This window comes from Crocodylus siamensis, chromosome 2 (genome assembly GCF_052110815.1).
Source record: "Crocodylus siamensis isolate JL-2025a chromosome 2, ASM5211081v1, whole genome shotgun sequence".
Taxonomy (NCBI): Eukaryota; Metazoa; Chordata; order Crocodylia; family Crocodylidae; genus Crocodylus; species Crocodylus siamensis.
Window position 1 is genome coordinate 278,514,734 of NC_143396.1, and position 72,089 is coordinate 278,586,822.

General features: G+C 44.6%; 2 protein-coding genes across 2 annotated transcripts in view; one reads left to right on the forward strand and one right to left on the reverse strand.

The window, feature by feature from the left end:
* C2H14orf180 (chromosome 2 C14orf180 homolog) overlaps window positions 1–10,061 on the forward strand; it is a 19,212-nt gene extending 9,151 nt beyond the window's left edge. The window contains exons 4-5 of the mRNA XM_090035008.1: window positions 1,061–1,087; window positions 8,228–10,061. Coding sequence (XP_089891134.1) covers window positions 1,061–1,087; window positions 8,228–8,430 — 230 coding nt within the window. The 3' untranslated portion in view covers window positions 8,431–10,061. The remainder of the gene's footprint in view (window positions 1–1,060; window positions 1,088–8,227) is intronic.
* A 4,148-nt stretch (window positions 10,062–14,209) lies between these two features.
* TMEM179 (transmembrane protein 179) lies at window positions 14,210–36,497 on the reverse strand. The gene is made up of 4 exons (XM_090034137.1): window positions 36,152–36,497; window positions 29,214–29,351; window positions 27,345–27,423; window positions 14,210–25,612 (listed from the first exon to the last, which is right to left on the reverse strand). The coding sequence occupies exons 1-4, from the start codon at window positions 36,451–36,453 to the stop codon at window positions 25,433–25,435; spliced, it is 699 nt and encodes a 232-aa protein (XP_089890263.1). The 5' UTR covers window positions 36,454–36,497; the 3' UTR covers window positions 14,210–25,432.
* Window positions 36,498–72,089: the final 35,592 nt, after the last annotated feature.

A 72,089-nucleotide genomic window follows, 5' to 3' on the forward strand; every position in this document is an offset into this window, starting at 1 on the left:
CCCTACTAATGTACATTACAGGACACTTGAGCATTCAGTGAGATGAAGGTATAACAAATAATTAACATTTGTATAAATCATCAATTCCTGTTCTGTCTGTACAGAAACTGGAAATACGGAGAAGGTATAGTTGCAATACAGGCAGACAGGGTTCTTTGGGTAGATGTGCTATCTTTTATTAGAGCAACTAAACAGTTGGAAAAATTGTTCTTTGCAAGCTTTCGGGCACAAACACCCTTCTTCAGGCATAAGGAGAGTCTTAAAACTCAGAAGGGGCCCAATCGGGGCCCAATTTTTCCTCTCATTTACAAGTAATCTTCAGTGATGAGCAAGTGAGAAGAAAATTGGGCCCACTTTGTTTAGCTCACGTGAAAAATTCACAGCTTTTCACATCCAAGCCTATTATTAATATTCTTTATTACAAACAGCCTGTGATTAAGGTTACCTTGCTGTTTGTCCATACAGCACTGTTAAAATAATTCAGTTAGAGGTTGGTAAGAGAAAGCTTGTTGGCACCACTGACATTTTTCCATTCTCTGTACTTTTCCTCCTGGATTGTGCTAGCAGTACATTTGCCAAACATACTTTGTTCCAGGACGTTGCTAGATGATGTATCTATATAACAACAACACTTGTTTTTAAACTTAAATTCTTTCCCCAGCCTGCTGGTCTATCTCATTTTCATTCTAGAAATTATTCAAATAAGGAGTTTCTTTTCTGTCAGAATCCAAAAATCCTTTTCCCGTTGCAAACCAGACAGTCATAGGACCTTAAATTCTATGCAATCATTGTGTGTTTTCTATTTCATCCTGAAATGCTTCTACGTTTCCACACACGCAATTTTTAAGCAGCCCATTTCACTCAGTGGGCCAGAGCCTCGTCTGGCATGGCTCCAAAGTTAGAAGGGCTATCTGAGGATATGGTCCAATCTCTGCAACACAGTTGTGCAAATGGACAATTTCAAAATACAGCCAGGCTTCCTATCTTGTTTGCCATTTCATTCTGCTACCCTGAGGAGGCCTTTCTTAGCATGTAAGAACATTTTCATTCTATTTTCTAGGTATTTCCTGCTGTGAGTACATGGTTGGTAAGTTGAAGCTCTGCATTTTAACTGTGAGTCATCCATGGCACTAACCTGAGATTGCTTTACTGCTGCTGGGACTAATTGCGCAAATACACTCTATGAATCGGCATTATTACACACCATCAGTAGAGCTGTTTTTCCCCCCTGCATATGAAACATGAGTCATGAGGGATCCTGCTTCGGTTCTTAAACAACACATCAAGTTAGGCAAACAGTGGAAACAAGAATTAAATCCAATGAACTTTTATTAATATATTTTAGGGCAACAAAGTAGGCGCAGGTTTTTCATTAAAATAAGAAAGCCAAGTAGCTGAAGCAAAATGGTAGTTCAGTCTGCTGTTGCTCACACATGTTGAATCTGCAATTTTTTGATAAATGGGAGTAGTGGAAATCATTTGTTTTTTCCGTTTTGTCTGTAAAGCAACCATGAATCTAACTGCAATTAATAAGAATACATTATGATGGTCCCAACCATACTCAGGGTCTTCTTTTACCAACCATCGTTTACATACACAGTAAGAGAGACCCCGCACTAAAAGACATGGAACCCCTGAAAGACACACTGGGAAATTTGGTCATCACACCGGACGACAAAGCTAACCTATTTAATGACTTCTTTGCCTCCATTTTCCTGAGCAGGGACCGGATCAGGCCCCTCCCCCAGCCCCCATCAAGCCCCAGGGGAGGTGCACCTAGGCCAAGGGTCAGGAAGAATCTAGTCAGGGAACTTCTGGAGGGCCTGGATGTATTTAAATCAGCTGGTCTGGACGATCTCCACCCCCGAGTGCTGAAGGAATTAGCTGAGGCCATTGCGGGACCCCTGGCATGGCTGTATGAGCACTCATGGTGCTCTGGTGTGGTGCCAGAGGACTGGAAGAGGGCCAATGTGGTTCCCATCTTCAAAAAAGGGAGGAAGCAGGAAACTATAGGCCAGTTAGTCTTACCTCGATCCTGGGTAAGCTTTTTGAGAGAATTATCCTGGCACATGTCCACGAGGGGCCAGCAGGAGAGATTATGCTTAGGGGCAACCAACACGGGTTCATTAGAGGCAGGTCCTGTCAGACCAACCTGGTGGCCTTCTATGATCAGATCACCAAATCCTTAGATGCAGGGGTAGCAGTGGACGTAGTCTTCCTGGACTTTCGGAAGGCCTTCAACACTCCCACCTCGTTCTTATTAAAAAACTGGGAGACCGTGGTGTCAACACCTACACAGTCAAATGGGTCCCCAACTGACTGGAGGGCCGCACCCAGGGAGTGGTGGTGGATGGATCATTTTTGACCTGGAGGGATGTGGGCAGCGGGGTCCCCCAGAGCTCGATCCTTGGGTCTGCACTGTTCAACATCTTCATCAGTGACTTGGATGAGGGTGTAAAAAGCACCCTGTTCAAATTTGCTGATGACACTAAGATGTGGGGTGATGTGGACACGCTAGAAGGAAGGAATAGGCTGCAATCGGACCTAGACAGATTACAGGGGTGGGCAGATGAGAATAGGATGGGATTCAACACTGACAAGTACAAGGTGCTGCACCTGGGGAGGAAGAACCAGCACCAGACCTACAGGCTGGGGAACTCCCTTCTAATCAGTGCAGAGGCAGAAAAGGATCTTGGAGTCATCATTGACTCCAAGATGAACATGGGCCGGCAGAGTAGGGATGCAGTCAGGAATCATACAATCAATGAGTTGGAAGGGACCTAGACAGATCATCTAATCCTATCCCATGCCATGGGCAGGAAGGAGCACTGCGTGTAGCAGGGGTCATAAGACGCCAGCCAGGTGCCTATTCAGTCTCCTCTTGTAGATTTCCAGGGAAGGTGAGAGCACCACCTCTCTGGAAGGCCAACCACACGTTGCCATGCATCCATAGATGCATCTCAAGCAGGTCCAAGGAGGTGATCCTCCCCCTCTATGCAGCACTGGTCAGGCCACAGCTGGAGTACTGCGTCCAGTTCTGGGCACCGCACTTCAGGAGGGATGTGGACAGCATGGAGAGGGTCCAGAGGAGGCCACTCACATGATCGGGGGCAGCAGGACAGGCCCTACGAGGAGAGGCTATGGGACCTAAACCTGTTCAGCCTCCACAAGACAAAGCTGAGGGGGGATCTAGTGGCCTGTTACAAACTCATCCGAGGGGACCAGCAGGCATTGTCCCTGTTCCCCTGAGCACTGCCAGGAGTGACCAGGAATAATGGTCACAAGCTGGCAGAGGGTAAATTCAGATTAGATATCAGGAGGTGCGACTTCATGGTCAGGGCGGCTAGGGTCTGGAACCAACTTCCAAGAGAAGTGGTGCTGGCTCCTACCCTGGGGATCTTTAAGAAGAGGCTAGACAATCACCTTGCTGGGGTCGTTTGACCCCAGTACTCTTTCCTGCCATGGCAGGGGTCAGACTTGATGATCTGCTCAGGTCCCTTTCGACCCTACGTCTAACTATGAAACTATGAAACTTCCAGTCAATATAGACAAGAGAGACCGGGAATGGAGCCACAGACAGCTGTTAAGCTCCATCTTCTCAATTGTTCTTGTTTGCCCATAGACCACATGGGAAAGCCATGTCAGAACTAGATTTCCTGAGTCCAGGTCACAGAGCAGCCTTCTGCTAGCCACCAGATTCAACATGTGTAAGCAACAGCAGAGCAAACCACCAATTTGCTTTAGCTACTTGGCTTTCGTATCTTAACGAAAAACCTGCACCTACTTTTTTGCCCTAAAATATATTAATATAAGCTACCAGGCTAGGACCAGAATGTAAAATTTCTAACAAGAGGCAAGGAGTTTTAAGAGTGATATCTTTTATTGGACCAACTGTATAGCTGGAAGACATCTTAGACAAGTTTTTAAGGACCAGGTACCCCTCCTCAGGTCCCTGTCGAAGATCTTTCTCAACTAGTCAGTTGGTACTATACAAGATATCACTCAAAAAAAATCTTTGCTTCTTGTATATTTCTTGGACCATCACAGCTACAATATCACTCCAACACTTGTTTCTAACATGTCATTTAGCCAGTGATTTATTCCTTTTTTTTTTGTGTCCAGATGGTAAAAGGGTATGCTGAGTTTTAGGAATGTGAACATACCTGAGCCTTAAAATAGTTTAAATAAATCTCAATTTTTTTGATCTGTCTGTCTTTTCCAATAGATAAGTGGCATATTTTCCGCAGAAGAAAGTCTAAAAGTAATGTCTTATACACAGATGTTATATAAAAAAAAACAACAACGCCCCCCCCCGAAATCTTTGTAATAAAAGTTGCTCAAAACTCAACGGCATTTGTGCAAAGTAGATTTTCCTACTATTTTATCCTTTTTCAAGAGTTCATTTATATACCAGAAAATACAGTATATCTGGGCGCTGTGGTTCATCTGTGCTTCAGGCTATTTTTCCTGCTCATTAATTAAAACTTTATAATCGTGGAGTGGGGACTTTCAACATGAACAGAGGATAACGAATATCCACATTTTTGTCTGAAATGTAACCCCCCCACAGACACACACACACACACACACACACACAGCGTTCTTACGGAGTCTTCTTCAGGCATAAGACACTGTAAATTGGCGGTCGGGGGAAAGGGGAGGGCTGTTAGGGATTTCAAAAAAGAGTGAATAAAAAGGGATGAAGTCAGCAAAGAAATACACTCCCCCAAATGCTTCAGTATGCTGAAAATGGCACTGCCTTTTTACTGAAGTGTGTCACCCAATCAAGAGCCAGAGACAATACCATCTGATTCAGGAAACCAATGGTATGGTTGAAATATTGGAGTCTGAATAGCAGATAGCTGTGGAGGGAAGAACTGGTGAGCAATCCACAGGATAAAATGTGTCCACATAAACCATTTGTAGAATAATTCCAAATAACTAACAAATTTATAAAAATCAAAGTCTGTTCACAGATAATTTGCAAGCAGAAAGAAGGGCTACATTCAAATGAATAAATTATTTGCCACAAATAATTCACCCAGCTCTATTACAGAACATTGATTTGGCTTCTGGTTAGCTTTAAAATGACTGGCTATTAGCACTCCACCTTCTCCCGGCACACTTTTTGATACATTATTATGTGTTTGTTGCTTGGTTTTATGGCTTTTACCTTCCTCTGTGTATAGCTGTATGACAGCTTAATTGACTGTTCCATATTCCAGGGCTAGTAATAGAAGCTAATTTAAATATGTTACAGCTAATGTTGGTCCTTTACCCATAACAATGCACACCACATTTTTATCTTTTTATTGATTATGTGTGTATGGCAAGCAAATAGTTGCACTCTGTAGTGGGGTGTTTTTATGCAGGCATGAATTGGGTTTTTATATAGCACATTTCATGCTCATAGTGCTTTATGAAATAATACAGACGGTGCAGTGACCATGTACTCAAGGACCTTATGCTTGGAGACATATTTTCCCATTCAGGGAAAAGGAAGAATGGGTTTGTGACTAGAGCACAAGACAAAGGGGTGGGAGAGTTGAGTTGTTTCACAGGCTTCCTGTGTGAGCTCCAGACAAGTTGCTGAGGGTAGATGGTCCCAGCCCTTTCTCCGCTGTACAGGGAAGGAGCTGTGTGGACCAGATGTGGTTATAGAAAGATATGAGCAAGGCTGCCAAGGCCTGCAGATTTGCTCTCTGTGCTGGGACAAATTCAACCAAGCTGGAGGCTTCAGTTGGGCACGACTACACATGCCCCTGGCTAGAGCAAGTACTAAGTGACTGCACAGTACCCACCGGTACTGCACAGTCCTGGCGACACACAGGTCATTTCCGACCCTACTGTGCAGTAGCAATGAGCTATTGTGCAGTACTTATTGTTACTGCGCGGTAGTGGTGGCATCACAATTAGTGCAATAGCAATGAGCTACGGCGATGTAGCGCCTCGTGTAGACGTGCTGAGTAAGCAACAAACTCTGGCTTCTGCTGCAGGAGTGACAGAACGTCTTTGCTGAATACAAGCTTTAAGGCAAAAATAATGGCATTAAAGCCCTGCTGCCTCACTCTCGTGCTCTGTGATACTTAGCTTGTGACTCCAGCTGCAGTGAGGAGAGCAGAGGATACTTGCCTGCCTTTCCCTAGTAATGGGGACAAGAGGGGATGGGGCTGGCAATAGAGAACCACCTTCACAAGCAGAATATATGGCTGGGCAAAGAGACTCCAGGAAAAAGTTTAAACTAACTTCCTCCCTTCCCAGAGCAGGGGGGAGAGCCCTGCGGCAGCACAACTGTGCTTCACTCCTGACTCAGAAGAGACGGTCAAACTGGAGTCTAGCCCTATCTGAGTCTCTCTTCCCTTGCCTGTGTAATAAGATTAACTCTTCTCTGCCTTACTGGGGTGCAGGGTGTCTCCGTCTGTACAGCTGCACACTGGCAAACACTGTAGGGATAAAGCCATCATCATCCTTAAATTCAGGATAGCTGCACCAACCTACTTTTGCATGCAGGATCTGGCCCATCATATTAACCCCCGTGATCCCACCTCACAAAACGGAGCAGTAATACCGCTCTGGTTTTAATTCATTCAAACAACTGCTCGTGCCTTCATTTCTAGCTTTTACCACCAAAACCCTTTCTCCACATCTGCCCATCCCTGCACTCGGCAGTACCGGTGCAGCAGCCGGCAGAATGTACGCTTCCTTTGCAGACTGTTATGCTGTTCTCTACTTGCAACAAGGTGTATGAGCCCATAAAAACTTCTGCAGAACGAGAAACATCCTAAAGCCCCCATCTTCTCGGTATCTTCAGAAGCTAGGGTATCCGAGACACCAAGGGCCAGATCCTAGCCAATGGTCCAATGCTACCAACCCGTTATAGTGCCAGTTTAACCAGCCAGTAGCAGGCAGGAAGGAGCTATCTCCCTGTGAAACAGGGATGCCGTAATGATTCTAATGCCATGCCTCTCTTATTCGTGGTGCCATCAATGTGGTGCTAAGATATACCACAGAAATGCCATGGGTTTGACTAAATGCCTTTATAACCGATAGGACCAAGAGCTGCATGACTGCTTTCTTCACACTAACGTTAGCATTAAAGAACCAGGCTCCTCTGAGAACCCTAACAGCTGAAACAGCAAGCACCATTCAAAGCAGAGAGTCAAAGAAAGGCTTCAGGAAAAGTTTCATAGACATTAAGTTTCAAGTTGACTCTGATTGTGTGGGGTCCTGACAGAAAAACAACGCAGATGTAGGCAGAAAGCCATAGGGCCATGGAACAACCATTAAAAGTGTGGACATCAAGAGAAAGCCAAGTATTTCTAAAAGAAATGTAGTATCCCTGTTTGATTCCCGCTGCATTTACGGAAAGGGGATGTTGGTATGCAAACAGCAATGCTGCAGGGTAAAACCTGGCTCCGCTAACAATCCTCTAATGGAAGCAACCTGCAGGACCCTGAAAATGGATCGATCGCTTGGGTTAAAAGAGGGGGATGATTCAATTTTAAATCTAACTTTCCATTTGGCCCGGTTATTTCTACCCAGCCCTCTGAGAACACTGCAGTGGAGTTGCTCAGATCAAATAGAAAGCAGGACATCATTCCTTGGATTATAAAAACAAGGGAAAATATTTACAGCGTATGCCCTGTAAGTGCAAACAGAGGCCGTTCCAAGGGGGTTAATTTATTTAACCCCAAGAGACAGGTGAGAATCACCGAAGCTCTGTAAATTTGACTCTCAGATGCTAGGCCCCTTCTTCTCATTAGCAGGGCCCACAATGAGCCAGTGTTACAAGGAAAAAGCAAGTCATCTGGTGCCCGCCTCTCTCTCTATGGAACGTCTGCAAGCATTAAATAATTAGCAGTGATTGCTTAATATTCTCTAGTATTTAACTGAGTGTTTTGCTTAAAACTACAAAAAAAAATAATTGCCGCAAGGAAATTTGAGAACATGCATTAGCTCTGGTAATCCTGTTCTTACTGTATATAATTAAATCCTTTTAATGTGCCATTAGGGCACATCTTTTATAGTCATTCAGTATCTTCTGCAGGGGGGTGTGACTCACTGCCACAGAGCCGATGCAGAAAGAAGTTCTCAGAACCAAAGCACCGACTAACCTGCTGCTCCCAGAAAACCAGAGCAAAGCCAGCAGTGGGAGGTCAAATTTGGGAGAGGGTTAAAATGGCACTAAAATAATCCCATTCTCTTCTCTCTTCTCAATCTTTTTCAGTCCATGACAGTTCATCCACTGGTTTGCCTACGTTCCTGTGGCTTTTGCTCTGTATCACACTCATCCTGGCTGTGAGTCTGTACTACAGCAGCGTGAAGCAAAATTTCAAAGTCATGGAAGAATTTCAATCCCAGCTCGTTATCATCTTTCTTCAGATAAGACATGTTGCTCTGAAATGCTGGACATGGTTTATGAGGCAATAACTGTGTCTGTTGTTGGTGTAGCCCGACACAAAGATCCTCTTGGATAGCATCTAAACATGTATTGCTGTGAAAGGTTCAAAGCCCACTCCAGCCAGACATCAGAGAATGCATTAGTCTTCCCCTGGAAGAATAATAAACCTGCCCTTGTTGTGCACTTTCCTATTCCCATAGACAATTGCTTTCCTTTTCTTTTATTATTTTTATTGTGTGAGTTATGGTAGTATCCAGGGGTCCAAACCAAAAACAGGTCTCTGTTGGCCTACTTGGTATATAAACTAAAGAGAGAAGAAACAAAAACACAGAGGGTTTAATTGATATGTCCAGGGTCTTACTGCCCAGCAGGGGCAGGAGTTGTACCTACATGGCATGTCAGGGCCTTAATCACAAGACCCACCTCTTCCCCGCCCCCCCATCAACTCACCTTTATGTGGATTTTGGAGAAGTTGAAGCAAAGCTGAATGACTGAGCCAATGCCACTCTTTTGGCTGAAGGCTCGACAAGCCCATCTATTTAAACACATGTACAATCAGTGCAAATAAAACCTTGGCAGATGACTCATTCCCCTTCATGCTGCCTGCTACATGGACAAAAGACATCTCTCGGAAATGTTACACTTGACTCATGGGTGTGAAAGAGAGCATGGAAACTCATTTAAACAGTAAATTGTAATTTGCCTAATATCATACATAATTGAATTGAATTCCAGGTTAATTATCAAGTCAGTAGTTTTATCCTGTGAGTTTGATTCAGTCCATAAATCTCAGGAGCCGAGTTTACAAGGTTTATGACATCACCAAACATCTTCAGTTTATTTCCAGCTTGTATCTAGTCAAAGATCATGCATTTAGTCCACACCTGTTTAATTGCAGTTTAAGGCCTTACCTCATTCAATTATTGACAGTTTAGGGAGGTAGATGGTATCTTTGTGGCCTCTATTACCATACCATACAAAGTATATCTCTGAAGGGAATTATTTCAGGGCTGCTGCTGCAATAAATACGGACCTCCCCTTTTGTGCATGTCCAAGCGGACCCCAGCATTTGGAGGGTGACATCCAAGAAAGGAAAACCAAACAAGTTGTGTCCATGAACAACAGCTTTCCATGGACTTCAATTTTCTGTAAACATAAATATCCACATTGCCAGCTTTTTCTTCCCTTAATTTTGTGTCAAGTAAAGTTAAAGGAGCAAGTCTGACAAAGTACATGCTTATATTTAGAAAGATAAAGATGATCTGAGAGTCTGTAGGAGCGGGCGGGGGAGGGAAATACCCATCCACCCACCCGAGAAGATGGTCAGCAATATTTACAAGATCACAGAGCAGTGTTCTGGTATTGCGATTGGCCTACTTTTAATTTTGGATTGACAAAAATGTCAGCATGGCACTGCAGTGCCACAGCAAATCATTTTCTGAGCAGACCACTGACTGCCCATGAATTAAACGCGAACAAGGAGAGACACCTTTCCTCATAAGGAAGGCATACAGCATCTTAATTGAAATGAGGTCAAACAAATTATTGCGCTCAGATTTAAGCATAGGAAGAAGTGACATAAGGGCTAATTTGATGCTCATCTTAGCCTGTCAGAGGCCTAGAGGCAAAAGCCTCTGAAAAGCCACCAGCACAGGAGTCAGGGAGAAGAATTCAGCCTTGTGATTTTTTTATACAAACTGCTCATGTGTCACAGCCTAACAGGATATGCTGTACCACTGTCTCTCCCCCGAGTTTCCTTTTTTAAGCAATAAAGAGAAGAGATTTATAACTTTTGTGTCAGTGACTCATTAATACATTTAGGTATTTTCTGAAAAAAATTATGGAGTTGTATTTTAATAAGATAAGTGGGTAAGTACCCATAACCCATAATCCCTCGGACCTCCTGTATCCTTTCCCTTTCCCCCCCGCACTTTTTTTTTTTTTTTTTTGGATCTAGGCCATAATATATGTAAACAGCACATTAAAAATAGGGAGCTCTTTCCAAACAGACAGTTGGTATGCCAAGTGCCAAGGCAGCCTACTGTAGGCAAATAAATACATTCAGTAACGTCAATAGTCTTGGAAATGTGACATGCTACCTTATGTCATCCCAATGTATTAATGTCATAATTTAGACTATTCAGAAAACAAGTCAGAAGATTAAGTAAAAATGGCAGCTCCCATACATGGATTGGGAAAGAAAGATAGGAAACGGGTATCAAATCTACATTTAATAGCAAGCCTAAACTGGTCTAAAGTTCTAGGTCAGTGATTTGCAACAGGCCAGAGCCATCTCAGGCAAACAGGACTCCAAAGGCATTGGAAATGATACCAGCCTAATCCGAACCTTGTGAAAAGCTGATATCTTCCTGTTTTCCAGATGAGAAAATTGAGACTCAGAGAATATATGGATCTTCCTGAATTCACCAAAGAAGGCAATGACAGAGCCAGGAATTGAAACCAAAAATCCTGATTTCCAAACCTGTTTCATCTCCACCTAGACCATACTTGCTTTCTGTTCTTGCCCAGCCTCTTTTCGCCTCACACAGAAGTTTATGTCGCATCCATCCTCTCCCACTCTCTCAATCTTTCTCTTTCTTCCCCCGAACACCCATATACCCCATTCCAGCTCATATCCTTTTGAAAACATGCCGCATACACTCACTTACTTGTTCACTTGCTCTTCTCTCTTCCTCATTAGATGTACGTCCTGAGCAGCATTTTTCTTGCTAATGTTAAATAGTTTATTTTGAAAGAAGAGTAACACCTTGGTAGGCACAATTTGGGAAAGTTAAGGTGCCATGCAGTTACATGAAAAAGGCCAGGGTGGGTTATATTCCTTTTGAGTAAAATTGTTTCAAGATTGTAAAAGAAAAATGTGATTTGCTACAAATTGCCAAGACTCTCATCTGTCATACTAATTTAATTCAGGGTGGTCTGCTCCTTTAAAGCCAGAAAACCTGAGGTCAATCAGTTATTGTGGCTAGTAGTCAGGTGTTCCCTATACAAGACTGAAAGATTAGCTAGATGAGAGCAGGATTCTGGCAGAGTATCTTGGAACAGATGGATTGATGAAAAGGCTCTTTGGAGATTGTTAGATGAACACCTTGCTGGGGTCGTTTGACCCAGTACCCTTTCCTGCCATGGCAGGGGGTCAGACTAGATGATCTACTAAGGTCCCTTCCAACCCTAGAAACTATGAAACTATGAGATCAGTATCCTGGGATGGCAATTTTGGGTGCAGAAAGAAGTGCCGCTCCCCGCTGTAACTGAGAACGCTTTGCAGGAAGTGTCAGAATTAGAACGATCCCCCGGACCAAACAGAAGTTCTTTGCTGGTCCCAGGAGCAGGCTGCAGCCACAGCCCCTCCTCTCGCCCAGCCTGTCCCTGTTTCACAGTGGGAGTGGGAAAGACAGCAACGGGAGCTCCATTCTACGGGTTCCCCAGCTGGCTCAGGAGGGTGGGGTGGATGAATTGGAGGCCCCCCCACATCACCTCAAGGGGCTCCAGTGCACCAGGTCCACCCCCCCAGTGGGGGCTGAAACCCCTCCAGACTGAATTCCCTCTGCTCCCTTTCCCCCCCTCCCATTCTGAAAAACAGTTTGAGGCTGGGAGGCAGCACAGACAAGATACAGAAGACACTCTGTTTTGAAATGTCTTCATGCAATGAGGGGTCAGATGTCCACCTGATCGGCCATTTTTGAAGCTGTCTGCAGCCATGTACTTGTGTTGGGTCCCAGCTATAAACTGCTTTCTGTAGCCAGATCAGGTGAAAGTTGTCACTGCTGTCTGTGCTTTTTGTTTTACATTTTGGCTAAGGTCTCGTGAAAAATAAAACCAACCTCTGAAAGAGCCGTGAGTAGGGCCATGACTTCTTCTGGGGATCTGTTTAGCTTGCTGCCTTTTGTGAGAATTTGCTGAGGTTTGCAAGTCATTCTGCCTTGAGTTTTAGGACCTTCCTCCACATGCAGGTAAAGGCGCGATAGGATCTGATGCATGGTCCATACAATTGCACCTCCTGCCATGCCACATATGGAAGCGTGGCTGTGGGAAGCATGCAAGAAGCATGATTGTGGGATTGTGAATCAGATCCCTTCAAGTCTTACTGCCAGTGAGTGTATCAAGCCTTATGGCTATCAAGTAGCAAACTCCCATTCCTGGAAACCCCCTCAGCTGACAGGCTCCCCGCTGCAGGGGCTCACCATGTGCTCCAATGCCTGGGAGCCCCATCAACTGACCCAGGCTCCCAGCTGTTGGGGCACCCACAGGTTCTCCACATCTGGCAGACCAGAGCTGAAGCACTGTTCCAGCCACGGGGCATCCCCAGAGCTGGGACACTACATCAGTTGTGGTCTCACAGCCCTGGGGCTGCCTGGAGCACCCTCACGGCTGACAGCCCTGTCAGCTGGTGGGACTTCCAGACATGGGGGTATGTGTTGCTGGAGCTGGGAGCGAGCATCAGCTGGGAGCTCCCAGGCTTGGGTGGTGCACATGAGGCCCTGCAGCTGGGAGCTCCAATCATCTGATGGGCTCCCAGCCACAGGAGCCCCTGGCCACATATTCAATTAATGGTGTGATAGAAGGTAGCTACAAAGTTATTACAAACATTTTAGGGAATAACTTTGTTATTTATTCCTCTTTTTATTGTGCCAATAATTGAATACCATGTGGCCAGGTGACTGGTTAATCACATCTTCAGTGTAACATATAGATGGGGCCTCCAAGTCATGCATATATTACCAGTGTGACTAACATGGACCAATATGGGTCTGGAGACAACCTCAGGGTTCCCAATATTTTCACATTATGGAGAAAATGGGTAGTTGGCTTACTGTTTGTTATTGCATGGACTCCAGCTCCCTTCGTCATGAATATTAAACACAACACAATTACAGCAACTGATTACAAGGAAAAAATGCTAGGAAAATATATAAATATTATGACATTGTGGGGTGTCCAAAGGAATTAGGTGACAGCACATTGTCAATGGCTCCAATGAACTTAATCAACTAGAGCCCTGGCACTTCACTGGCAAACATCTCAAAAGAATACTTGGTTTTAATCCTAGTTCCCCAGAGTCTCTCTCATGTTCCACTGGATAAGCTAATGGAGGAGGTGTCACTATTACAGTGCCATTAGCTGTCATCCAGTGCAACTTAGCATTTGGAAAGAGGGATGCTAGCATCAGGTGACTAGATGATTCTCCGGGGACTACCACAAAATCAGCTCACTAGGGTTCAGACCCTGGACCTCCTTCACACCCTAGGCCTACTGAATCGGGTACCTATTTAGTGCTTCACAGTGTGCCGAAATTGCAATGCACGTTTTTCCTTTGCTTGCACATTTGTAGGACCCACAAATAATAATTGGCACACAAGGACCGCAGGTTGGCTGGGGACAGTGGATGAATCCTGGAGCAGTAGTGTCAGGGTATATGTGATGTTGCTCTTTTCAACCATAGCCTCGCCCTCAACTGCTCGGAAGGTGCATCTGTCTCAGCAATGATCCTAAGGTGAATATTCTTCTTAGCTGAAGTGAATATAGGTAGAAGACCAGATCATGAGTTTTGCAAAGGCCTCAAAAAAGTATGCAGCAGTAGCAACAATCTCTGTATAGACCAGGTTGGCCAGCATGAGTGACCAATATGTTTTCAACACTGCAGGCTCCTAATAAACACAAAGTGGAGCACTTCTGAAGTAGACGGGGAATTCAAATAGTGAAAAAACAGAAATATTAGGATATCTCGACTGAGTTCAAGGACTTGGGGAGTTAAAAATGAGGACTTTATATAAAAATTAAATTCCAAAAGGCAGGCATGAACAACATTGATTTTTCAAAGAATTTATTTGTATATAGAACTAAATCATAAAAGCCCAATGCACTTTCCAGCATAAAGCATTCAATAGAAAACATGTTAATTCAATATCTATTATACTAGAATATTTTACTTATACTGAGCCCAATCCTGCTCCCCTCACAACCAGTGCCAGTTTTGCCACTGGTTTTACTGGGAGAAGAATCAGGCCTATTATATTCATTTTACCAATTGTTTACAAAGCATTATATTAAAACAATAGTAACCATGATCTTCCACATGTAAGAAAATGACTTCCTTTCAAGACTGTATAAAACAACAACAATAAAGCTTATTCAGACTCGGTGATTCTGTGAAGTGCATGCAATCTCTCTCCCAGATCAACAGTTATTAAAAATCACAACAGATAATACAAAGCATGAATGCTAATATTTAAAAATTTTTGGGATATATCATCAGCTGGTATAAAATGGTATAGCCCCAAGAAAAGAGGAGCTAATCCATAAACACCAGCAAAGGATCTGACCCACTCTTGCTTTTAGAGATAAAAATGGTAATATTTTGTCTCAAATCATCAATTTAGCAGGACAGCCTTAGCACGATTAAATAACGTTAATCTACATTTTCAAAGGGGTTTTCTTTCTAAATTGATACAAGAGAAAGGCCATAGCTCACAACTGTATAAATCACAAGACAATATATTTAGAAGAGGCTCAAATTCATTCAGGCTCTGCATTAGACATAAGCAATAAAAATACAGTTTAAATCTTTGCAGGCAGTATCACACTAAAGACTGATCCTTTAAGTCTACAATCAGTTTGTTAATGTTCTGCTCATAATGGCAAATTTACAGTGATTTGGCAAAACTCTCTGTTTTACTCCATAAATCAACAGCTATATGATGTTCAGGGGCCAGCCAGACATTATTTCTTAGTATACTTTGAATTGCCAAAGTTAAAGGCACAGCTTTCAGAGACTATCAGTGACAGAGGTTTCAGTTTGCTCACTCAAAAAAGTGCTATTTCCATGAGTTTTACTATGTCCACGCTCAGCATACCTGCTAATGAATCATCAAAGCTATGTGCAGATGAGTGCACTCTTCAAAAAGGTTCATTCACCCTTCGATATGTAAAGCTATTGGATTTGGATCTGCAGTGACCACAAGGACAAAGCTAAGCCTGAAGTGAATGCCGGTTTATCTACAGAGAACTGGAAACTTCATCTGAATCTGAATGTTCAGATTCCTCATGTGAAACAGGCTAACAATTTTCTTTGCTATTAGTTTTTATTTTGACTTAGTGGATGCTGCACTCTCTATTGCCCCTTACCAGGTCCTGTCTCAAATAGAAAGAGATACAAGAAATAAGGCTTAATCGGCTCAATGTCAATAAAACCCTCTGTAAGGTTCGCAGGAATGTTTTTAAAGATGAAATGAGCCAGGGGAAGGAGATGTCAGTGCTATCGTTTTTTTAAATAAGCCTGCAGAAACCTTTTATCACAGTGCGGTAGATCACAATATATTGATTTCTATAGCGCACGGTTTGGGCTGGGAAACAAAGCATTCGCTTGGTTCATACATTATTTGAGTAAGACCAGTAAAAGCATGCTGGGGGCAAATCTTCACTGTTTCTTAACATCCTCAAGGTACCTTCAGAATCGATACCCCAAACCTTCTGGATTTTCTATCCTCCTAAAACGGGTTGATTTTGCAATGCCATGCTTCTGCAGTGGTTGTGAACTCTACTAAAGTCATTTTTACATGGCTACTGCACAGCAGGAGCTGTTTGAAGTCATTTGCAAAAGGATTTTGTTAAATTATGATCTTGATACAACAAGAAAAGCGATTCTTGGCTTTGGGGATTTGATCATGAATCATCAAAGTCAACATTTAACACTTTTTAACAGTGAGGGTTAAAACCACTGTAAAAGCTTAACTAGAGACATGGTTAATATGCCATCACTTGGACTCTTTAAATCAAGACCTGATGTCTTAGTAAAAGATATACCCCATTTCAACCACAAATTATTGGACTTGTTCATGTTCATATACACAGTAGGGAAAAATAATTTCTTCCATGGCAGGAATTACTGGGTGAAGTTATAGGGACGGTATTACAGAAGAGATCATGACAGACAATTCAGAGAGATTCCTTTTGCCTTAAAAATCTGTGGGTCTAATAGTCCACTAACCTAACTTAATTGATAACACTGAAGAAATGCCAGTGGTACGTCCTATGCATGAGATTTTTCTACCCATGACTTCAGTGGACTTGTACGAAAGTGAAACAAGGACAGAGATAAAATTTTCAGAAGAGCCTAAGGGTCAGAGAAGCAGAGGTAAGCAAAAATATTTAATGAAAAATAAACCTTGCTCAGAAAATACAGTTCTGGCTATCCAAAAACTATTCATAAATGTGAGTCAAATTGCCACATCCTTTCCTCAGCTGACCAAAAAAAGGGGGAAAATGGGGGCTAGATGGTCTGGGCCAGCTGTGGGGGCAACCCAACATCCCAGTGATTAGAGCACTCATGTAGGACATAGGAGACCTAAGTTCAATTACCTCCGCTGCTCATGAACCCATATTTAGCACCACAGAGAAGACTGCCCTTATCTTCTTAGTAGAGAGCATTCTGGGCATGCCTTTCCCCAAAAAACAGCCCTCCAAAATTGGGGCACACAACTTAAGTGGAAAGGCTATTGTTCTTCACTGAAATAGAACCATGGAGGAAGAGAAGTATGGTGACACTGTGCTGAAAGATGACTTCCAGCTTCTCTATTGGGCACAAAGTAGGAGGGGTGGAGTCCAGTGTTAACTCTTTCACAGCCACTCTCAAAATCAGCAAGTTCGTTGGTTGAGCAGCCAAATAAGCAGTCAAAAATGACTGCCAATTTGAACACAGCTACGAAAGGGTTAACACTTCACTCCATCCCTCTTGCTTGCTGTCCCAGGATGAACCTGGTAGCCGTCAAGTAGCACTTTCATGAAAAAGACAGTTCTAAGCCATGACTCTAGAAAAGTCTTTTTTCCTACATTCTGCCTTTCAAAACCAAAGGGCATGCTTTATTTGGGGGCATGTGGTAGGTGAGAAAAAAAATGGTGCTTTACACTGTCTAACAGCTTCAACAAAAGGGACAGAAGAGGAACCAGCTTCCAGATCCTCTATAGCCAGGTGGTTAGGGCAATTTCCTGGTCGGTCATGGATATGGTCCGAATCCCCCCATACCAGGGAAGGCACTGGAACTAAGTCTCCAACATCCTGGGTCATTGTTCTACCCATGGTTCAGGTGAATAAAACATTATGTTCTTTCATTTTCAAAGAAACACTCAAAACTTTTAAATTTGGCTTGGGCCAAAACAAAGGTGCGTTTTTACCCTTCCTGTTCAAAAACTAGACCAACAAACTCAATTTGCCATCTTTGAAACTCAAGCTACCTTTGAAAATGGGACCTAGGCTTCTAAGTCACTTAGGTGCTTTCAATAATGGAAAACCCAAGTTGCTTTAGACAACTATGAGAGGTAGAAAAGTATAGAAATCAGTGTACATACATTCACATGGATCCGTCTATACACTTACATCCTTTTCCTTAACAAATACAACTAAAAGCTTCACTTAACAGAATTCTGTGATAATAAATTATGTAGATATGTTGTTTAACATCTCAGACACCATGACAAAGGTTTCTGAAAGAGTTAAAAAGCTGCCTGATCCTTCTCGGCTAGAAACACGCAGTGTTAGGAAGAGCAGCAATTGATTATGGTCTGGTCACTTTAAGAAAAATGCAAATGTTTGAGATATACCCAAACCCATGTCTGTCAAGACTAAAAGACAATGCAGGAAAGGCTCTTTCTTTCTAGCAAAGAAAGAATAGGAAAGAAATGTAGGCAATCATGGACAGAAATAATTTTAATACCAGAGTCCTAAGTTGGTTAGCTACAGGAGCATTTTCTCACTGCCTGCAAGAGTAAAAACCGGATGTCTTTAAGCTGGTCTTCTTGGCCAGAGCACATGTATGAAAAGGGCACTATTTGCCCCCCTCCCCCTGGGTCCTAGAGAGGTTACAACTAAAGCAGTCTCCAGAGCCTTTCCTTGAAAAGCAAACATGCTAATTAGTGCAAACTGAGCATTTGCATCAGCAAAGGTTATGGATTGGTCCTAGATGCAGATTTACTCTCAAGATCCAGCTATGAACTTTCCCAGGAATGCAACAGTATTTGCACGCAGGGCTTTGACTAGGAAGAAGAAACAAAAGTTCACCAAAATCCCAAGACAAACCTTCATAAAAGAACATCATTTTGACCACTCTGTATGATCAGCCAAACTCTTGCTGCTATCAAGACGCAGGAGACCCCAGTCAGGCAGCAGTAACATTTATATAGGGAGTTGGGATGTTGGCACGGGAGGAGGTAAATTATAAACAATGCATTTGCTTATGCACCAGATTCACCACAGAGTACAGGATCTGCATTCCCTGGTTTGCACTGCATAGATGGCAGATCACTCTGGTTTTGAGGTCTCTCCTTTTATATTGTACTTTTCAGAAAACAGCTATGTGGACATATGGGTTTAAAGATGATGCAGAAAATCAATTTTTAGCATGGTGGCAGTTAGTTATTAATTTCTTGCATCCCAAAAATCAGCAGAGGCTAACTGCTAGCAGCCACACTGGGAAATGTGTAAACTAAGGGAGTGTGAAGCTGCCAGAATTTCTGAGAGCTGAAATTCAGTACAGGCTCCATATACCTGGAAGTCTAGACCTGGATTCTTTGCGCGCCCTATTTTCCCTACTTAAATCAACGGGACTTCAAGTGCACAAAAATACAGGATCAGGCCCCGACTCAAAGCCCACGGAAGGTGGTGGAAAACCTTTGCTTGACTTCAGCAGGTTTTGGAATATGCTATAAATGAGCCATCTCCACAGGAAGAAAACAAGTACATTCAAAAAGGTCTTGATGGCCAAAGCTCCACATAATTAGTCTTTAGAGACTGTCCAGATTAGTCATCAATTTAAGTTAATTAGCAGCAGAGCCCCTGACCTTGCAACCAAACATCTAATCATATGACTGTGAAGGGCATGTGACAAACAAAGTGACCCTGTATTCAAATGGATTCAGTATAACTTTAAACAGAAAGGGCCAGTATCTCAGGTGATGTAAATCAGCATAAGTCTGCAGACTTGAATGAATCTACAACAGTTTACATCAGAAAAGATCTGGCTTGAGATTCTGTCATCAGATCAGCTAACATGAATAAGTGTTCCAATGGGCTCTCCCCTCTCGATTGTTACCAATCTGCAATCATATTCAAAATAAATCTTTCTTCAATAACTTACATTATTTTTTCTCTACAACTGATTTACTATTATTTACAAAAACCTGCCACTTGTTTTGAGCTGAAATCTCACGATTTGCGCTAGACAGTTCTAGTGATTTTTGGCAATTGAAGGGTTAGGCTTTTAAGAAATCATTTGAACTAGCTGACTCCAGTGTGTCTCCATTTTGTATTAGCATTAGTTACTTAGCTACATCAAAAGGTCAATAGACAGCTAGGAGTCAAAATACATTTATATTACATTAGATAGATAAGGGTCCTGGGGAAATCTGATATCTTTTATTAGACCAACTATTTTAGTTCATCTAATAAAGGATATCAGATTTACCCAAAGAACCTTATCTGCCTATGTCCCTAGATCAACTGACTCTACATTACATTAGGAACTTTGTTCAAAAGGAATGTAGGATTCTTGTGTTTCGACCTAAAACAGATGTAATACAACAAAACAAAGTAACGTGTCTTCTTCTTGTAATTCCCTTTAACTATATATTACTGTCTTTTATAAATCATAAAATCCCTGTACAAGTCAAGACAGACAACTGTTCTTATCACTGAAGCTGTGGGAATAACACATAGAGATATCAAGTGAGAAAAAAGCACAGAAAATTAAGGCTACCCAACAACTAATATGACATGCAATTTAATGATATTTTACACCCATCTCATATTATAACCATGGGCATTGACCTAACAGTCCATTTTGCACGGCACACATTTATATGTATATACGTGTATGTATATGATACATATGTATAAACAACATCTCTGATACTAAACAGCTTCATAAAGGCATGCTAAGATAAGCCTTCCCCATTTGTTACTTACATATTTCTCTAAGGAATTAATTTGTAGCATCCTCAAAATCATGATGCACCCCTCAATGTCCAAAGCATGCCTGTGATGCCAGGGGAAATCCACAAGCCAAACACAGCTGGTTCTTTGGATATTTAAGGGATAAGAATTCACAAGCCTTGATGCTCTTTTAAAAGTGCACTGTTCCAAATTATTTTCCCTTTGTTCTCTTTTAAGGAAACTACAATATTTTTGCTATTTTTGAGCTAGGTCAGATTTTTCTAGCCATGATTTCTCAACACAGAAAAATCAATAGTGCCAAAGAGTGAAGCGGAAAAGGGCAAGGGTGAAAGCTACAGCATCTGGAATGTATGATTTGGTAGATTTCTTGTGCATCAATACACTGTTGCTATTGTAGAGGGATGCAACAGAATAGTGACTATTTGCATTTTCATAAATAAAGTTTCATATAAACTCTATCATGCTACTATCAACCATTTTACATAGGCCAACTTGTGGCCCTTGAGTTTGATTTTAACTATAATGACTATATCATCAATATAAAAGCAATCCGCATTCTTAACTAGTTTATTCTAGTATATACACACTTCTGGTATCTCTTATGGGCAGTAACAGTAGAAATCTAGGGAAGCAATGGCAAAAACCCCTTATCACACTCCAAAAAGGAAAAAAGAAGATTTTTATTTCTGTTACATTTACTGTATAACCTAGCTAACAGCTGGGCTCTCCAGCATAGTTTTGGAGAATGCAAATTAGATATGCCTCTGGATTATCAAAGACATCTGGTGTATAATATGGCATTATTATCAAAGTCCACTCAATACTGATCGGCAGTTTATATAATAAAAACAGAGTGTAGAATGCTGTGATACCAATCCCAAAAAATCAAATTGCCATTCTGACACAGGGACATGTTTACAGTCTTGGCCCTCACCTGAGCAGACCTATTTTGGCTTGGATACTTCAGATTTAGATTATGAACTGGCATGGAGTTTTTTCACTGGCTGCAATTAGTCATAAGTGCAAAGAAAAAACTATTTGCCCCCCTCCCCCTGGGTCCTAGAGAGGTTACAACTAAACTATTTGTGACAATCTGGATGAAAACTTCCCCTTCCTTTAGACTGGCTTGTCTAATTTGATGGCTTCTAAACTCTGCCCTCTGTCTTCTTGGTATGAAGCATTATGTAAAGGTGGTCAAAGAAAGGGAAATGAACAATGTAGAAGTGAATTTGTTGCTGGGTCCAGAGCAGAGCTTCAGCATCTTTATTTCTTGACAAGCTAGCTTAAAACTCAATATTTGGCTCAATGAGCCACGTGTTGAAACTCAAGGGCAATGGAAAGAGAGGATAATACCCTCAAGCAATAGAGCCTTGTTACATGGTAACCTGAGGCAGCTTCTGGCTGGACCCGCTGCACTGGATTCACGTCAACACCTTTTAAGTGGCTTAAAGCACTCATTATTTGGCTTAATGTTATGTGACTCCATGGCAGGATTCTCTTTAATCCTTTTAATCTAATTTTACTACTGTTCCATTAACTTGTGGCGACTAGCCACAGCTTTTCTGCCCAAGTTGAAGTCCCCCAGCATCCCAGGAACCAGTGGGCATATGGGAAGGCCAGGGCACAGCACCTCACCTCCAGGCACCTCTGGTGGAGCGAGCACCACAGTCCCAGAGCACCTGGTGGTCATGGTGGCTCCTGCCACCACTTGGACCAGCTCCAAGCACCCAGCTCCGAGCCAGTCCAAGCATGGGGCAGTGCAACACCTCCCCACTGTTATTAACACTGGCTCTGCTCTCCACCACTGTGAGTAGCAATGGGGAGACAGTCCTCCCTCCCACCCCCCACCTCTTCTTGAACTGATTTGGTCTACCCACACCAGAAGGAGAGCTGGTATGAGCAGCAGTGGGGAGGCAGTGCTCTTCTCCCCTCCCTCCCCGCAGCCTGGCTCACTAGAGCTGGGAGCAGAGCCAGCCTGGGGACAGCGAGGCACCGTGGCTGCCAGGCACTCCAGGGCTGCAGCACTTGCTCTGCCCAGCAGGAGCAGCAAGACTGTCCTCCCCACAGCTCCTAGGTCCTGCCTCTGCTCACCAAGCCTCTAGTGGCAAGTCACAGCTGTGCAGGTGAGGGGCAGTTTAAAGCAGGTTTTTTGCCTTACCACATGACTGCTCCACTAAGCTGAACAGCACTAAGCTGATTAACATTTGTTCTGCTTACAGCACAGAGTCTGACAAGGCTCATAAGGGCTTTCTCTGCACAGTAAAATGCCTGTGAGCTGCAGGGATACCATAACACACACAACGCTGTGGGTGGGATGCCTCCAATATCAGAAGCAGTGTAACCCAGAATACCTAGCACAGCAGGCCCACTAATTAGCTGGCAGGTGCGCTAACTGCCTCATTCAGCATTGCTCGTTAGCCTGGATGCAGCGCTGAGGCTCACAGTTTAGGAGGCAACCCACAGAGAACAGCACAGTGCGTGTAAGCATGTTTCTGCTGGGCACAGCCAGTTTGCCACAGCAGGATACATAACCTAAGTAGCCATCACAAAGTTTTGAAAGCAAGTTGGCTTAGATAAACAGGGGAGTTGACTCACCTGTTTGTATTACAGAGATTAAGGCTGAGATTTTCAGAGAAACCTAAGGGGCCTTACCAAATTTCAGTAAGATTTGGGATCCCACCTCTCTCATGCTGTTTTGAAAATCCTAGGCTTACTCCATCATCAAACATTAAGCTTCCTATAAATTATGAATCAAATATTGCAATCTTCTTTCGGGAATAGACTGGAGTGAATGGGCCCTGCAACTGCAGGACACGGACAGGGTGGAGCCACAGAGGACAATCTCAACAACACAGCAACATTTCTCCTCTCAGACCCCTCAGAAACACTTCCAGCATGACAGTCTGGTGCCTTGGAGGGGAGATGTCGGGGAGACTCCTGCTGCTTGTGGTGTCACTGTTCCCCAAGCTCCATAGGAAAAATATTAATTCTGGCTCCATCCAGCAAGTTGCTAAAGAATGACCCTTACTTTGGACATACGAGTAGGGCTGAGGAAATCAGCAGTATTATCACATTCATAAAATGAGATATGTGCTGAAGGAACTTGATGGATGACCCTTTCACTTCAAGCCTCGATCTGGCATTAATATATTTGGTCTCCACCTTCATCTTCTTGAAACCCTCCCCTGATGTGAAGTTGGAGCTACAGAACACCATGATACTACAGCTCTATGGGAACTGTGCTCAATTCTGGAAAGAATCAAAGCAAAGGAACTGTTTCTCTGTGTAGATGGGCCTGGACTCTGGGAACCACTTGGAATTCTGAAATTTGCAATTTCCCAAAGACCATTCCTCCAAATGCAAAATGAATGTAGTTCCACATCACCCAAAATAGGTTTCTCCATTGCCTGGGAACAATTTGGCTCTTGGATTCTTGGAAACTCAGCAAGATGTATTCAACAAAACTATATACTCTGGATGGCTACAACGTTTTCAGGCTCTGATCTAGCAGAGCATTTAGACCAGTGCTTAACTTAAGCACTGAGCAGTCCAACAAAAAATCAGTGGGACTATTCCCATGCATAAAGGTAAGTGTTTGCCGAAGCCCTCTAGTGAACTGGGCTACAGATTCATATTGTGCCTGATAATTATTACCTGTATATTAGCAAGGCACTCATTCTGAGGCATGAAAATTCTGGACCCATCCAATGTATCAGTATTCTTAACTGCTTGATCTAGCTTTGGGTTTTCTTGCCTATCACCCTATCATCTCACCTCCCAATGTCACCCTGTCACCTGGGTACCTTCCAAGTAAAATTAACTTCATGACATTCGCTAAGTAGGTTTTATTTTTAATGTTTTTTCTCCCTTTTGAGGGTAGAAATAAGGAGCCCTACAATTCTCAGCTCAAGTTAGAAAGAAGAGCCCAACTGACAAATGGGCCACCTATATAATTACCAAGCTGTGTTTACTGTTCACTGTGCTGATAGATATATACATACCTCTAATATGCAGCTACTTATAACAATTGTGCATACCTTACAGAAGATAAATAGCAGAAGAAACTCTAATACTCAGGTTGAATAGAATATAGTCTCAGGGATCATGTGAAATGAGCAAGCATTAATATTGTATATTAAGATAATCTTCTTACTATGCAAGCTTTAGCTACTGCCAATAATACATTTTACAAAGCACCGATAAATGTTAGCCATGCCAAAGTCTAGGATAAAACATGAGCATAACTATTTTCTACAATCTTTCCATAAGATAGTATTTTTAAGACACTGTAGCAAATGTTTTATGCAGTTCATCATAACCAGCAAATATGAAGAACCTACCTAAGAACCCCACTCCGCATGTTCTAAACCAAATCCAATGAGCAGGAATGCAAAACCATCAGCCTTGTGTCCATATTCAGCAAATGAGGTAACAAAGGTCCTCTCTGGACTTGGATCAGAGCAATCCTAGCTAAAATTCTGTTAAAACCATGGTACAGACAACACTGAAGAGGAAATCTAGAACAGGAGTGGCCAACTTGCACCATGCATGCCACGTGTGGCACAGGAAACCTCTGCATGTAGTACACAGATCAGGGAGGTGACAAGTAGCACAATGGCAGGTAGGGCAGAAAGTAGAGTAGCGAGGTGGGCAGGAAATACAGGGCAGGAAACAGAAAACAGAGCAGCTAAATGGGTAAGGGAAGGGGACTAGAATGGCACTCGGGGAGGGCACAGGGCTAATTTGTGGCACACCTGCCAAAAAGGTTGGCCCCACATGATTTTGCTAGTACAATTCCCTTCTCACAACCGGCAAGGAAAGCATGTTAGATCTCCAATAGCAACTGATTCCAATACACACAACAAAGTAAGTCAATCAATGGCACAGCATACAGTTCATTGTCTATATCTCAACAGAAATAGGTCTTTCAATGATTTCTTAGTAAAGGACTGTGCAATTCCAGATTAAATTTCTGTTCAGAAAGGCAATGATCTCACACATTCAATTTGCTTACTTGACTTTAACTTGCACTGCTGAATTAGAAAAATTTACAACCTGCACTGAACATGTTAGATCATGCCACTTTTCTCATCCTGCAAAGAGGTTCGTGAAGAGGATCTTCCTAGCAACAGCTCCTTCTCGTGGATCAGGCTATCTAGAAGGTCCTCCTGTCTGTAGTTATGATAAACCTTCAAGAAGGCCAGGATGGTAATCCCCAGCCAAGTCAGCCAAGCAGCCCAGAAACCAAACTAGACAGAAGAGATGAGGGAGAGATTAATATGTTTTATAAAGATAAAGCCAACCCACAGTGAAGGGCCAGGTCCTCCGATGGACAACTTCCAATGGAGCTAGGCCAATTCATACCAAATGAAGAGAATCAGCCCAGTGTTTCTCAACGTTTTTAGGTTTGTGACCTCTTATTCAAAATCAAAAAGAACAGAATACACTAGAAATCACAGCATTAACTTTCTATCCCTAGTGCAGGGGGGCTGGACCCAATGATCTTGTGTGGTCCCTTCCAGCCTCTTACAATCAATGAATCTGTGAATCTATGAATCCTCCTCTCTCAGAGAAAAAATCATAAATGAAGGAACTACATGAACATGACAGGTGTGTGTCTAAGCAAAACTGTGATATGTGCTATTAAAAGCACGTTGAACTCTATCTTACTGTAGAGGTGGCAATAGTCTGTGATTTGAAGTTTGTTCTAGTGACTATCTACTTAAGGGGATGGTAGGAATTTGTAAAACAGCCTGTGTAAAGCTGGAAAAGAAACTGTCTTCCAGTCTCACTAAAGTTTTTGTGAATTAAAAAACTTTCCATTCTAGAAAGTAAAAGCAATTCACTCCAGGGTTAGGGACAGACATTACACATAACCTAGTTTAAGTGATCAGAAACTGCTCATAGACCAGTTCTGCTGGATAAGGGGGGTACTTGATTTTATGCGGGATAGATCCTATAAGAACACAAGAATTGCCATTTTCTGGGTCAGGCCATTGGTCCATCTGGCCCTGTCTCCTATGTCACACAGTGGCAGAGAGTGGATGCTGCAAGGGAAAGTGAGCTGGGTATGAACAGGGTTGTTTTTTCCCTCCCACTGTTCCTCTCTCACTTGCAACCCCCCTGCATTTGGATAAGTAAAGACAATCAAAAATCCTGAAGCTGAATTGACTCAGTCTTCATAGGTTAGAGTCTACTCTAAGCTGTGTAGATTGAAATGCTAAGCAAGTAACCAGACGTTCACTTTTGACTCTGGAAACACAGCCACATGCCTGCAGTGACTTGGGCTAGAAGCCCAGGAATGCTAGAGCAGCCAGCTTGGGCCAGGGCTAGTCCACCCACTCTGTAACAGAGGGTTTAAGGGGAAGTGCAAAGCATCCTGGGATGCTGGGGGAACTGAGTTAACTTGAAACTGGAGGGGGTCTGGGAGAGAAGTTCAATAAACCAATTTAACCTAGAACAGTAAGTCTGATACTACGTCCATCCAGGTTGATCTTAAACTGGTTTCAGCCATTTTGAAAGCAGTTTATGTGCCCTGAATTTCTGTTGGGTTACAAATTTGAACCGGTTTCCAATCACTTGCACCAGTTTAAGTGTCATTTCTGTTCCTAGCCCTAAAGTCTAGGAAGTTCTGAGTCAGAGGCTGTGCCCCTCGCACCCATGTTCAGTCACTACCACTTTCCTCCAAGAATTTGTCCAACCCCTTTTTGAATCTGGCTAACCTGGCAGCTTCCACAACATCTGGTGGCACTGAAACATGAAGTAACAAGTAACAATATCAGCAGCAGATGTAAATTCAACATCCATAACTATTTTTAATGTAAAAATAATGTGACACATTGCTCCTGGTCCAGCACTCACTGACATCTATGGATAATTCTCATCAGTTTCAATGGATCAATTCAATCAGCTCCTATGGCCCTAGCCAGATGCACAAATAGCAAATTAACTGGAATGTTGTGGGATCCCATTCTGACCTACCTGTGCAATAGCAAACTGGTCATAGAAGGCAGAGTTTTCTAAATTCAGTTCGAGATCAATATCCTGTAATTCTTCACAGCTACCAGAGGCAGGCATTAGGGGAAGAAAAGAAAATTATTTCAGAGAGTCCGAACGATCAGACTAAGCATAGGATGAAAAAAAAACCCAAACATTTAAGCATTATCCTAGCCACAGTGGACTTCTAAGAGCAAAACCTCATCGCTATAAAAACACATGAATATGACATCATCATTAAAGAAATTACTCTGCTATCGTTGAAATAAATACAGGATATTTTTTTTATCTTAAGACTACTCCTAGAACGAACTGTGAAGTCAGTTCTAATCACCTTCCTTTATCCTGAACCGAAACACCAGAATAAAGGCTGCAAGTTTCAAATTCATAATGTAATATACAGTAATCAATGATTGCAATACTTGGGTTGGTTGCCAATTTCCTCTAAAATTAAGGTAAAATAAGCATTGAATAGTTTGGGGTTTGTTTTCTTTTCTCTTTTTTTTTTTTTGAAGAGTAGGGAAAATCTACATTTAACCCTAAGTGAGCAGTGGTCTTCTGAAAAATGTAATAGTTATAATATAATGTCATTAATATGTTTGAAACCCTCCTCTTCCAACACCCACCCCTTTCTCTCCCCCTATCCCCTCCCCAACACACATTTGGCATTACCCCAGCTGTTCCTTTCACCCCTAGCCAAAACAAAGCACAGGAGCCTCCATTACCTTTTGACATCATCAGGGAAAACGTCAGAAGAAAGGATTGTGTGGGTGTTTGTTTCGGATGCTCCAACAAGGAGAAGATACTGTGATGGTAAGAGAGAGGCTGCCTACTGATTTTACAAATAAACTTGGACTTTTACTGGTGGTGTGAAAAAAATCCCAGGATTTTGAGATGGTCTTTCTATCTCTTGGTTGATTTCTGAAGCCTCTTCTCTGTCCTGGTCAGTGGCGTCGGCCATCTTGGATTCTTATCCGAATATTCGATTAGGCGTTTTTTGTAATCGAGATAGAATTTTTAACCGAATATTCGAATAATTCGATAAATCGTTGCCGCCCTAAACAGAACATTGTACTATGGCATTTTACAACATATGACAATGCAAAACATAAATGTATGCTTCAGTAGTACTGTTATTCAATATCATATGACATAAAATGTCACCTACCAGTTCATTGTTATTTGTTTGATACTGTAAGTCATCTCAAACTATCCTCTGCCTCCTATACTGAACCCAACCATTGATGGTACACATTAGATTGCTTTATTAACTGAATAGCTTGTACATTTTATGACAATGCTGATCAGCAGTATTTTGCACTTTATATTGTACCTTCAAACAGGTCTCCAGGTGGTGGAAATTTTAATACCACCACTATGAAAAGAATATGTTTATGCCCATTTTACAGATGGGTCCGTGGAGGTACAGAAAGGATAAATAACTTGTCTGGAGGCATACAGTGGGTCAGCTGCAGACCTAGGACAGGAACTCAGGAGCCCTGACTCCCAGTCCCCAGCTCTGATCACTGGACCACACCCCCTCCCTCATTAAATAGCAAACATGAATGTTTCCTTTTGAAATCATACTAACCTCTATTTGGCATTCTTGAATTTTCACATGTGACTACTCCCTAGTTGTCCAATCACAGAAATAACTGATCATTTTGTTTCCCCATGGAGAAAGGAAAGTTTTATTTGCTGTTTGGATCCCAGTCTAGAAACCAGACCATAAATGACCTTCACGTCATGAAAACCTTTTCTTGCTTACTCTCCATGCGTTTAATAACTACATTTTGTAATACTTCTGTTTATCTGGGTACATATGAAAAAGGAAATGTAATCTTCAATACTAACCTATTTGGCATGCTTCCTTTTTCGGTAATAGCATCACACCACATGTTAAATCCAACACTCACTATAGTGCTGGCAATAAAGATGACAAAAACCACAAAGGCGCTGATCAGCAGATTCAGGAAAGCATAAAAGAAAGAGCTGCAATAAAAGGAAGAAAAATGTAACTCATAAACAGCTGAAATACAGCATCAGCAGTCTCTCGAAGTAGCATGCACTGGGCACATATGTAAGATACCAGTGTCCATTAGAAATACGTCTGATTTAATTAAAAGCACCCCATACAATTGACAAACTAAGGGTTATGAGGTTGCTTCTCATTTTCCTTACCTCTTAGGCTCTTCTGCTTATTTTTTTAACATAAGAAGATACGACTCTAAATCGTAAATACGGAGCTGTGTACTTGCTCTCATACAGCATAGCTTATATCAGCTCTAATGATGAAAATCACCATTGTTAAAATAAATGTCATTAGCTCAAATTATGTAGTAAGTGGAACTAAAATTATTTCATGACTAAAATGATAATTGGGACAAAAATTGCCTATGATAAGAAAACTAAAAATAAAGCAAAATACTACTGATAACTATAATTATTTTAATCAACTAAACATTGCTGGCTTCAGAGGACAAGGCTCTGCCCATATATGTAGTATGCATGGAAGGCTGGATCAGATGAATATTGAGATAACTATCATGTCATCTGAGGATTTGACCCCCTGTGACACTGCTCTGCTCTGCCATTTCGAACCCAGGGCAGGCATCAAGCATATGCTTTGCATCTGACTGCCTAGGGTGCTAATGTAAAATGCCTGAACAAGATGGGCAAAAAGCAGGAACAAGCCTGGAACCAATGTTTATGGGGCTCCCCTGGGTGGTGGCAAAGATAGGGAGCCCTGGGCCTGGTCTATACTGCACCTGCACAGCACCGGGCCCAGAAAATACATCCCTTGCTCCCATGTGGGAGTCCATGTGGCACCCACTGAAGTCAGTTTCTCATCAAAAAACTCAAAGGATATTCTTCCTGCTTTCCATGTGAGGATCAAGGACAGTGTCTAACCTGAGATCATCATGCTGTCTAGCAGTTTGGGGTCTTCAAGGAGCAGTATTTCAGCATGGCATGTTGTTGAGGAATGAGCTGTGTAGCTTGGGGCATTTATGCCTAGGGCCAGATCCTGCTTCTACCAAAAATCAGGAGAGTTTTGCCGTTGATGCCATAGAAGCAAACTCTAACATGTTGACTTATATGTGCTATTGTTTGGTAATGAGAAAATTAAATACAAATGATGAATGCTTGAGATGAACAGCGTGCTTTTCATCTTTAAAATGCAAGCCAATTAATCCTGAGAACATCCTGTTAAGCAGAAAAAATAACGTATCTATTTCCATATTAAACTAAGGACTCAGGAAAGAGCAAAATAATCACAGTAACTGGCCTGAAGCCTACACAAGGATCCTGTGGCAGACCTAGATTTGGGAGTGAGGTATCCCAGGCCTTTAATTTTGTGCATACTTCACCTTGCCCACAACCAAAATTAAGCTCATACAAGTTGTACAGTGCTATTGCTTCTATATAGGAAATTGCAAAATCAAAAATGATATGCCAGTTATAAAAAATAGAGAGATAAATGGTTGACTTTTCAAATGCACAGCAGAAGACTAAGCAAGAAGCTAGCTAATCCACAGGATATTGGTACATCACCAGGAGTCTTTCCATTGACTTCAGTAGACTTTGGTTTAGGTCTAGTGTAGAAAGCAAAGGCTCATCCACTTAGTGGAGAGAGCCAGAATGAGCATATGACAGCTGTGTGTAATGTCCTGCCCTGACTCGTATCTATTTTCATGGTGTTTGTTATAGCCTCTAAAACTGGATAGAGTAGGCATGTTTTACTACTGAATTCTGGCTTGAAAAGTAGTAAAGTCTTCAGAGATATCCCCTATATAAAAATGTGAAGTACCACTGGAGATAATAATATCACCAGAACAGGAATGGTTTTGTAAGGCCAATCACTATACAGTTTGACAGCTAGCTAGCAAAGGCTGTAATTCTTACCATGTGTGCATCCCCAGGAATGGCTACATGGCACAATGCTGTGCTGTGCAGATAGCCAAGCAACTCTGACCAACTAGAAAGCTTACTTGCTTCAGGTTTTCCCACCTCACCCTCAAACAAATCAGGTACCCTTGACACAAGATAGGCATGTGCACAGCCCCCCTATCCAGACAATCCTTTCACTGACCTAGGTAATAGTCTCCTTTCTGTCTTCACCCAATTCTCTGTTTATAGTCATTTTTGTAGCTCCAGGCCCCTGACTGTCAATGGATGCCTCCTAAATTATTCAGCAAGTTGAATATCCTCGTATGTTTTCAATGTGTCATGATCCTGTTCCAACAAAGTCAATGGCAAAGGATCTATCAACCTCAGAGAATGCAAGGGAATTACTCCTTCCTGAACTACCTCCAATGAGGAAACATGGTCATCATTTATGATGCCCAAAAAGTCCAAGATTCCCAACCTCTCCAAAAACGAAGGACCATTTTCAAGATCAGTCATTCATGCATATTTGAAAAATGAAGGGGCATCTGCTCAAGGTTACGCCAGCAGTATTTCACTTGGGCTGCTACTCTTGTATGTTAGATTTTCAGTGTTAGATCTGAGCGCAAGGTGGAGCTTTTCTCTCCCTGTGTTTTATTAGACAGGCTAAATATTGTCCTGTTTTAATCTCATAAGATTTCAGGCTAGCATATTTAATTAGGACAACATGCTTTAGCTCAGTTTTCACACATATAGCAGTCTTCTAGCTCTTCTTCTACCTGATAGAACATTTTATAGACTATGAAGAGCACTAGTTCAGAGAGAACACAAGAAAGCCTTAAACTACACATAAAAAAAACAATTTTCAATAGAGAGACCTGCCCAGCTAACCAGAATAAATACCCATATCTGAAAACAGGCCAGACACCATGCATACCTTGTCCAAAACTCAGCATTCAGAGACTTTTTAAAGTGATTTTAAAAAATGAACTGAAAAACTGAACCAAATTTCTGTAACTACTTAAAGTTTATTCCTTTTTTAAAAAAAAAAACTTCCCCCCCCCTAAAACATATTAAAATTTTCCTCTTACAGTTTGATCTTATAGGACAGTGGAGCAGGGCAAGTCACCAACTAGGCATGCCACTCTGATCCCCTTCCCCTGACCACTCTGTTGCTTTGCTTTCTACTACTTGCCCTGTGATTTCTGCCAGATCTGCTGCTCTGCTTTCTGCTCCCCACCCTGTGTTACCTGCCTCATCTGCTGCTCTGTTTTCCACATCCTACCCTATCTTCCACTGTGCTGCCTCTCCCCTCCCCACATGCAGAGGCTGCTTGTGGCATCTGTGACGCACATGCCATAAGCACCCTTATTATCGGGTGTTTCAATCCTGGGCCAACTTTCCATTGTTCTACTGCAAATCTGCTAGGGTCAGCTTAATATCAGATAAGACTGAGGAGGGCTAGACAGCAAATACCTGGGAGATAGAAAATTAACTTCAGTGCTATTATTTCCACAGTATTATTACAGTGCTCTGGGGCCCCAACCAAACCCAGAGCCCCACTGTACAGGGCAGTATACCATTATCTAGAGGCAGTCCCTGCCCCCAAAGAACTTAGAAGCTAAGCAGACAAAACAATGGGAAGGAAAACAATTGCACAAAAAGGTTTGTTTTGAGATGACACAAAAGGTTACTAGTGAGCTAGGAAAAGGTCTCTCAGCAGTTATAAGGCATCTCTGGCACATCTGTAATCACCCTACACTTTGGAGCCAGTCAACTCAGAATGCTGCTGGTTGTCAGCTACCAACTCGGTTGCTGAATCATTACCGACACTTCTAAGCTATGCACCACATGGCTGCTGAGAGCCCAGGCTTGCTGCTAACTGCCACATGAGCCAAGAAAGTAGGTCAAAAATGGGGAGAAATGGTAAAGACCCAATAAACAATTGTCTTGAATTCAGAGGTTCTCATGCACATGCACTGCATGGTATTTACTGACAGAGGCAAGGAAGGGGAGCACACAGGTGCCCTGAAACTCAGCTCGTCTAACATATGGACTCTCAGACCACCCCCAGACCACAGGCAGGATCCTCCCCGGCTCTCTGTGCTGCTCTGGTGATGCAAAGCCTCTCCCCATCCATGAGCCAGCTGCAGGGCCCCTTCCAGAGTGGCACAGGGTAGCTGGCAGACCTAGCTTTGGAAGTCCTCCATGCCTGCCTGGATCCATACATAGGGAGGGGAGGACAAAGCCAGACTAGGGGAAGGGCCCACCTTGTGGCCAGAGGCCTTGACCCCCATCAGGAGTCTCACCCTGCCACCCACTGCACATGGCAGGATCCAGCAAGGGACGGTTGGATCCCTGGAGCCATCCCCAGGCAAGGAGGCCTCAGCTGGGGACAGGGCAGGGCAAAGCAGCAGCTGAAGTTTGCAGGTTTTTTGTGCCTTTGTTATCCCATTGTTTTGTCTGCTTAGCCTGCAAGTTCTCTGGGGCCAGGACTGCCTCTCACCTAGATAATGGTATAGTAAGTGACCTAACAGTGAGGCCACAGGTTTACCACCATGTAATACTTCAAGACAGTTTTTTGGATGTTCCCCATTTCCCCCCATCTTTTGATCTGCTCTGTTGGCTCACATGGCGTTTAGCAGCGAGCACTGTCTTCTTAGCAGCAACTCAGTGCACAGCTTGAAAGAGTCTGTGAGAATTCAGAGTGATCAAGTCAGTAGCTGACTACAGGAATGTGCTGACCTTACTGGCAGCAAGCTGTAGGGTGATAACGGAGGTGTAAAACATGCCTTAGCAGAGCTGGGAGGCCTTGTAAGCAGGACACCAGGTTGGGAGTCAGGCCTATTTGATGTGCATTGGGAACATGGGATAACACCCACCAAGTAAAACTAAAAGCCCTCCATTATATGGGGGCTACTAAATGCACATCAAGTCATTATGGGGGACAACTAAAGAACAAAACAGGGATGAGAGTGAAGGTCAAAGGTTCAAATTCACGGCGGAAGTGGGCTGCACTGCAGCTCCTTTAATCCTACAGGTTCCCCTGTGAGCCCCCTCGACCCTCCTCCACTGATTGGTGGAGGGTCCCCATTTGTAGCTCACTCCTGATCGGCAGGAAAGTGAAAACCACAGTTTTAAACATGGCACCGTTTTTGCCTCCCCTCTCGTTAGCAGCAAGAAGCAGAGGCACCGGGACCCCTTAACCAATCAGCAGTGGGGAGGCAAACAAGGTGCCAGGTTTAAAACTGTGGTTTTTGCTTCCCAGCCGATCAGGAGCAAGCTGCAAGCGCGGCCCTCCATCAATCAGTGGTGGGGGCAGTTGCGAGGGAACCTGCAAGATTAAAGGATCCGCAGTACAGCCCGCTTCCACCATGAATTCGATAGGGCCCTTCTCATCGTCTACCGGCTCCCTTCTAAACTCGTCATTCCAACCGTGTCGATGACCCTCTCTTCTGTTTAATGGTCTTGATGTTTCACCCATGCAATTAGCCTTTGTTCTGCCATGCTGCTGCCTGTTCACTGCTCCTGGGCACGAAACTCCTATGCCACAGCCCTGCAGGTAGTTTTTAACTCATTCCAACGATGATCTATTTGCTTTGCTTCAGTTACAGAATCATAGAAAATGCGAGTAGGAAGGGACCTCAGGAGGCCACCTCGCCCAACCCCCTGCTCAAAGCAGGCCCGTCTCCAACCATCTCAGTCCAGCCACAGCTTCGCCTACCCAGGTCTTGAGCCGCTAAGGATGGAGGCTCCACCATGTCTCTGGGCAGCCTGTTCCAGGGCTTCCCTGCCCTCTTAGTGAGAGTGTTTTTCCTCATCTCTAACCTCAACATCCCGGGCTGCAGCTTGAGACCTTTGCTCCTTGTCCTGTTACCCACCACCCGTTAGAAAAGTCACAGATAGAGTCACAGAGCAGTGAGACTGGAAGGGACCTCCAGAGGTCATCTAGTCTGGTGGTTCTCCACCTTTTTTGTACCAAGACCCATTTGTAAACATTGCTGGCCAGTGCTGAACCAGTGCCCCTCGCTCCCGACCTGCTGCCCCCCACCCCCAGCCCCCAGCCCCCCAGCGTGTGAGGTGGGGTGTGCGGCATGGGGGGCCCCAAGCAGCCCTTTGCAGACTGGAGCTCTGCCAGCCTGCAAAGGAAAACCCACAGTTTCCCACGTTTCTCCTTTAGAGAAGAATCCATTTTTAAAGCTGACCATTTTTAAAGTTTGTTCGCAACCCTTTCATATATTCCTGTGGCCCACTTTTGGGTCGTGGCCCACTGGTTGAGAAATGCTGATCTAGTGCAACCCCCTGCCTGAGGCAGGATCATCCCTAGAGAAACCATCCCATGCAAACCATCATCTAGACTCTACATGAGACAGCCTGGCTCCATCCTCCTGGTGACCAGCTGAAGGCTCCCATTGAATCCCCGCTCAGGCACCTCTTCTCCAGACAAAACAAGCCCAGTTCCCTCAGCCTCTCCTGCCCCCGGCCCTCGAACCCTTTTTGCCGCTGGACTCTTCGCAACGTGTCCCCAACCCTTCTGGAGTGGGGGGCCCAAAATGGCCTTCAGTGCCAAATAGAGGGGAATAATCACTACAAATGGCCCTTGTGAAGGGAGCGAAGTGGATAAAGCAGCCTGACCCCTGACCTATGCGGACAGCTTCTGGCCTAAGGTCAGCTGGAGAAGAACAGGCCTAGCTGTCATCCTTCGGGGTGCGGGCTCGCCACGTAACCTCGCAGCCTCCCCCAGGCAGGCAGGCTCCAGGCAAGGATGGCAACTAAGCGCCGGGGCACAAGCGGGGAGGGGGGCGCGGAGCAGAGCGCCCGAAGGAGCCTGCGGCCCCCGGAGAAGAGGCCCCCGCGCCCCGGGGCACCCCTGAGCCGCGCTGCCCCCGGGCCCGGGCGGTACTCACTCCTCGTGGCCCTTGCAGAGGAAGAAGAGGGTGCGCCAGGCCTGCGCGGCCGCCAGCACCAGCGAGAGCAGCCCGGTGAAGACGCCGAAGCGGCAGGCGGAGTCGGGCCCCCACTCCTGCACCGTGAAGCGCTGCCGCTCCACCGTCAGGTTGGCGCTGAGCCACATGCCCTCGGTGAAGAGCAGGCAGCGGCCGTGGAAGTCGTTGCCGTTCTCGGCCAGCGGCACCACCACGATGAAGCTGAAGAGGAAGGCCAGGAAGTAGCAGACGCACTGCGCGAAGAGGAAATTGCTCAGCGCCATGATGCGCGGCCCGGGCCGGCGGGGCGCGGGGCTGCGGCTGCTGCCGCGGGCGGGCGGGCGGGCGCGGAGGGGAGGGGGGCAGAGGCTGCGCACTGCGAGCCGCCCCGCCCGCGCCCGCGCCCGCGCCGGGAGCGCCGACCCCGCCGGGCGCGCGGCTGCGGCTGCCCCCCCCCCCCCGCGAGGCAGACACAGGCACAGGCACAGGCACAGGCACCGCGGCTGGTCGCTCTGCGAGCTGTGCGTGTAGGCGGACAGGCACCGACACCGACACGGGCACGGGCACGGGCACGGACCTAGCTCGATACGCGTTCTGGCTGGGCTGCAGCCGGACAGGCAGAGCTCGGCCTGTCTGCACTTCGGTTCGTCGACAAAGCGTAACTATAGATAGACATAGTTATAGGTGATCTCTATCTAGACACACTTCGGTTAGTCTCTAGACAGACAGACATAGATATATCTCTGCATATGCACACTTCGACAGACCGATAGACAGACAGACAGACGCACTTTGTTTAGTCTGTAGACAGACAGATGTCGATCTCTCTCTATACACACTTCAGTTTCTCTATAAAGTGTAAATATAGATGGCATAGATATAGATTTTGTCTATATATACACACTTCAATTAGTCTATAGAGTCTCTCTCTTTATACACACTTTGGCTGATAGATAGATAGATAGATAGATAGATCAATCTCTCTAGCCATATACACTCTTCGGCTGATAGATCAATCAATCTCTATATATACACACTTTGATTAGTCTATAAGGTCTAAGTATAGACTGGCATACTAGATACGTAGGGATAGATATAGATATATCTACACACTTTGGTTAGTCAACAGACAGAAATTAGATCTAGATATACATACATACACACTCCGGTTAGTCTATAAGGTGCAAATCTACCCTGCCTTCTAGGTGACTTGAGACTAGCACAGCTAACTACATCTCTACCTCAATACAGTCCCAAATGTAGCTGCTCTGGGTATACTCTAACGACCCAATCCCTGGGACATGCTGGCACTCAAATTCTCAGGGCTAAGCATTGTTTCTGGTTTTGCATTCCTCTTATATAGGACCTGCTTGGTGGGGAGAGAGGAATACTTTTCAATGCAATGTAATTGGAGCAACAGCATTTTTCTTCTGTCTAAATGGGGGGGAGATACAAAAAGGAACTGGATCAGGCAGGATTCAGGTACCCAAGTGAGTTTTTAGAAAAACTTTGGTACTGGAATGCATCAGACAGGATCCAGATGTGGGATCCAGGTGTTTGCAGTGTTGTTATGGCAACAGGGGCTGAAGTCTGGAGCTGTTTAGTGCGGAAGGAGCCAGCTACAAGGGAAAGAGTGAAGAACTGCATCTGCTGCAGGGCAGCTCATATCAGCACCACGGAGAGCTCTGCTCTTCTGCCTGCAAGCACAGGCCTGGAGAAGGCCCAGGTCTCCCGCAGGTCTGAGTGCAAGCTGCAGAAGAAATCAGAGCTCGTAGTAGAGATGATATCTTTTATTAGGCCAACTAGATTTTGGCAAATATCTTTTCAATTCTGCAAAAAAATTGCAAGCTTCCGGGCACAAGCACGGTTCTTCAGGCATAGGAGAAAAGCTTGCAAAAGTTCTCCCAGGTAAAATTGAAAGTTTGTATTTCATAGAAGAGTTAAAGGTGTGGTAAAATCTCTTGTTTGTCACAGTTCATTTTATGCAGGTTAGGCCCAGAGAAAAGTTGGAATAGCCTATTTACCTTCAAGTTGTTCGGTGGCAAGTAGGATGTAGTCATATTTCCCTCTGGTTATGATGTTTCATATTTCACAGAGGAGGAAAAGGATGGAATGCTCTTCCAGGCAGGAATTTCTTGTGCGGTAAGGTGTCTCTGGGCTCTTTGATGATGCAAATTACCTTGAACAAAGGCAGGAGTGGGATCACAGGTTTCAGGTAGTGAAACTTGCTTCCTCCATGTAAAATTATGAATATTTCATTTAAAAAATCAGCTAAAATTCAATATCTTCCATGTGGCAGCTGCAGAAAAGACAGTTGCACTCTGTACTTCCCATTTGGTGGCAGTTCCACTGCACTAGTGGTGATGCTCCATCTCCTGCCCTGTTACCTGTACAGCCTCTCAGCAGCTACTCTCCATGATTTCCTCCACTACTCCATGCACATACCAACACTGTAGCAAATTACATGCAGGAAGAAGGAGGCTCCTTTTACCCGGTTGTCACTGTGCCTGGGCAGGCAGTCATTTCATGTTTAAGTCATGGGGATCCTCTGCCTCATTCAAAACCCACCTTGGAAAGTCTCCCATTGACTTCTGTGATCCCATTTCTGCAGTAGCAGGCTGGTAAGGGCATGGCACTGCACAGCAGGGGCACAAAGAGATAGCAAAAAGGGAGGGGATTTCTTTCTGGCTCTTCTTCACATTTTGCCACACACAACATCCTGCTCCTTCATTAACACTCAGCATCAGCTTACCTTCTCATCCCAACTCCTCCGACACTTGGAGATCATCCCTGACCCAGACACATCCCAAATTTCAGCTGACTTCCAGATCCCAAACCCAGTTCCCCTCAGGTTTAACATCATGCTACCTCATGAGTTAACTGCTTGAGGCAGGAGGAGAGGGAATGCAGGACTCTTTATGTCATACACTGGGCCTTGAGTTAGCTGTGTATCAGCTATTTTATTAAAGTGCAGTTATTGTCCTTGTCATACAAGCAACCATGGATACAATCCTGGATCAGCCACTGGTGAATGCACTAGTGAACACAACTGCCACGTGTGCATGTATCATGTAGCATCAACTTTAACTCAAGGCATGTACATTGAATTTTCATTAAATAAATTGCTTCGTTTGTATTGTAAATGAGACACATTCAGTCTTAAAGTCTTCTTCCATACACGTGGGAATGATTCTTTCTTGTAGTTGTTCAAAAATAACATACTTCTGGAACAGAAACTTTTGGCAATAAGCCTCTGTTTGATGAGAGCTGTCAAGCCATTTTTCTGATCCTTAATAATCTCTGGTCCACAAAGATTTGATTTCAGTTTTGCAAAATGACTGAGTTCTGGCCAGGGCGCTTGGGAACAGAGAAGTCACCAAAAGTACAAGCCTAATAGAAGAGATTTTGCTGATGTGTCAGTCTAGCAGCAAGAAGGAGAGTTTATTGCTCCTAACCTGAGTGCCAAGAAGAACTGGGCTCTCAGAGGGCTTTGTCATTTGTCTGGAAGTAAATAAGACCTAGGCAGAATTGAAAAGTTGTTTCTTTGAAACATGATGCTGCACGTCCACTGGATATTTTCACAAGATAATTTAGACGATCAACACTGCGCTCTGTTGTTGCATACAGTGGAGCCCATCCTAGATTGAGTTGAAGTTTCAAGTCCCAGAAGGAACTTTTGCAGGGAATTATGCCTCAGTTAAGCATAATGAGTCATCCCCACCACTGCCACTGGTGGCTTCTGAAGGTGCTCGCCAGTCCCGTCTCTGCTCCCAATGCCACCGCCAGCTTCTGCAGATACGCCCCCAGACTCAGGAAGCATCAGTCGCCCATGCTCCCACACTATTATTTTCCTTGTTCTCCACACCCCATATTGGTAGGTTGAGAGATCTACTCCTCCTGGGATGTTCCTGTCACACTTCCCTTTCCTGTTTTGGTCCAGCCCCTGTCACACTTTAACAAAGAGCTGGAACTGTACTACTATGGGGCTACTATGGAAGCAGTGATTGTCTCTAAAGAAATGTTTTGTCACAGAAAAGAATAAATTCTGAAGGAGTTTATTCAGTTTGATGGGACAGGGGTTCACCCTGGTGTAGGACTTGGTGCACGTACACACAACATGCAGTGAGATCAATTACTGCTGCAGCCTTTCTGCTAAGCAGAACACAACATGGATAAATCAAGATCCGATATGCCAGATATGGATGTAGTCCCTTGTCCCCTGTATATCTGTCGAGTCTCCTTTCCAAGTACCCATGGGGCAAGTAGCACTGCATGAACTGGATTGACACAGAATGACTGATGGGTGAGGACATTTTTTGACTGTGCTGCTCCATGCCCCCTCTCAAGTCATTAATTATTCTGTCTGACATAAGCAGTGCTCTCAAGTTGATATTTGTGAGGTAGGTGATGAATTTCCTCTCCTCTGGCTAGCTCATTAGGACATGTTTTATTACAGTGAGATTTGCTGATGAATTCATTATTCAGGTAAAAATATTTTTGGGAGCATCTTTTTTCTCTTAGAATAATGATTACTGTGGTCTAAAGAATGAATTACTGGACATTTGAAAATTATTACTTTGTCAATGTCAAAAGTGCTTTGTTTATTTCTTGAACTGGATGCAGACATAGCTCTGGAAAGGGTATGTCATGGGATCGATATGTCTACATTTTAGACAAACCGCACAAGTTAGAATGGCTGCTGTCAGACCCTGACCTCGTAATGCCAGCAGCCATGAAGCTGCCCCTGCTTTAGAGTTGACACAGCATGAACAACATGGGTGCTTGGACATATTTTACAAAGGCCCAAGTTTTCCAGTGGCTGCTACAGCTACAAAATAAGTAAAGATTCAACCCCATAGTTCATAAGAAGACTAACAATAAGAACAACAGAACAATAATAGTGGTTGCCATTGTTGTTCTTGATGTCATTATTATTATTATTTTAGTAATAATGACAGGGTAAGTAGTAACTATTCTCTATTGACCCATGAAGGTTGTCCTCTGACAATAAAGGAAAGCATTCCAGAAACAATCGTTCAGTGCTGTCTGACACTGCTATAGTTACCATAAGTACCAGTTTGGGGGAAATGGTTCTTATGGCAATCTCTCTATTTTAGAAGGTGACAGCCACTAGTTCAGAGGGTATATAAACAAAATACCCTACCTGTCAGCAACTTGTCACATATGCCTTTCTTCACCACTGCCAGCAGCAGGAAGAATCTCTCAGCAAATCTCATTTAGGAGTATCTTGACATTTTGCATTTTTTGTGGGAGACTATTTTTAAGTGCCTTCATTTTGCAAGGAAAACTGTCTTGTCTGTTAGGAGATTACAGGCTAAGAAAGTTCAGTGGTGATAGATACTAATGGAGCAGTTATCACGAGACAGCTGAATGTCAGTCACATGCCTCACCCCCCACCCCCCCCAATATTCTGATATCCAAAGAAAAACAAACATTTTATATTCCACTCATAGCTAAACCAGAGTTAAGACTTAGCTTTGGGTAAAGTACACATCTTTTTTTAAAATGGTCCAACTTCTCAAGCTTTTTTTAGAACAGCATAAACCCAAGCTGTAAGAGAGGAACAGATTTCAAACATCAAACTCTACAATTTAAGTGGAAACTCCTGTTTCTGATTACAAAGAAGGAAAACAACAGAACTATAAAGTAGGAACTATTCTGCTAACATGCTGCTAACCATTCAAGCACGTTCTGCAAACTCTCCTATCATGAACACTCAAAGGAAATTGGGCTACTGAGAACAACAGTTAATGCACATTTAAGTCTCTGATGCTAAATTACATTGATGTCATTGACTGTGAAACATGGATAACCAGACTAAAACTGAAGCATGATAGTGCATGCACATCCAGCATGAAAGTAATGTAAAAAAGAAAGTATGAAAGGGGAGGAAGGAAAGAACAGAAGAGAGAGCAGAAACATATAAATCCATGGAGTCTGAATTTAGCTAAACCAGAGCTAGACACTGGACACAGGATGTATTTCCACCAATATAGTTACACTGATTTTGTGCACTAGCATACATTACACCAGGATCCAGAGTGAACTGATTAAGCAATTTCCCGGGACTGCTGAATGAAGTAGGCACTACATTAAATGGAGTCTGCTGAAGTGTACTAATTAGCACACTCCAGCATCCCCACACTTCAAAATGGCAGTGGGAGCACTTTAACTAAAACTTGTCGAACAAGTTTCAGTTAAAAAGTGCCCCCATCACCACCACCATTTTGAAGCATGGTAAACCGAATACAGAAGATACTGCAGGCACTTTAATTTGAGGGGCTCCCAAGAGCCGCTCTAATTAAAATGTCCCACCTACCCCAGAGAACGTGTAAAGATGCCTGTACAGCACCTTTCCACTATGTGGTGTGACATCAAATAATTTGTGGGAAAATAGATATTAACCTGCTGGCCTTGGGCAAATGGGTATCATGGGGCAGGGGTGATGAACAATAGCACTGGCTGCCCATGTAAGTGGCACAGGGCAGTCTGGGGAGGGAGCAAGGAACGCAGAAGGAGGCAGGGGTCAGAAAGCAGAGCAGCAGATTGGACAGAGGAAGGGGATCAAAGTGACACTTGGGGGTGGTGTGGGGGTTTACCTTGTGACACCTCCAAAAAGGTTGGCCCCCCCCACTGCCTGGGGATAATAGCAGGCACACAACATCTACATCAGTGTTAATTTACACCAATGTATTTTTGACTCCTGACTTTTCTAGGAGTCAATTTTAAATCAGGTGCAGGTACGTTACACCAGCATGTGGCAGCATGGCATATATTCAGTCCTTCCCTACGCAAGCGCAAAGGCAGATCACACTAATATAGAGGAACTGTGTGGCCCTGACGTGCAATCATAATTCTGCATTTTTTGATTAAAGGGACACAGAACACTACTGAATCAATGCCTTGTACCTGCAATTTCACTTGTTTCTGCTCAGCTAAAGTATCCTGCCGGGTGAGAGGCTGAGGTCAGGCAGTCACTGAGAGCTCAGGCGCATAAACAGCACTGGGCCTGATCCATACTCATATGGGAAACAGTGGAGGAAAACACAGGTGCTGCATAAAATTGCTATTCAATAGGCCACACTCTGTGCTCCAAAGAAGAGATGCAATACTGCTTAAGATGGCAGTCATCAAATGAAACTTAAACCAACAGCCTTAGCTGCTTATAGCCATTAAATATCAGAGGTTTCTTTCTTCAGAGTAGTTAAAATATCTTCTACAGCTCCGCAGGCCTCATCTGGAGTTCTGCCAAAGGCTCTCCCCAGTCAACCCAGCTATAGATGGCTACATGCTCCTTTGGTCTGGGAAGTCAAAAGCAGCCAGATGGGATACTGACTGTATCACTGTCCTGTGTCCCATTGGCTATAGAAACCAGTATGTGCTAACTACAGTATCCCTACCCACCCACGTTTTCCCTGCACTTTCAATAAGCTCATTCTTTTCATTTCCCTTGAGAAAACTACCATTATCATTTGTATCACATTAATGTCTAGATGCTGTTATACAGTTTTCTTGGCACAGAACAGACAGTATGGATGAACTCCTGGCCCCATTAAGCGTAATGGCAAACTTGCACTGACATCAATGCAGTCCGAATTTCAGCCTCTCTTTTCCACCTGTAACAGATAGCTTTTCCATAGTGGATGTTGCCTGTGATGCACAAACGTCCATCAAGAATTTCAGAAAAGCAGCTTTTCTGCAACTAATAACTGGTTTATTAATACAGAAAAATAATCCAAAAGAAAACTTGCCATTCACGCTTTGTAAAAATATGGTGGTTTTCACATCTCCCAGTGGGTTAATTTTTGGAATATTGAGCCATATCCTCAGCTGGTATGAAACTCTTCTGGCTTTATTGACTTAACTCATGGTAAATGACTTATACCCTTTGAAGCAGTGGTCCACAGAGCCTAATTTTCAGAGGTGTTGGCTGATTTTAGCATCTCTGAAAACCAGGCCTGTATTTTTCAGAAGATTAATAGGATGCTTTTAAGTCCTAATATGACTTTGAAAAAGAATCTCTGCCTTGACTCCCTTCGGCTTTCTTCTTTAATCCACTTTATGCACAGCCACTAACTAATTTGTATCTTCAGGTCAAATCATATCCCCAGGAGACTCTTGAGGTCAGTAATCAAAGGCCCATCACCAAGTGAACTGAGAAACAACAAAGACAATCCTTCTCAAGTAAGCTGTGCAGTGTTTTTAAATGAGCAGTGAAATATTTATCATCACTATTAAGCTAATTTGAGGTTGTGAGGGGGGAAATATCAAAAGATACCTGCTCTGTTTGCTATAATTAAACAGAGGCTGAATCATATTTTTGAGAAAAATTGTACCAATATTCTTAACCAGGTCCTCAGTGGATGTGAATCAGCTTATCCCCCGTGACTCCAGTGGAACTATACTAATTTATACCAGCTGAGGATCTGACCTACCTGTCTTAAATAGTTTCCATCCTATGTACACTAAGAAGCTAATGGAGAGTGTGCCAATTAATAGCATGTGTGACATATTATACCATGCATTGATTTTTAATCTGCTCAAACTAGCATTTGTCATGCAGGGTGAAAGTCTGATGTGAGAAATAGCCTCTTCATTTTCCCTGACAATTATTAACACTGAGCTAGTCTTCATTGCTCATGCCGTAGGCAATGGTTCCTGCCAAAAATAAATACAAAGAACAAGACCAGAGCCAGTTTGCAGAATTAAACTCTACCTCCAAAGTGAATAAATCAAGATGAGGGGGCTGATCCTTCACTCATGTAAACTGGAGTAGCTCCATTATGATAATTGCCCTTTCTAATGATGTGAGCAAGAAGAACGTGAAAATAGCAACGCTGGGTCTGGCTGACTTCTCGGTTAACCAGAAGGAGAGAGTGTAGCTGCAAAGAAACACAGAGAAATTTTCTCTGAACGCAGAGAGAGAGGAAAGAGTGAGGAGGAGGTCTGGGAGAAATTCTGGTGCCAAACATGCAAATTACAATATTCTTGGATCAATATTACAGACACTTCCTCAAATGCTTACACCATCAGATTCTAAGGGAGCTGTTTACCAGAGGAAGTCCACAAGACAGGCCGCAGTGTGGATCAGAACCCCCAGCCCACAGAAGGGGATTCTGAATAAAAATTCTGACACTGGATTTATGACCCAGATACTTTGTTCAGGTGCACCCAAACCTTCAGACCGAACACGACCTCTCCATTCAATAATAAGATAATTTTACTGACACATGGTAAAAGCATATAAGAATAATGCAAACAATTCTATATCTACCAGTCCTAGAGCAGTCACAGAGGGAAGACGCATCTGGCCAGTACACACGCTTCACCCTGAGGTTCTCTCTTGAATGTCAGATGTCAGCAGCCTAGAGGTCAAAGGCCGAGGTCCACTCCCCACAGTGGGGTGGCTGAGATGAGCTGGTGATGTGCCCTCTCTCCATGGGGGCCTCAGTTTCCCCTCTCACAGACCTTTTACTGCTCTGAAATCCCTCTTTTTGTATCCTTTCTCACCTCTGATGACTCTTTGTTTCTGGGTATCATCGATTGGTCTCCCTGTGGTCATCATACTATCCACATCCTGACCTATCAGCATATTCCTTTGTTTCAACAAACCCACCACATGCACACATCTTAATTTGGGCTTTTACTAATCTCCTAATTTGGTCTGTTCACCAAAGCTGGAAATCCCAAGGGCTCTGCAGTTTGGCACTGTGACCTAATGCCACCTTATACCAGGTTATGGAACAGTGTAATGCATGTCTTCAATCTCCCAGCCTGTGTGTCTTCTGGCTTCAGACACAGTGGGCCTGGAAGGAAACTTTGTCACAAACAGGCTTTTATAAATCAATTAACCCTTGCCATTCTCCCGGACCATTATTCTAACATAATATCTACTTTACCTACAAGCCAATTCCCAAAAGCAAACCTCTAAATACCATTTCCTAGCCATCAGGAATGACCCCAGGAAAAGTTACCCAGGTTTGGGGTCCTGAAGATGTTCCAGAAGGAAGGAACAGCAGCCTATTTTCCACCAAAGTGGGACATACATACTGGAAACTAATTCAGGGTGTGGTAGGCCAGATCCCCAGTTACAATCAATGACTGCATCCAGATGAGTGTGCACATGCCTCTTGCCCTGTCTCAAACCCCTTTGAGATGGAGCAAGAGGCACATGCAGGAATGAAAAAATGGTACTGAATATCCAGGAGGTCTAAAAACACCAGTTTAAAAAAGCAGCACAAGGCACGGTCCTGGACTGCTGGGACCAGGACGGGGCAGGTTTTTATATTGCTGGGGACAGCACAGGTGCTGGCCCTGGGCTCTAGCTCCCCCTGGCTGAAGATCTGGGAGGAGCCAGGCAGGGTTATTTTGCCCCAAGTGGCACAATTTGCTCCTCAAGAAAATGCATGTCCAAGTACGTGCACTGAGGCAAAAAGCCCCAGCTCAAATTTGCACCTCTTCTATTTGAGCTGCTGCAAGCATACATGCTTGCATGTGTGGATACACCCAATGGACCTAAGATAACTTAAATCAGTTATAAATATAGCCTAGTTTTTCTTCTCTTAGAACATTGTGGAAGAGAACGAACAACCCTGAAGTTTACTGACCCCGCTGCAATATGACTAGTGTAACTTTCATCCCTATAGCCAACTTCAGAAAACTAGATACTGGGCACAGCTATATGTCCACTTTAATGCACATTAGCCTACTTCAATATAATTAAAGTGTCACCAAAAAACCATGTGCTTTTGCTAATACCCATTAAAATAAGCTAACAAACCTTTTTCTAGTGCCTCACAATGGAGGTACTAAATTTAATGTGCATTAACAAAACCACATTAATGAATATGTAGACATGCCCACTGGTATTACAGAGTCTGATTTCACCACCACCTCCTTAGCTAAACATAGGACTGTTTGCTCGAGTTTGCTAGCTAACGCACACTGGCTGTCTCCTACTCATCCCATAGATCATTAGTTCTGGGCATTCGTTATGCATCAGTTGCTGTCACTGAAGTCAGTTATTGGTAATCAACAGAAAATGGGATAGACCTATTTGGCTTTGTAATCAATAAACCCATGGGCTTCCTGAAGGACAGATGACTCCCAAATGTCTCATGTCATCGTTTCCTTATCGTTAGCATCTCTTGCTATGTTTGGAGGAGTTTTCAAAATACAATCCCAATGAATCACTGAGAAAGAAAGGTTTAACCATTTATTCTCAAGCTTGTTTGACGTTTATTCATTTGCAATGTAAAGAGGAGTAATTATGAGATTATGCCATGAATTAAAAATTTAAAACCCTGTACAATGAGTGTGTCATGCAAAATGCATGTATCCCTATTGCTTGGGCAACACCTAACATTTGTGCAAGCTAATTGGGAAAACCTGGTACTCAGTTATTGCAAGTAATTATTGCCTAGAGGCTCAGAAATGTTGTGTGGGCTTTTTAAAAAATAAGAAATCGAAAGGAAATCAACATGAACAAAGTACATTGCAGCAAACCTGGCATTTGTGTATGAGCTTAATAAGAACTACTTTGTGGGTCCAAATGTGGAGATTTATCTTAAGACAAATAGGCACATCCATTTTGCCTTGTGCAAAGCACCAAGCTTGGAAAATTCAACATTATTTGACTTAAGGGAGAATTATAGTTCTGTAATTAGCAAGCTAAAGCGACAACAACTACAACAATAAGGAAACATCTGAATAGATTTGAATAGCATGGTATTGAGCATAACAATACTGAAATCATACTTTATACAAGGGGACTGAGGGGAGGAAGCAATAGAAGCACATACTTGCAGCAAACACGTGAAAGATTTTTTGTCAAAACCAAAAGCCATTTATTTTCCTTCTCCGTCACTGCTTAGGACAAATTACATCTTTCATATACATGTATCTTTTACATATGAGCAAGTTTTTCAGAAGCAACTAGTGATTTTGTATCCCCCACTATGACTCCCTTAAAAATGTTCTTTTCAGGACACAGGGAGGAAGTGTGCAGCATTTTCTGAGAAACACCTCCTTTTGAGGCATCTCAAGTGGGGCACCTCCAAAATATTAGGCGTTCTAAAGCAACAGGACTGTTGAAAATCTTGTCCAGTGTGTTCCCTGCATGACTTTTCCAACTACCAACTGAAACATAGCACAGAAAGAATCTTCATAATGGTCTGTAAGTTTTTTTTCCATCAAAAGAAATAATTCACAGCTGAAACGGCAAAATGCAGAAGACTCAAAAGGAAGAACCAGCAGCTTAATAGACCAAATAAAACATTTAGGGCCAAATTCTCCTGTAAGAGTTTTGCAAGTGAACTCAACTCTCCAATCTCCTCCTTTTCCCTCCACAGCAATCCATTTACATAGGGAGAGCAGAACATTGGCTGAGATCTGCTATATCAATTGAGAATTTTGCCCTTCTAACCTACTCCTGTATTTCCAGAAAAACAGAGAACAAAAGCTACAGTCACTTACAAAGCTCAAACACTACAACGAAGTAACTATAGTCTGAAGGATGTTATAAGGTGATCAAAATACAATTAGTCTTTTTGCTTCTACATAATGCCATTTTAGTCAATATTGGGACCTCAAAGGTTCTCTCTCTGAGATAGAGCTAATTACCTAATTGCACTTGAAGGCTAATGTTACTGTCATCTTCTTAGTGGAAACATGCTGATTTTAGCAGCACTTATGCTGTATCAAAATGTGACAGTGTATTTGGTTCTGTACTTTCTACTTAGAGTCATTACCCAAAGTATGGTGACCTGCAATAATTGGGCTGCAAATTAACTTTTTATACTGGGATAATATGGTCCAATAGATAAGCCACCAACCTAGGTGTCTGGAGACAAGAGTTTTATTCCTTATTTTAACACTGATTTCCTGCCTAACCTTGGGCAAATCCCTGCATTGCTGTCTACATCTCTCTATTTATGTAATCAGACAGCAAGTTTTTGGGGACAGGCACTGTCTCTTAATAAGTATTCATAATGGTGCAGTACAGCAAGGTCCCAATTTCAGCTGAAACATGTAAGTGGGCCTTTAATATAAACAGCACCTAGAGAATTAGTGGGAGTGAAGCCTGGTCTCAGCTTGTGAATGTAATTTGCCCCTGCAAATATGGACTAACCTGGTTGTCCCACTCTCCAGTATCACAATGAAAGCCTTCACATCTCCCATGAATTAGGAGTAACTTCCTTTCTCTGACTAGAACAGGAGACAGTAACCTTTAAAGAGCAGCAATCTGAAATAACACAACTCAGTCCAAGATAGGCTTGTGCCTCCAACCCAGTCGCCACCACTCCTTCTCCCTGCCACCAACAAGCAATGCAACCCAAGAGCTACTGACCGCTACAGAATGCCCTATTGCCAAACTGCCCCGCCACCAAAATACTGCTAGTATCCAATTTCTTCATGGGCTGGATCAGGGCCATGGGCTATATGTTGCGAACTTCTGGTTTAGAACTTCTCTGTTGTTCACCCAGCTATTAAACAAAATAATTGTTTGCATGGAATAGATGTTTCCAACATTTTTTTTCACAAAGACCTATAACAAGATTCAGCAACCCCCAGCATGTGTGCCAGAGCATGTTACGTGACGGCATTTTGCCTGGCATACACATCTCAGGGTGGAGAACGGGGAAGGGGCCAGGGCTATGTGGCCACAACAAGGACTGGGTCCCCTGGAGCTTCCCCCACCATCCACCCACAGGTACCATCTGCAGCCACCACCAGCAACGAGCCGGGTTGAGCCTCCGCAGACCCTGGTGCAGCTGCCTGCAGCTTCCCTGCCACCTGTTGCGAGTAACCTGGGTTTTGTGGCAGGGGCCTACCCAGAGCCTGGGCCAGCTGTGGCAGGCAGCTGGGAGGTGCAAGCCATTGCACTGGGGCCTTTAATTGATCTGCTGGTGATTTGTGTTCTCCTGGATGGAATAGAAGCCAATGTGCAAAATGCAGGTCTGTGAAAATGCAAATACATGGCAGTGAGGATCAGAGGTCACGGGAGACAATAGGTGTGAGACAGGTAGAGAGAGGGTGGGGGGAGTGTTGACGTGGTGATAAAATGTAGCCGGTAAAATGTAGAGAGGCTACCTGGAGTTATCAGATGGTAGGCAGGTTATAATGTGCCATAAATCCTATGTCTGTATTTAGTCCATGATTTTTTGTATCCACTAGATCTATGAAGTGACATTCATAGACTCATCTATGAAAGGTGTTTTGTAAATTCCCTTTGAGGATTAGAACTGAGAGACTGGAGAGAGTCTTGTGAGAAGTGTGCACCCACAGGTAGTTGGATATTTGTGTCTTTGAGAGAGTTTCAATGTGCATTCATCCTGATACACAGTTGTTGTTTGGTCTTTCCTACCATCAGGGCATTTAGTACACTGGATGAGATATGTTACACTTCTGGCGGTGCAGCTGTAAGATCCAGGAATGGTGATGGTTCTGTTGTGGGGTGCAGTAATTGTGGGAGTGGTGGAGATATGTTGGCAGGTTTTATATTTTACATTGTCCTGACACAGTCTGGATCCATTTGGTGTGCTTTGGGCCATAGAAAGTTTGCTTCTGGTGATGAGGTTGGTGAGGTTCGGTATTTGCTTAAAGCCTTGGATGGGTGGTTTTGGAAAGAGGTCCTTAAGAATTGGGTCTTCTTCTAGTATGGGTTGCAACAGTCTGAGGATTTTCTGTATGGGTTCCAAGGAAGGATGATATGTCATAACTATGGTGTGTGATTCATGGGGATTTTCCGTATATAGTGCAGCAATTCTTCATGTGGTATCCAGGTGACTCCTTCAGAAGTTTGATCTATCTCTCTGGAGGAGTGTCCTTGTTGAATGAAAGCCCTTTGGAGATTTGCAAGGTGACAATCAGGTTGTTCTCCTCAATATAAATTCACTGGTATCGGAGGGCTTGGTTGTATATTACAGTTTTCTTGGTGTGTTTAGGGTGATTGCTAGTTCTTTGTAGACATGTATGTTGGTCCGTGGGTTTCTTGTGTAATGGAGTCTGTATTTTACCTTTCTGGATATTAATCATAGTGTCTGAAAAGGAAATGTTGGTACTGGAGTATTCAGAAAATAGTCTGATGGAGGGGTAATGATTATTGAATTCATGATGGAACTCAATTAGAGAGTGCAGGTTTTTGGTCCAATGGTGAAGATGTCATCTATACGTCTTAAGCACAATTTGGGTTTGGCAGTGCAGTTCTTGAAGAAATCTTCTTCCAAGTGGTCCACAAAAAGGTGAAACAGCAGCAGACCTTTATTTTAATCTGTCCATGATTGAGAGAGGGAACGCAGCCCTGGCAACTGGAGAGTACTGCAAAATCTTTTTTGTTTGTTTGTTTTTAAACACATGTAGTTTTCAATTTGGGTAAGTGCAGTGGCTAAAATCCTGAGCCCACAAAGTCAGTGGCAAAAATCCCATTAACTTCAACAGCATTGGGACATCATTAAGTTTGCCTGTTGCATAGTTAGCTGTCCTGAGTGAATGCAGCATGTGTTAGCGTACCACATAAAATGCTGAGGTTTCATTGCACAACTGTATTGAAGTAGTGGATTAAACATCTCCCTTTTAAGCAAGGCTATTTTTTTTCTATTCAAGGATTTATATAGACTTCTATCGATTTAAATAGGAACTCTGGGATTGTCTTGATTCATCAAATAATATGGAGTTTGGTTTTCAATTAGAAGGGTCTCTGGATAAAACAAGATGCTGTGCAAATGTAAGATATTATTTGCATTACCATTTTCCTGTGATTTTAATACCAGATCGACCCTCAGAATGAATTATATCATTTTTCTTTTGCAATATACAGCTATACTTATGTAACTGCAGATCTGAAGGCTGAATTTACTAATGCTATTTAATAATGCTCCTTATATTTCTCTGCCAAAAATACCCATTAAAATACCACTTACAGAGCATGCAAAGTGCAGACATCTGAAATGAATTCTGATATTCAAAGAAAGCAAGGAAGTTTAAAAATTCAAATTGGCAGCTTTTTGTTTTTACAAATAGCCCTCCAAATCAATATTTCAGGAGCCTGAATCAATATTTCAGTATACTGTGATATAAACTAAAAAAAAATTGGTCTATTAACATCTTTTTATTAGTGAGTCAATTGCAATACACCAAATTTGCACATATGGGCAAAGAAATTGTTTCCTGAAAATGTGCAAATTGCTACTTCACCGCATGTAAATGAAGTGCTAATTGCTCTTTGCAAACAATATTTATGCAAATTATACCCCTACTATATGCATAGCTCTGCAGATTATACATTTACCTTTGTCACATTTTTTTCCCTTTGACCATCAGAGAGTGCCTGGGCATCAAAACCTGGACAATTACTCACTTTCTGTTCAAGGCATTTTATGAAGATGTGGATGGGTAAAGAATGGAATGGGTTTTACAGCTAGTAATATTTCCTGACCTGAAGGGCAGAAGATTTTTAATCTGTTTTTATTCTGGTTCATTATTACTGAGCAAAGTATTTGCAATGAATAATTTATACCAACTATTGCCTTTATTTCTCTTTGTGATTTGTCCACAAACATGTGAAAATCTCCAGTGTAGCTATTGTTTGAAACCGTTCACAAATGTCCTCCACAAATAAACCCTGGTCAGCAGACTGTTCACAAGTAGTTCATTCATAAGGTAATTCATAAGGTTTTGGTGAGTTGGGGTCTTGTGGTATGGTTTATGTTCTGACTTGATGACCTCATCTAACCAACCAACATGGTGTGAATGACATGTCACAAATCTTTACACCTGATATACTATTTGAAATTAATTTCAGGCGAATGCTCAAGCTGGACAGTATAAAGCTCTGCAAAGCTGATGGAAAGCAGACACAAAAGGAGAATACAAGCAATCCAGGCAATACTCTATTTCAAGACAATAAAGGAACAAAGGGAGACCTGCAAAAAAATTTCTAGTGTTCACAGGGGTATAGGTTGTAGCCGTGTTGATCTAGGCAAACAAGGTTCTTTGGGTAAATCTGATATCTTTTATTAGGAAGAGCGCACACCAACTTCTAGTGTTCACTGAGTTTTAACGTTTGGTCCTATTCTCTACACCAGCTAATAAGGAAGCAGCTCCTCCCAAATCAATAGATTTAGTCCAGAATTACACTGGCATGCACAAAAGCTTGGATAAAGAAGCTGTTTTGCAGCATTCATGAATACCAGCTAAATCCTTAAAAATCACTATTTTTACTCCACAGTTCTTCACTCCACTGGTATTAATGATCATCTCCCCTTTTTAATGGTCAGTTGGTCTACAAATCCAGGTAACCTTTCCTAGAACAATTTTGCTGGCTGCTAGCTCCTTCTGGTCTCTCCTCTTATTTCAGCTTTAGTTAAACTGGAAAGGGAGTGTGAGTTAACAGAAGACTAGGCTCTGGCCCTGCTCTTACGGGCATAACTCTGGGAAAATCTTTTTTTCCTTCATTCTGCTTTTTCAAAACAAGGTGCACATTATATTCCAGGGTATGTTGTAAGAGAGAAAGTACACTATGTTCCCTGTGTCTTCAGGTGAAATCATTGCCCCACTGACGTTCCCAGAAGCTTTGATTTCAGTGCTCCTAGGATTACACACTAGTGGCTTTGAACTGCAATAGGGACATAAAATGTTATTTGTTTTATCAAACTGTTTCCCCCACATTGGCTAAGGGAGTTGTGAGATCATTACCAGTAGTTTGAAAGTTTTCAGGTTATGATCAAGGGAATGGCATTAATCTGCCATGTTTTAAATCTTGAAAACCGGGATTTTCAGTGATGTCTGCAGCCCCTACTACAAGCAAAGAGGAGCAGGCAACTAACACTATTAAGCCATAGTATTGTCAAATATTAGCTGCAGTAAATATCTAGAGAAGTAGTTCCCCCAAGCTCTTGGAGCTGGACTGCAGGAATGAGAACTGGATCTGCTCCTTGCGTATTCAAAAGCGGGGGGAAAAAGGTTTGTTTTCCCTTCTTTATTCTTTCTGTATTTTAGCAATGGTACCGATAACTTGGCTCCAGCTACAGAGAGATGCAGCCCAATGAAGCAGATCAGCTGTGCTAGGATTCAGTGCCATAGCAAGGGGGGCGGAGGAGGGTGAGCGGGGCGACCATCCTGGGCCAAAATGAAGGGGTGCCAACAGGCACTGCCCAACCAATGCAAGGCACTGGATGGAGCCACGAGCAGTGAATTGCAGGGGAGAGGGTGCAGGGATGGGGGAAGGACAGCTCCTGCCATCGCGCACACTCCTGGGCACCCATGGCAGGGGGCACATGCCGCCTGGATCTGTGCGCAGGGCGAGAGCAGGCTCCCACTGCAGGCTTTGCCCTGGGTGCCCAACTTAGTTGCTGCAGCACTGCTAGGATCTGTCCTAGCACAGCTGATCCACTTCATTGGGCTACACAGATGTCACCTGTTGTCCCACAGGGTCAGGCCTCTGCCATTCGTGAAGCTTCATAGGACCATTCCTGTGGGAGAACTGCAAATGGGAAAACCCTAGGTTCCCTGCTTGCAGCTCCCTGCCCTGAGTTGGGGTGCAACACCACAGTACACACCCCTGGGGAATCTCCTGCTGGGGGATTCCTGGGGCATGTGTCTGCAAGCAGGGAACCCATCTGGGATTCCCATTAGCAATTACCCCACAGGATTGGGCCCCTGAGGCCCCGAGAGTGCCTGCCTGGGCTCCCCCATTTGCAGGGGCATGCTGGAGGATTCCTAGGGTGTGCTTCTCTAAGTGGGACACCCAAACAAGGCTTCATGGACCCAATCCTGCATGCTAGGCTGCCTGCTTTCTCCCACAATAAAGCAAATAGATGTCTGCCACAGAAAAGCAGCACAAATGTATGCTACCTATTTTCACAGACACAGTTTGGGGCATTTGTAGTACAAGGGGCAGAGGGGTCTGATTGCCTGGCCTTCGTGCCACCATAAAAAAAAATATCTCTGTCTATCTTTAACCCTGAAGAGTACATCTCAGACCATGCATCTACCCAGCTTCTTATGTAGGGAGGTGACAACATGATGGAAGCATTTCAATATCTGTCATTCATCACTATCGTCTAATTTGAGGTCTGATCCAGCAAACACTTACACAAGTGTTTACAACAAGGAACAGAACTAATTCCAGTAAGTCAGAGGGGCTGCTCATATAAGTAAGTTTGGTTTGTTTGTAGGCATTCACAAGCTTGGCCCTTGCTTGTCATCAGAGAGAGACTCTTGCCATATTATGTTTGTTTAGAAGGATTTTTCATTGGGCTTCAAGTGCTACTAGTTGTCTCACCGACTTAAGAACAGGAGGGAGGAGGAATAGAATATTTTATTGCATAGGAGCTTTGTTTGGCTTTAAATGGAAATGAAATAAATTGATGTGATGTGCCTTTATAGAGCAGAAGAGTCAAGTACAATACTATTTAAAAATAAATACAGGGGAGGGAAGCAGCACATCCCCCTGGAGGTGTTTTGGCTACAACTCTAGCAAATAATTCCGATTTGTTCTTATTGCTCTCTAGAGGCAGAGTAGCTGTGCCTGCCTGGCATTGCCATATGTCCTGTGTTACCCTCTTCTACTTCCATTGCTATTTTTGGCACATAGTGGGCATGCTGTTCCTGCCCATAGGATAAAATGTCAAATCATCCCTCCTTTAGTGACACTGATAGTTTCTGCTCTATCCTACAGCCATATGATTTATCCATAGCCTGGCCAGTAATGGAGTCTCCTTTTCCTGCAAGTTGACTGTTCTGTGTATTGAAGAGACAGCTTCCAGAGTTGCATTTCTGTGGTTTTGCTGGAGTATAAAAAAGTGACATCTTGTGAAGAATCTTCTCCGTGACACTGGTTGGGGAAAAATAAAAAAAAAGCAAACAGCATTAAAACTACTTTTCAGGTACCTCTCTGCAGTATAACCTTTATGAGACAGGATACAATGGAGTGTAAATAATTGTTGCTGAGTTAGCAGATTGCCCCCTGCGTAGGCGAACACACTGGCTGCTATACTCCTCATTACATGCTGGCAGGATCAAAATGCAGCACCAAGCCATTGCTCTAGCAAAGTGTTCAGCACCCTCAATTTGCTCAGCGCCACCAGGTCAGCAGCATAGAAAACGTCTTTGCTGCAACTTTTTCCTGAGACAAGGATGGCTGTGGACAAAGTGTCCGCTTTTCTCAGTTTTTTATTATTATTATTATTTATTCTTTAAAACCAAATGCTCCAAATTTGAGGTGAAAGCTATTTTAGTTTCTGGTTAACAATGTTTCTGAAAGCTTCAAACAACACCTTCTCAGACTTCTCGTGCCAAAAAAAAAAAATGGAACTTTTGGTCCTTCGATTACTATTGGTTTCTTTTGGTTTGGTTTCTTTCTTTTAACAAAGCATCATTTCTTTATTAAAAAAAAAAATTCTTGTCAGAATATTCCTTGGGGAGCAACTCACTTTAGACTCACTCTAGCACAGGAAATTAATCTTGACTTACACAGAAACTAGGGTTGTTTATTATCAGTTTCCATTTTATTCACATGGATGTGAATCAACTGAAGTACAGGACTGGCTAAGCAGCAAATCTGAAAAAAAGGACCTGGGGGTCCAGTGCACAATAAGCTGAATATAAGCCAGTGTGCCCTTGTTGCCAAGAAGGCTAAAGGCATCCTGCATTGCATTGGTAGGGGTGCTGCCAGCAGATCAAGGCAAGTGATTATTCCCTTCCTATTCAGCATTGGTGAGGCCATATCTGGAGTATTATGTCTAGTTTTGGGTTCCCCACTACAGAAAGGATGTGGACAAATCAGAGAGAGTTCAGCAGAGGGCAACAAAAATGGTGAGGGGCTGGGGGACATGACTTATGAGGAGAGGCTGAGGGAATCATAGAATCACAGAATCAGTGAGTGGGAAGGGACCTAGGCAGATCATCGAGTCCAACCCCCTGCCATGGGCAGGAAGGAGCACTGGGGGTGGCAGGGGTCATAAGACCCCAGCCAGGTGCCTATCCAGTCTCCTCCTGAAGATCTCCAGGGAAGGTGAGAGCACCACCTCTCTGGGAAGCCTCTTCCAGGCTCTGGCCACCCTTACAGTGAAGTAGATCTTCCTAATATCCAACCTAAACCTATCCTCCCTCAGCTTGTGGCCATTGTTCCTGGTGACTCCAAGGGGGGCCCTGGTGAACAGATTTTCCCCGAGTCCCTGCTGGTGGCCCCTGATAAGGTGGTAGGCAGCCACAAGATCCCCCCTCAGTCTCCTCTTGCAGAGACTGAAGAGATTCAGGTCCCTCAGCTTCTCCTCATAGGGCTGGCCATGGTGGCCCCCAACCATATGAGTGGCCTCCTCTGGACCCTCCCCAGGTTCTCCACGTCCTTCTTGAAGTGCGGCGCCCAGAACTGGACACAGGACTCCAGCTGTGGCCTGACCAGCCTGAAGTGAGCTTACTGAGTCTACAGAAGAGAAGAATGAGAGGGGATTTAATAGCAGCCTTCACCTACCTGAAAGGGGGTCAAAAGAGGCTGGAGCTGAACTGTTCTCAGTGGGGGCAGATTACAGAACAAGGAGCAACGGTCTCAAGTGGTGACAAGGGAAGTTTAGGTTAGATATTAGAAAAAAAATCTCTTTCACTGGGAGAGTAATAAAACACTGGAACAGGTTACCCAGAGAGGTGGTGGACTCTCCATCCTTGGAAGTTTTTAAGAGCCAGCTAGACAAAGCCTTGGCTGGGATGGTATAGGTAGGGATGGTCCTACTTTGAACAGGGGGGTGGATTAGATGACGGAGTCATAGTTCCAGTTTCTGATCTGAACCTGAAGGTCACCAACGTTCAAGGGTGCTGGGGAACTAAGTCTCAGAAATATGAGTTATGCAAATTACGAGTTACAAAGGTTTGGCTCTGGATTTGAGTTTTGATGATCATCAAGGTGAGTGCTCTCTGGAGTTTCATCTCAAACCCACCCTTGCTGGTGGAACTGAAAAGTGGGGAAAGAGAATGGACTCCCATGAGCAGCGGCAGTCAACCCCCTCCCCTCTCCCTTTTTTGACTGCTGTTTCTTCCAGTTTCCAGTTCATGTGGTTGAAGAACAAGGGGAAGTGATTCTTCCACTCTACTCAGCACTTTTGAGACCTCACCTGGAGTACTGTGTTCAGTGTTGGGCCCTGTGCTTCAAGAAGGATGTGAACAGATTGGAAAGAGTCCAGTACAGCGTTACAAAATAGACTACAGCCCTGAGATGCAAGACTGGGGAGGAAAGGCTGAAATAACTAGGGCTATGTTGTCTGAAGAAGAGAAAACTGAGGGAGGATTTAATTTCATAGCTTCATAGTTGTTAGGGGCTGGAAGGGACCTTACAGATCATTGGGTCCATCCCCCCTGCACTTGGGCAGAAAAGACTGCCGGGATCAGATGACCCCAGCAAGATGGGCATCAAGATGCTTTCTGAAGATCACCAGGGTAGGTAACTGTACCACTTCTGGGGTTCCAAACCCTCAGCACTCACCTTGTAAAGTTTTTCCTTATGTCTAGTTTCCTTATTTCCTTATGGACTAGTGGAACACCAACATGAAGTATTCATTCAGGCGTTCGGTTTTTGTCCTGAGTGTCAGTGATCAGACATCCCATGTCATTGATCAGATGCCCTATGCTTCCTCTATTTTTTCTATGACTTCCCACATATCTAAAGAAGGACTTTTTGGTGTCCTTGATTCTGGTTGCCAATCTGTATTTGGTTTGTGCTTTTTCTCTCCTGATCTGCTCCCTACAAGTGCAGGCTGTTGCTGAGTACTCCTCTTTGGTATTTACTCCTGACTTCCATCCTTTGTAGGCTTCTCTTTTTAATTTCAGGAGGTCAATGACTTCACTGTTGAGCCACGGGGGTCTCCCAGGCCTTTTGCTGCCTTTCTTATGAAAGGGAATGGACATCCTTTGAGCTTTTAGGATCACTTCCTTGAGGAATGCCCACTGTTCTTGTACTCCCGTCCTCATCAGACCATAGTTCCACAGAGCTTCACCAACCAATCTCCTAAGCTTGCAGAAGTCAGCTTTCCTAAAATCAAGGATTTCTGCTTTACTGGCCAATTTCCCTGATTTACAGTGAATGGAAAAAGTGATAATCTCATATTGCCCAGTTTCCATTCGATCCTCAGGTTGCTCACTAGATCATCCCCTTTGGCCAGAACCAAGCCTAGGAGTGCCTTACCCCTGGTCGACCCATAGACTGTGTTAGATTGTGTTAGATAGAACTCCTCAATGCAAGTGAGGAAGCTTGGTAGGCGACTGGATCTAGCTGAGTGCTCATCCCATGAGATGTCTGGGTAGTTGAAGTCACTCATAATGAACATGCTCCAAGAGCATGCAGCCTCTGCCAATTCTCCAGAGAATTTCCAGTCAAGCTGTTCCTCTTGGTTTGCAGGTCTGAAATAAATTCTTATAGTCCCTTTCCTCATGCTCTCTCGGTAATTTGACCCAGAGGGTCTCAAGTTGCCCTTCTTTGTTTTCAATCTTTGCTTCTAGGGAGGTGTAAGGTTCCTTCACATAGAAAGCAACTCCACCGCCCCTCTTCACAACATGATCCATCCTATACAGGGTGTATCCCCCTATGCCTGTTGTCCAGTCACAGGTGAAATCCTGAGAAGGAAGTGGATTCCCCTGGGATGCTGCTTTCATGGTTACCATTTTTTGGGCTTCTGCCAGTGGTTGATGGCCCACCCCTGGCGATCTCCAGTTTAAAGTCCTATCCAGGAGGTCTGCCATCCTAGACGAGAAAAGCTTCTTCTCCTTTGGCATGAGATGGATCCCATCTCTTCCCAACAGACTGCAGTCCTAGAAGTGCATGCCATGGTCAAAGATGCTGAAACCCTCGTGGTAACACCAATGCTGGAGTCTTCTGTTTACTTCTATGTATCTAGTCCTCTTGTACCCATGACCTGCAACTGGGAGGACCGAGGAGAAAACTACCTGTGTCCCCAACCCCTTGAACCTAGCCCCCAGAGCCCTGTACTCTCGCATGACCCAGCCAGGATTATTCTTGGCCATGCCATTCATGCCCACATGGATAAGCAGCATGGAGCATGTTTTGGGATACTTTCAACCACATCCTGTATGCAGGCCCCTGGGAGGAAGCAGACCTCATGTGTTAGGGGACCGGGGTGGAAGATTGTTCCCTCAGGAGGGAGTCACCCACTGGGGGCTGCTGCTGCTGCCTGGGACTGGCACTGGGTGCAGAACACACCCAGTGCCGGGAAGATTGTTGCTGCTGCTGGCTCCAGGCAGCAGAACCAGCCTCCTGCCATCCAGCAGGCAAATGGGGGGCTCGCACCCCTGGGAAGAGTCTGGCACTGCCCCCACAGCCCTTCTGGGGGTGTGAGCAGGCCCCCAATCTGCCTTCCAGATGACAGGAGGCTGCTGCTGCCAGCTGGGGCCAGCTGCAGCACCAGTCTTCCCAGTGCTGGGTGTGGGCTGCACCCAGCACCGGTCCCAGGGGGCAGCAGCAGCTTCCTATGATCCAACAGACAAATTGGGGGCCCACACCCCTGGGACTTGCACACAACAAGTCCAGGTCCCACCCTAAAATTTATCCAGCAATGGCCATAAATTGAGACTTAAAATTACCAGCTGACAGGCAGACTTCAATTGGCAACATCTCAGTTACCAGTTCCCAACTCAGCCACAAAAGAGACCTCCCCAAAGAAGAGACTAGGTAAGATTTGAACTCATAACTCCAATTTACATAGGCAGTGTTTTAACAGCTGAGCCCCATACTTGCTTTCAAGTCTAGTCTTCCCAGCACCAGGAAGATCAGTGCTGCCGCATGCCCCAACTGGCAGCAGCAGCTTCCTGTCATCTGGCAGGCAGATCAGGGTCCTTCCCATACCCCCAGGAGGGCTGCAGGGGCTGTGCTGGACTCTTTTGAGGGATGCAGGCCCCTGATCTGCCTGCCAGATGACAGGAGGCTGCTGCTACTGGATGGGACCGGCACTGAACGCTGGGCACAGCCCGCATCCAGCACCAGGAAGATTGGTGCTGCCGCTGCCCCCTGGGGGACGAACCAGCCTCCTGTCATCTGGCAGGCAGATTGGGGGCCCACACCCCCAGGAGAATCCTGGAACAGCCCCCCCTTTCCCCCCCACAGGATCTGTGGGCCGGATGAGAGGAAGCTGCTGCTGCTGGCAAGGGATAGGAGTTTTGCTTGTTGACAACTTGAGGTGCAGTTTCCCAGACACTTATCTCCTTTAAACTTAGCAGACATCATGCCCTCTGAGGGAGCTACCATCCCAGCAAGTTTCATCGAAATCAGGCAAGAAATGACAAAGCTTTAGGCATTTTCATGATTCCCCATTATAGCCTATGGGCAAAACTAAACAGAACCATGCTTTTGAAACATAACACAGTTCCATTGAAATGAAAGTCAGACTAATACTAGCACCATTTCACACAGCCCTACTACCATCACAATCAACCCACAAGTATCAGCTCCAAAAGCTGATGCCTTACCCATTAGGCCTCTGAGTTTGCATAAAGCTTTGCTTTCACGTGCCTCCTTCCTGGCTGATTACCATGGGGCACCCACCTAGATTGAATTCACCACTTTCCCAGATCAAGCTCAGCACCCACAGGCCTGAGACACACAGCAAATCCAGCTCCCAACCCTAAAATTTATCCAGCAACAGCCATAAATTGAGACTTAAAATTACCAGCCAACAGGCAGATTTGAATTGGCAATATTTCAGTTATCAGCTCCCAACTCAGCCACAAAAGCGGCCTCCCCAAAGAAGAGGTCAAGGCTCCAGTAAGACTTGAATTCACAGCCCCTGATTTATAAGACCAGTGCTCTAAATTTTCAAGAACAGATGTCTGCCTGGATGGTCTAGTCAAGGATGATTCTGCCTTGAGCAGGGAATTTAGACTAGATGGCCTTGCAAGGTCCTTTCCAGCCCCACTTTCCTATGATCCTATGAACTGCTTGAAAAAAAAGAAAATTGTGGTAAAGTACATCTCAGTTAGATCTCAGAAAGGCCTCCTCATTGTTAGATTGTAAGACAGTGACATAGAAACCACCCAGGGAAGCTGCAGAATCTCCATTGTTCAAGAGGAAGCTGGGTAAGCAATGAACAGGGATAATTTCGGAACAGCATTCCTGGATGAGATGATGCTTCCAACCCTATGATTCTATAACCACTGCTATGCTATAGTGACTTGAAGCCACTTATGGATAACTCCCAATTGCCTCTTCAATTCTGCCATAACTCAGGTTACATACAGTTGCTTTCTGCAGTGAGTCAGTAGTAACAATGGATTTCTCTGCTCCTGATGAATTCATCCTGAATGGGCATGTCTACATGTTCATTACTGTACTTTTCCTAACGCACATTAAATTTAGTAGCTCTAATGTGAGGTACTAAATAAATGCACATTAGGCTGCCCTACCAATGACAGAAAAAGGAGCAATGGTCTCAAGATGCAGCAAGGGAGGTTTAGGTTGGATATTAAGAAAAACTCTCACTAAGAGGGTGGTGAAGCACTGGAACAAGTTACTCAGTAAGGCTGTGGAATCTCCATCCTTGGAGGCTTTTAAGACATAGCCCTGGCTGGAATGATCTAGTCAGGGATGGTCCTGCTATGAGCAGGGGGGTGGACGAGATGACCTCCTGATGTCCCTTCCAACACTTATTTTCTGTTATCCTATGATTCTACTGTGCAGTATCAAAAGTGCATGCTTTTTTAGTGATGTTTAATGCACAGTAGTCTATTTTTACTGCACATTAGAGTATTAGCATGGTTTTTGATGCGATGCTAAGCAGGAATTATTTTCCCTGCCCCTCTGCCTTACACAGACATCTCAGCATTAGCTAGCAGACCACATGCTGGCTATGGTCAGTTCTGTGGGAGACTGACAAAGGCAGACAGGCTTTTTAGAGCTAATCAACAAGTAGCTTAATGTCCTACCTTGGAAGAGCTGTTTAAGAAGAGCTGTTGAAAAAGAGCTCCTTTAGTTAATGGAGACGGGCTTTGTTTTCTTAATGGGCTGATAATCACTGAATTAGGGGTGATAAACATTCCCAGCTGGGCTTCTCAGGAGCAGAGGGCGGGGGGGGGGCAGGGGGAATAATAAGAGTGCCCTGCCGGGGCCTGGCCACACCCCCTTGGCTCAGCCCTATGGAAGGGAAGGGAGGGCTGCCTGAATGTCTAGGATGTCTGTGTAGTTACAAAGTGATTTAGCCAAGCCAGACTAAACTAACCTGCAAAGATTGAATCAATCCAGGCTTTTTGAATGTCTGTTCCTGGACTAGGAGACCAGAGTAGGTAGCCAGGTGTTGCCCCACCACATGGGGGAACCCAGTTGTCTCCTGAGAAGCACCATATGACAAACCATCATTTGGGTTATCAATGTGGGCCAGATTTTGCTGCCTTCTGTTGAGGGTAGCTTGAACAATGCAGAGTCCAGTAACCTCAACAGGTCACTCATGCTTCCATAACATGCCACCTTGGATGGCAGACTCGCATGCAGCTTCATGAATCTGCTACAGTCTCTGAGGTAACAGGGCCAGGTTTTTAGCTCAAGCTGGGAGAGTCTCAGGGTTTTAGAGCCAGAGACGTACAAGGTACAATTCTTGCTGCCAAAAACCCAGGCAATGGCACAGCAATGGAAAACTGCTTGAGATGCAAGAGGCTTCTTAGGGTGAGAACCAGTGGTAGACTATGGCCCTAAAATCTGGTTCTCAGCAGCTTTAAATTGTGGATCTCCTTTTAAAAAGCATTTAACATGGCATTTCTGCACAGTAAATATTTCCTGTGGGCTTTCCCAATGCTTTCTATTTATTTTACGGTTTAAAACCATGTCGTGTTGTCTCTTCCTGGCTACCAGGACAAACAACAACAACACAACACTAGTGAACTGATTGCATCCGGGACAGGATGGCTTCCTAAATTCCTCCAAAACAGCCAATCAGTTACAGATAATGTGGCTGAAGAGGTGTTACCAAGGGCACGCTTTGATCTCTATATTTTTATTGCTGGCAATGCTATGTGAGAAGCCAAGGACACATCTTGCTTTCACATCTGAGATTGAGTTTCTAGTGCTGGCAATTAGGGGGGGAAAAAATCCACCTTATTCATGTGAACAGAGAGCAGCTGACATGGCAATCACTGAAACACAAAAGCACGCTGCTATTTTAAAGGCCCTTTTCTGAGTAGTACTGCACTTTACAAATCTCTGTATAAATAGCTATTCCCTTGAGCTGATCAATGCCAGGCTCCTCCTGACCCAGCAGCCTCCAAATAGTTTTGATGTAAGAGGGTCAGATTCTATGATGTCTTTTGCACCATGTAAATCCAGAGTCATTCCACTGATGTCAGTACAGCTATTCGGGATTTAAACTGTAACTGAGACTGCAATCCAAACCACCATGCCCAAGTGCTGAGGGAAATACACATCTCTAAAACACATCAATATTTGATCTTCACACAGTGCTGCCTATATTCTCATCACTCAGGAGCAGAGAGTCCTGCTGCCCGCTTCCCAGAGCTGGCTGTCAGTCTCCCAGCACATGCCAGCTCTCAGTGAGATAACATAAGCTGTTGCTCCAAACTTCCAGCATTGTTTGAAATAGAAAAGGTCTTGAAGACAAGGAAACTTGAAATGTACCTATCCCAGAGGATGGTTTGTTTGTTGTGCTAACTGCTCAGAACTACAGGGTCTTTTGTTTCTTTTTCTCTTTTCTCTCTGAAGGCAAACTTGAAAGATAGGGTGTATTTTCTCTTCCATCAGTTATCCTTTACCCTGGCTTTACTTTACCCCATCTAAAAAGAGAAACAAACTTTAAATTAACGTAGGACCAGACTCTTCTTCTACATACATCACAATAATTCCAGTGAAATCACTGGAAGATCACTAGGTTTCAACCAAGGGTAACATATTTAAGAGTGTCATGAGCAATGAGATGATCTCAAACTCAGTAATGTGATACCATGAACATCCACCAGGACCCAACGGTGTTGTGCATTCAGCAAATGGAAGAAGTTAAGGTGGACTGTGTCCATGCTCTACTACCCCATGGCATGAAATGGTATCGTCACCTTTGGCCTGACCTTTGTTGCTTGTGACCAGCAGAAGTTAAAGCCTGGCAATGCTGATCACTTTGGGTCCAATCATGGTGGTTTCTATCCAGCCAGGCATTAGGAAGAGTAAATGTGCAAGGGATGCTAGGATACCTGTGGGCCTACATCTTACCTTGTGTAAATGTGTTAACCCAGTATAAAAAGATCCCAGGTGTGTGGTTAGCATCTCTTTTGGCAGCTCAATTTGACACACTATAAATATCTGTCCCTAAATCTACAAATAGACTTAGTGGTTGGAACTGCAAAATTAGGTGCCCTGATATTCAGCAAAATCATAAGCTCAGAGTTCTCCATGCAATGCATGCAGAGAGTTGTGTGGGATTCATTGGAAGCAAACAAGCTGAGTGGAAGCTGTCTCCAGTAGGAAATGTTGAGGATTGGAGCAAGGCCTAGGCCACACCTCTGGGGGGAGGCACCTATGACCCCACACAGTTTTCAGCAGTGAACCCTGTCCTGAAATTAGGTGATGCTAAGGTAATTTCCAAGAATAACAAAGCAGACTTTTCTCATAAAAAGACAGAGAGAGGCTTACTTCATAATAGCCCAATGGTTAGAGCACCCACCTCCACATTACTTAGACATCAGAGCAACAATACCAGACAGTGGATCATAGATTTGGAAGTTGATATCTGACACCATACGAAAGAAGAAGCTGTCAAGATCAAGCGGGCTGTGGGCGGTCATTTCAGGCTGGGTTCACACAAGGAATCCACTGCAGTCTGTGTCAGCAGGCCAAGGACGGAGGTGGTATCATGGTCAGGGTGGACAATAGATGAGAGCTGACAGCTTTAAGCAACGCAGAGGTCCAAGAAGCATGCACAGAAGTGTCATTTCTGGAACAAGTCCCACAAGAAGCAGGAGGAGCTTTAGTCCCCTGTCAGGGATCTGTTACTCCCATAGGCCCTCCTGGTCACCAAACTCTTCATCAGTGTCCTCGTGAGAGGGACCAGGCTGGGCTTAGTCTAGTGTCTGACCAGCTGTCCGGTGACACTAGGGACTTTGCCTCTGCGTGCTGGTTTGGCTGCTCTGGGTTTGAAATCCCAGTGGTCTTAGCATTAGCAAGGGGACCAGAGAAAGCACAGGAGAGATAGTTTCCCAGTTTTTAGTTAAAGACCCTGCACTTGGATCTGATACAGCAGCCCCGAGTTCTCATTACAAGGGAAGTCCCCTTGCAGCCCTGGGCTAGAGCTCGCTCAGTGCAAATGGCCTCTTCAGGGAATTCGGTCATGAAGCCCTAGCAAGTCTACTGCCAAATTCTAAGGCCCTACCCCAAAAGATGGGGAGCACTAGAGCTCCTCAGTTAAAAGGCCTTGGAATATTTTAACACTGGTTTTCATGGACATTAAGGCTGGAAGGGACCTCAAAAGATTTTTTTTGTTTGTTTGTTTCTAGATTCGGAAGGGACCTGAGCAGATCATCAAGTCCAACCCCCTGCCATGGCAGCAAAGAGTACTGGGGTCAAACAACCCCAGCAAGATGTTCATCTAACCTCCTCTTAAAGACCCCCAGGGTAGGAGCCTGCACCACTTCTCTTGGAAGTTGGTTCCAGATCCTAGCCACCCTGACCGTGAAGTCGCGCCTCCTGATATCTAGCCTGAATTTACCCTCTGCCAGCTTGTGACCATTATTCCTGGTCACTCCTGGTAGTGCTTGGGGGAACAGGGACTCCCCCAGTGCCTGCTGGTCCCCTCTGAATAGTTTGTAACAGGCCACTAGATCCCCCCTCAGCCTTCTCTTGTGGAGGCTGAACAGGTTCAGGTCCTGTAGCCTCTCCTCATAGGGCCTGCCCTGCTGCCCCCTGATCATGCGAGTGAAACCTCCTATGGACTCTCTTCATGCTGTCCACATCCCTCCTGAAGTGTGGCGTCCAGAACTGGACGCAGTACTCAAACTGCTGCCTGACCAATGCCTCATGGAGGGGGAGGATCCCCTCCCTGGACCTGCTTGAGATGCATCTGTGGATGCATGACAAGGTGCAGTTGGCCTTCTTGACTGCGTCCCCACACTGCCGGCCCATGTTCATCTTGGCGTCAATAATGACGCCAAGATCCTTTTCTGCCTCTGTACTGATGAGAAGGGAGTTCCCCAGCCTGTAGGTATGGTGCTGGTTGTTCCTCCCCAGGTGCATCACCTTGCACTTGTCGGTGTTGAATCCCATTCTATTCTCGTCTGCCCACCCCTGTAATCTGTCTAGGTCTGATTGCAGCCTATTCCTCCTTTCTAGCGTGCCCATGTCCCCCACATCTTAGTGTCATCAGCAAATCTGAACAGGGTGCTTTTTACCCCCTCGTCCAAGTCACTGATGAAGATGTTGAACAGTGCGGGCCCGAGGACCGAGCCCTGCGGAACCCCACTGCCCACATCCCTCCAAGTCAAAAATGACATGCCCACCACCACTCTCTGGGTGCGGCCCTCCAGCCAGTTGCCGCCTCATTTGACTGTGTGGGTGTCTACACCATAGTCCCCCAGTTTCTTAATGAGAACAAGGTGAGAGACAGTGTCGAAGGCCTTCTGAAAGTCCAGAAAGACTACGTCCACTGCTACCCCTGCATCTAAGGATTTGGTAACCTGGTCATAGAAGACCACCAGGTTGGTCTGACAGGACCTGCTGGTAATGAACCCGTGTTGATTGCCTCTGAGCATAATCTCCCCCACTGGCCCCTTGTGGATATGCGCCAGGATTGAGGTAAGACTAACTGGCCTATAGTTTCCCGGGTCCTCCTTCCTCCCCTTTTTGAAGATGTGAACCACATTGGTTCTCTTCCAGTCCTCTGGCACCACACCAGAGCACCACGAGTGCTCGTACAGCCGTGCCAGGGGTCCCGCAATGACCTCAGCCAATTCTCTCAGTACCCTAGGGTGGAGATCGTCTGGACCAGCTGATTTGAATACATCCAGTCCCTCCAGAAGCTCCCTAACTAGTTCCTCACTAACCCTTGGCCTAAGTGTGCCTCCCCTGGGGCCTGAGGGGGGCCCAGAGGGCGCGTGGCTGTTCCGGTCCCTGCTCAGGAAAATGGAGGCAAAGAAATTGTTAAATATGTTGGCTTTCTCGTCTGGTGTGACGACCAAATTTCCTAGCATGTCCTGTAGGGGCCCCATGTTACCCGGAACCTTCTTTTTGCCCCCTATGTATTTAAAAAAGGACTTCTTCTTGTCCTTGATCTGGGAAGCTAGTCCCAGTCCCATCTCCGCCTTGGCCTTCCTGACTGCCCCCCTGCATCTCTGAGCAGCCGCAGTATAATTCTCCCTGGTGATGGCCCCTCCCTTCCATTGGTCGTACACCTCCCTATTAGCTAGGAGACACTCCTGGATGCTTTTGGTGAGCCATGGGGGCTTTTACGCCCTCCTGCTCCCTTTGATCCATGTTGGGATTACCTCCCTTTTGGCTTGGAGGATAGTCTCCTTAAGGAGTGAGCACTCTTCTTAGACATCTGGCTCCCCTCCCCTCTGGGACCTCAGTGCTTCTCCTTAGCACACTGAAGTACACCCTCCTGAAATCTAGGGCTGCTGCCTTGCTGCAGGCCTTTGCCACCTTGCGCTGGATGCTGAATTCCAGCAGGTAATGATCGCGGTTGCCCAGGTGGTTGAGCACCCGCAGCCCCCTCACCAGGTCGTCATCCGTGGCCAGCACCAGGTCCAACAAGGCGTCTCCCCTGGTGGGGCTGTGCACCTCCTGGGTTAGATGGAGGTCCTGCATTCTGGCTAAGAACCTACGTGAGCGGTCAGACCTGGCTGACTGCTCTTCCCAGCAGATGTCTGGAAAGTTCAGGTCACCCATGATGACCACGTCCTTTGACCTAACTACCTCTGTGAGCTGACTTAAGAATTCCTGGTCTAGCTCTTCCCCTTGGTGGGGTGGTCTGTAGTAGACCCCCACCATTAAGTCTCTTTCCCCTCGACTGCCTTGTATTCTAACCCAGAGCACTTCAGAGTGCCTCTCCTCTGATTCTTTGCTAATTGATGAGGTTGTGTATTCTTCCTTAATGTAGAGCACCACACCCCCACCTTTCCTTCCTGTCCTGTCCCTCCTGTACAGCCTATAGCCCTTGATACTCACCTCCCAGTCATGCGCTGGGTCCCACCACGTTTCAGTGAGCCCCACTATGTCTGGGTTGGTGTCAGCCAGCAGGAGGGTGAGTTCCTCCTGCATGTTTCCCATACTACGAGCGTTTGTGTAGAGGCATTTGAGGCCTCCTGTGGATGTGTGCACTGGCCCCCTACTTTCAGCGTTACCCTGGCCCCTGTTGCTTACCTGTGTATATGTTCCACATGTCAGCCTAGGCTGGGTTGTACTTGCAGGTGTTGGTTTGGCAGTCCAATGCTTCCTTCACCCTCACCTTCCCCTTCCCGCAATGAGTCTAATTTAAAGCCCACCGGAGGAGATCCACCAACCTAGAAAAAAACACATGCTTACCTTTAGGGGAAAGGTGGAGCCCATCTCATCTGAGCATGTCTCTTGTCGTGTTGTGCCGGTCATAGTCGAGGAAGCCAAAGCCTGCCTCGAGACACCATTCCCGAAGCCATCAGTTGGTCTCCACGATGCACGTTGCATGCCATCTTCCACGTCTGCTCACTGGTAGGATGGAAGACAAAACCTCCTGTGCACCTATCTCCTTTAGCACGCACCCCAGAGCGTGATAGTCCGCCATCAGGCAATCAGGGCTTCTCCTGGCCATATTATTAGTACCCACATGGATTAGGACCATGGGGTAGTAATCAGTGGGCTGGATCATGGCCTGGATCACCCCCTTCATGTCTTGAATCTTTGTTCCAGGTAGGCAGTAGACCTCGACTGTTGAGGGGTCCTGGCCAGATGGGGCCCTCTGTACCTCTCAGGATGGAGTCGCCTATGAAGATCACTCACTGCTTTTTCCTCCTGGCCTGCTTAGCTCCTTCAGCCTGTTTGGAGCATGAAGAGTGTGGAGTTGCCTCCTCTCCGGTTATCTCCACTCCTTCCTTCTCCTCCAGAGTTGCCAGGCCTCATACCTGTTCTCCAGCTGGACTAGAGAACAGGTCATCCAGTCCAGCCCCCCCGCCCAAAGGGCAGGAAGGCAGCTAAGGTCATAGGATCCCAGCAAAATAAGCATCCAATTTACTCTTGAAGGTGTTCAATGTAAGTGCTTGAACCACCTCTGATGGCAGGCTGTTCCAGACTTTGGGGGCTCAGACAGAAAAGACGTTCTTCCTTATGTCCAGCCTGAAATGGTCTTGCAGTAGTTTATAACTGTTAGACCTCATCGTCACTTGGGGCACTCTGGTGAACAAACATTCCACCAGAAACTTGTGGACACCTCTGATAAATTGATAGGTAGCCATCAGGTCACCCCTGAGCCTGCGCTTTTCCAGGCTAAGGAGCCCCATGGCTCTCAGCCTGTCATCGTAAGGTCTGTTTTCCTGACCCCGATCATGCGTGTGGCTCTTCTCTGGACTCTCTCAAGCTTCTCCACATCCTTTTTGAATTGTGGAGCCCAAAATTGGATGCAGTACTCCAGCTGCAGCCTCCCCAAGGCTGAGTACAAGGAGAGAATGTCGTCCCAGGATTTCCTTGAGAAGCATCTATGGATGCAAGCCAGCATTTTGGTCACTTTATTAGCTGCACCATCGCACTGAAGGCTCATGTACATCTTGTGGCCAATGATGATTCCCAAGTCTCTTTCTTCTGTAGTGCTAGCCAGCATAGCACTGCCGAGCCTATAAGGGTGCTGCAGGTTTTCTTCCCAAGGTGGAGAACCTTGCATTTTACAATGTTAAACACCATCAGGTTCTCATCCGACCATTTGCTGAGCCTGTCCAGGTCAGCCTGGATCGCCCACCTGTCTTCTGGTGTGGATGCTTTGCCCCAAAGTTTGGTGTCATCGGCGAACTTGGCCAGTCCGCTTCTGACTCCAATATCCACATCATTAATGAAGATGTTGAACACTATGGGTCCAAGGACAGAGCCTTGGGGGACCCCACTGGTCACAGGAGCACCATGATGACTGACTGCCATCAATTACTACCCTCTGGGTCTGACCATGGAGCCAATTTTCCAGCCAGTGGATCATGGTGTACCGAAGGCCACAATTGGCCAGTTTCGCCAAGATGTGATCATGGGATACCAGATCAAAGGCTTTTTTGAAGTCAAGATATATGACATCAATGTCTTACCCCTTGTCCAGGTGATACAACACTTGTTCATAGAAGGAAGTGAGATTGGTCAAGCAAGACCTACCTGCAACAAACCCATGCTGGCTATCCCTCAGGATGTTGGCATCGGCCAGTCTGTTAAGGATGGCCTCTTTAATAAACTTTTCTAAGATCTTCCCTGGGATAGAAGTCAGGCCGATGGGCCTATAGTTAGCTGGATCCACTTTCCTCCCTTTCTTGAAGATCGGCACCACATTGGCCTTTTTCCAGTATTTGGGCACTACAGCACAGCACCAGGAGTTTTCAAAGACCTGTGCCAGGGGCTGAGCTATGATGCTTACCAGCTCCTTGAATACCCTGGGGTGTAGATTGTCAGGGCCGGCTGACTTGAAGGTATCCAGACTCTCAAGGTGTTCCTTCATGAGGTCAGCATTTATGGAGGGCTAGGGCTCACCCTCACCCAGACCTCCCTGTCCCGTGGTGGGCATGGGCATTCCATGGGACTGATGAAAGACCGACGCAAAGTTCCCATTTAATAGGTTTGCTTTTTCCTAGGTGTCAGTTGTCCCATCTGGTTCTGCAGGTGTCCAACATTGCCCTGGCTTTTCCTCCAGCTCCCCACATATCTGAAAAAGGACTTTTTATTGTCCTTGATGCTCAAAGCTAGTTGGAGTTCAGTTGC

Bases quoted from the DNA above. Each gene is read 5' to 3' on its own strand.
- TMEM179 (XM_090034137.1), bottom strand. From the start codon at position 36,453: ATGGCGCTGAGCAATTTCCTCTTCGCGCAGTGCGTCTGCTACTTCCTG. The intron at 27,424-29,213 runs GTTAGTATTGAA...TGCCTCTGGTAG, and splicing joins AAAGGAAGCATGCCAAATAG to CTGTGAAGAATTACAGGATA. The intron at 25,613-27,344 runs GTAGGTCAGAAT...TCTTCTGTCTAG, and splicing joins ACCAGTTTGCTATTGCACAG to TTTGGTTTCTGGGCTGCTTG.